The sequence below is a fragment of the Dendropsophus ebraccatus genome, chromosome 12, assembly GCF_027789765.1.
Source record: "Dendropsophus ebraccatus isolate aDenEbr1 chromosome 12, aDenEbr1.pat, whole genome shotgun sequence".
Taxonomy (NCBI): domain Eukaryota; kingdom Metazoa; phylum Chordata; class Amphibia; order Anura; family Hylidae; genus Dendropsophus; species Dendropsophus ebraccatus.
Window position 1 is genome coordinate 61,069,829 of NC_091465.1, and position 66,371 is coordinate 61,136,199.

At 46.1% G+C, this 66,371-nt stretch overlaps 3 protein-coding genes across 5 annotated transcripts; 2 read left to right on the plus strand and 1 right to left on the minus strand.

Annotated features, from left to right (window-relative positions):
• The first annotated feature begins 4,500 nt into the window (after positions 1 to 4,500).
• On the plus strand, positions 4,501 to 16,843 carry TRAPPC4 (trafficking protein particle complex subunit 4). The gene is made up of 5 exons (XM_069947281.1): positions 4,501 to 4,724; positions 6,701 to 6,875; positions 7,107 to 7,210; positions 15,079 to 15,205; positions 16,381 to 16,843. The coding sequence occupies exons 1-5, from the start codon at positions 4,550 to 4,552 to the stop codon at positions 16,457 to 16,459; spliced, it is 660 nt and encodes a 219-aa protein (XP_069803382.1). The 5' UTR covers positions 4,501 to 4,549; the 3' UTR covers positions 16,460 to 16,843.
• Positions 16,844 to 18,449: 1,606 nt separating this feature from the next.
• SLC37A4 (solute carrier family 37 member 4) lies at positions 18,450 to 52,047 on the minus strand. 3 transcript variants are annotated; one of them, XM_069946457.1, is made up of 10 exons: positions 51,968 to 52,047; positions 39,214 to 39,682; positions 29,906 to 30,138; positions 29,230 to 29,473; positions 27,911 to 28,072; positions 27,094 to 27,179; positions 25,360 to 25,473; positions 25,138 to 25,221; positions 24,617 to 24,755; positions 18,450 to 19,892 (listed from the first exon to the last, which is right to left on the minus strand). In XM_069946457.1, the coding sequence occupies exons 2-10, from the start codon at positions 39,365 to 39,367 to the stop codon at positions 19,726 to 19,728; spliced, it is 1,383 nt and encodes a 460-aa protein (XP_069802558.1). In that variant the 5' UTR covers positions 39,368 to 39,682; positions 51,968 to 52,047; the 3' UTR covers positions 18,450 to 19,725. The 3 variants fall into 3 exon arrangements, with proteins under 3 accessions (XP_069802558.1, XP_069802557.1, XP_069802560.1); XM_069946456.1 differs by lacking the exon at positions 51,968 to 52,047 and adding an exon at positions 43,224 to 43,276; XM_069946459.1 differs by lacking the exons at positions 25,138 to 25,221; positions 51,968 to 52,047 and adding an exon at positions 43,224 to 43,276.
• A 4,790-nt stretch (positions 52,048 to 56,837) lies between these two features.
• Positions 56,838 to 65,959, plus strand: NDUFA3 (NADH:ubiquinone oxidoreductase subunit A3). Its single transcript, XM_069946460.1, has 4 exons — positions 56,838 to 56,946; positions 62,757 to 62,831; positions 64,083 to 64,160; positions 65,648 to 65,959. The coding sequence occupies exons 1-4, from the start codon at positions 56,931 to 56,933 to the stop codon at positions 65,737 to 65,739; spliced, it is 261 nt and encodes an 86-aa protein (XP_069802561.1). The 5' UTR covers positions 56,838 to 56,930; the 3' UTR covers positions 65,740 to 65,959.
• The last annotated feature ends 412 nt before the right edge of the window (positions 65,960 to 66,371 follow it).

Genomic DNA, 66,371 nt, shown 5'->3' on the forward strand with positions numbered 1-66,371 from the left:
AAAATACAGAACAAAAAAACCCAAACAAATGGATTTTTGGTAGTTGCAAAACTGGAATAGACAGGTAAGTAATGCTATATGCTTCTGCAGAAGTTTAATTTTATAAACCTCTATCTGGAGTTCCCCTGTAAAGCCTGTGAACTATTATAACCCTCATTCAATTCTGCATAAAGACTCATCTAAAGAAAACAAAACAATTTATAAATAGTATATAAAAATAAAGTTTGAATTATTTAATTGCCGATCCCCCCCCCCCAAAAAAAATAAATAAATATGAATACTGTGATTCTAGAGCGCGGCTTCCGTGATTCATAGAATGTGTGATTGAGGCCTTTATTGCTAATTGCTTATTGCCAATTAGGCAATCTAGGGAACCTTGATGGACTAGGCCCTCTGCGCCATCACCAGCCAGGTAAAAAAAACTAATCAGCAGCAGCCTAGTAATTCCAGGGTGGGAAAGGCCATCTATTTTATTCATCAGACGACTTCCACTGCTAAGCCTTAAAACGTGAATCAAAAACTAAATGGCATAGCAGTGATCAGTGTATGCAATCCAATGTAAAAATGTTAAAGTTCTCTAAGGTGACATAAAAAGTGTTAAAGTAAAAAATTTAAAAAGTTTTTTAAAACACACCATAGCCCCTCCCCCAATAAAAAATCAAATCACCCCCTTTCCCATTTTATACATAAAACACATTAAAAAAACCGGTATATTATATACCGTTTGCACAATCATCTGATCTATTAAAATAAAAGAATATTGTTTCCGCACGGTGAACGACATAAACAAAAAGCATTAAAAAACGCCAAGACTGATGATTTTTATTACATTTTATTAAAAAAAATTCAGCAACACGTCTCATATACACAAATATGGTATTAATAAAAACTAGAGATCATGCGCAAAAAAAATGGTGCTTCATGTAGCCCCATACGTGGAAAAATAAAAGCGCTGTAAGAGTCACAATAGGGCCATTGTAATCACACTTATTTGCAAAAATAAAATGCATATGGCTGTATTCAGACTGACCTATAAAATAAATATATCATGTAAGTTTTACCATAAAGTGCATTGCGTAAACACGGAACCCAATTTTCCCAATTTTACTCTATAAATAATATTTTGGGGGTTCTGTCATATGTTATGGTAGATTGAAAGATGTCATTACAAATTACCCTTGTTCCTGAAAAAAACAAGCCCTTATATGGCCCTGTAGATGGAAAAATAAGAGTTATGGCTCTTAGAAGGCGAGGAGGAAAAAACAAAAATGCAAAACTAAAAAGGCCCTGGCCTTTAAGGGTTAAACTGGGTAAAGTAACCAGCACAGAGAAGATGTAAGGAGTGTTAGCTCAGACAGACAAGATGGCGGACACGGACAGTGTACCCTACGCTGAATCCTGCCCACTGTCCCTGCCTACTTGCCTCAATCTGACCTAGGTGTCAGCGAGAAACTGGGCGACAGCTCCTGCACTGTCTAGGTGGAACACAAAACAAGACAAACAAACAGACACAATAAAGAAGAGTCTAAAGTCTGGGTCGCAACAATCAGGCAGTGCAGTACAAATCAAGATCCAATAAGCAAAGTAAAAAACAGGCAATATGGTCAGGGGCAGGCAGCAAGCAGGAATAGTCACAAATACAGGCAGAATGGTAAGAATAAACACAGAGAATAGCAGAAACAGGCAGAGACAAGCTCAATAACCGTCAGTGAGAGGCAGGCTAGCACACACTATGTAGGAGACCAGAGGTCCAATCCAGAAGCTGATTGGACTGGACCCCTAATCCCCTCAGAACATCTCGGGGAAAAAGCGAACCTGACTGGCCGGGAGAACAGTCAGTCAGACTAGTTAACCAGCATCAGAGATCAACAAACTGGCTGAACAAACCCAGAAGGAAATAGGGCAGTGTTCAGACAGGGTTCAGGACACAAACATAGAAAAACACTGAATATCAGCTTTATCTTGGCCGCACAGAACGAACCGAGGGGCGCACAGAGTTCAGCAGGAGAATAATTTTGAAACCACGGACATCACTAAAAGATAACAGACATTATTTGGCCTCAAAATGACAGATGTCCAAAAAGATGTCTGTCAATCGGCCAAAAAGAGACGGTGTGTGAACCAAGCCATGGCGGCCCAGATTTATCAAAGGGTGAAAAATATACATCTGTTTCTATGGAATCTACACAAATTTGATTATACACTACAGATATATCCTGTTAATTCCAGGTCTATCAGACACAGGAATAGTATTACCCATCTGTTTCTATGGAATATACCCTAATTTTATTGTATACTGTATACTAGATATATCCTGTTCATTTCAGTTGTATGAGGCACAGCAAATGTAGTACCAATTTGTTTCTATGAAATATACACTCATTCCACTATACACCACAGATATATACTCTTCATTCCAGGTGTATCTGGCACAGGAAAAGAAGTACACGTTTTTTCTATGGGATATACTTTCATTCCATTCTACGTTCATATACAGTGGTCCTTCAACTTTCGATATTAATTGGTTCCATGACGACCATTGTATGTTGAAACCTTTGTATGTTGAGACCAAAACTCCATGGAAAACTGGGTTCTAAATCCCCTAAAATGAGAAAAAAAATTGAAAGGCAAATAAGCAGCTGAAAGAGCTACAAGAGACTCCAAATTTCTTTCTATGTAGAGGACTGAAGCGTTTTCAGGTCCTGTACAGATCACACAGGGTCCCAGAAATATAAAATGAAGCCGCCCTAAACTGGTGCCCAAAGGTGCAACTCATCCTGGTACTGGTAGAGAGCAATAAAGGACATGTAGTATCACACTGTACTGTAGAGAGGAGATACCTGACACACACAGCAGTACAGGACATGTAGTATCACACTGTACTGTAGAGAGGAGATACCTGACACACACAGCAGTACAGGACATGTAGTATCCCACTGTACTGTAGAGAGGAGATACCTGACACACACAGCAGTAAAGGACATGTAGATCCACTATACTGTACAGAGGAGATACCAGACACACACAGCAGTACAGGACATGTAGTATCACACTGTACTGTAGAGAGGAGATACTAGACACACAGCGGTACAGGACATGTAGTATCACACTGTAATGTAGAGTGGAGATACTAGACACACAGCAGTAAAGGACATGTAGTATCCCACTGTACTGTAGAGAGGAGATACCTGACACACACAGCAGTACAGGACAAGTAGTATCACACTGTACTGTAGAGAGGAGATACTAGACACACAGCAGTACAGGACATGTAGTATCACACTGTAATGTAGAGAGGAGATACTAGACACACACAGCAGTACAGGACATGTAGTATCCCACTGTACTGTAGAGAGGAGATACCAGGCACACACTGCAGTACAGGACATGTAGATCCACTATACTGTACAGAGGAGATACCAGACACACACAGCAGTACAGGACATGTAGTATCATAATGTACTGTAGAGAGGAGATACCAGACACACACACAGCAGTACAGGACATGTAGTATCACACTGTCCTGTAGAGAGGAGATACCAGACGGCCAACCAGTGCATCCACTTCACTAATACTGGGGTTTTACCAGTAAAATGGCCACTTTCATTGGTTGATCATCTAGTTATTTCCATGTGCCACAGATCTGGACTGTCAGTAACATAGTATGTTAAGTCTGGTCTCAAGTTACGAGGGTCCAAATAGGAACATTGTATGTGGAAAATATTGTATCCTTAGACCATTGTAAGTTGAGGGATCGCTGTATATCCTGTTCTTTCCAGGTGTATCTGGCACAGGAAAAGTATTACACGTCTGTTTCTATGGAATATACCCCCATTCCACTATACACTACAGCTATATCCTGTTCACTTCAGGTGTATCTGGCACAGGAATACATCTGTTTCTATGGAATACACCTTCATCACATTCTACTACACCAGATATATATCCCGGCCTATGAAAGGTCTCCATCTTTCCCCATTGGTAATAATGTTTATTCCTTTCAGTATTTCCCTTACTTGGTTATTTTTCAGGTTTACACGTGGCAGTAGATGGGAGTGCACTGTACTACACAATGCTACAGGGGACGCTACAGTGACTCCATTGCCAATAGCGACCACCATACGACTTTCATTTTCAATAAGACCTTGGAGGATAAGAACCTGACAGGTAGCAAGGTTACATGTGTCCGCCCATCTGCCTAACCTGCATCCTGACTAATGCTTTTTAGTATGGCCACATTATTAATGCACAGAAACGCTGCAGTTGCTGGAACGTTACGTATTTTAGGATGAGGCTGAGGTAGCAATGCCTCATGGGAAAAAAAAATCTGCGCCACGACGTCACATTTTACAACTAGAGCAGATATGATTATACGCCTCTAATCTGCCATGTGTAGTAATGCAGCAGCTCCCAGCATGCACTGTGAGTTTTATCGCAGTCACAGGAAGCTAGGGCATTCGCGCTACTAAAAACTACATTTCCCGGAAGTCTTTGGACCCGGAAGTGACGCGTTAGTATCAGGTCAGGTGACAGCGGAGACTACAGAAACATGGCGATCTTCAGTGTTTATGTGGTGAATAAGGCCGGCGGGTTAATCTATCAGCTGGATTATCAGAGCCCGCGTTCAGAGACTGAGAAGACGTTCAGCTTCCCGCTAGACCTGGTCCTCAAAGTGCACGATGAGCGCGTCCTGGTGGCTTTCGGTCAGCGGGACGGCATTCGAGGTAAGGGGCCTGGGGGAGAGATTACTGCTATGTGCACTATAGGGGCCGGGAAGCCGCCTGCTGCTGCTGCTTCTCTGCCCTTACACTGAGCTTATCGGAGTGTGACGTCACACTAATTAACGGAGGAGTAACCAATCAGATTGCTGCTCCTGCTGTGCTCAAATACAATCAGCACGCTGATTGGGTTAGGATTGTGTAACGGATAACGCATACTTACCTACCCCAGTCCCCCCGCTGCTGTCTCTTTTCCCTTCTAATAAGACAAGACATTGAAGCAGGACTTGCTCTCCCAGCCAGTTACTGGGCTTAGTGGAGTCCTGTCTCTTGGCTGAGCGGGATGGCCTTGGTCCCAGTGGTGGCAAACTGGAAGAAGATGACCCTGAGCTTCTGACCTGCAGAGCGGACTGTAAAAGCTCAGCACCTCAGAACTTCTGCAGGGGGGGGGGGGCATTTATTAAGTCAACACTTTTACTGCTGGGCTTAAAAATGTCCCCACAGCACCACTCGGGCCAAATGGGCAGGGAGGGAGCGGGACAGGGTGTGATCTCTGCATGCACCAGAGGAAAAATGCTAAGGAAGCCCAATTCAGTGTTGAGTTGGCCTAGGTTTAAAGGGGTTATCCAGCGCTACAAAAACATGGCTACTTTTCCCTCTACTGTTGTCTCCAGTTCAGGTGCGGTTTGCAATTAAGCTCCATTTACTTCAATGGAACTGAGTTTCCAAACCCCACCCAATCTGGAGACAAGAATAGGGGGAAAGTGGCCATGCTTTTGTAGCGCTGGATAACTCCTTAAAAGTGACTGTACCATCAGGCCTGGGCGTAAGCACTGGATGCGGGCCGACCCACCCACAGTGGAGGGAAACCCACCGCCCCTCTATGATATGGCTCCATTAGTTCTAACAAAGCCGTGTCATAGAGGGGTGGGGGTTTCCTCCCACTGGGGGTGGGTCAGCCCGCGTCCAGTGCTTAAAGCGTAACTGTCATATATTTTTTTTATTGCAGAAATCAGTAGTATAAGCGATTTTAAGAAACTCTGTAATAGGTTTCATTAGCCAAAAAAGCCTCTTTCTGTACTCAAGAGGTCACACCCTGTTCCTCTCCCTCCCTGCCCCTTTGGCCCAAATGGTGCAGAGAGCCCATTTGTGAATAATTTTTTTTTTTAATTATTTAAAAAAATTAATAGCTGATTTTCCACACAAAGTTTCTATGTAGGAACAGCCACAGCAAATCCATTGCATGTGGTTGAACCCTCATAGTCTTAGATCCTCCAGCCACTCTCAGCAGGTACTTACGGAGCAGTCGTAGGCCTAAAAAAGTACAGCAGTGACTGCACAGTGTTCTCTGTGCTACTAATGGGATTTGCCCACTGTATGTATTTTTGTATCTGACGTAAATATTCGATCAGTAAACTTCCAATATTCCACAGGATTAGGAAGAGGGGTCCTGTCTGCAGTAAAGAGTTAATCACAGGGGCAAAATTACCCTCCATTACAAAGAACAGGGCATGAAAACAAATGAGCTTACTGAACTTTTACATAGTTGATAAGGTTGGGAAAAGGCAAAAGTCCAACCTATAACTTTACTATGTTGACCCAGAGGAAGGCAATGAACCCTCATGAGGCAGAGGCCATTAGCCCCACACCAGGGAAAAATTCCTTCTTAACTCAAAATGTGTAAATCCCTGGATGAAAATCCTGTCACCAGTAATATAGTGACCATAAGCTGTAATGTCAATTTTTTTTCAAGAAAAGTATCCAGGCCCTCCTTAAATAGGCACTGTTATTTCAACACACTTAGTATAAGGGCCCTATTACATGGAGTGATGATCTGCCAAATCAGGATAATAAAAGATTATCGGCTGAACTTGTAATACGGCCGTAAATGAATATAAGAAACTTTATAATATATCTTATCAGACAAAAATGCTTCCTTCTCCTGTAATCGGGCTTCGTCCCTCTAATCTCTCTCTTTACAGTGGGACATTCTGTACTCTCTATTAACGGAATAGATGTGAATGGCAGATACACAGCGGAAGGAAAGGAAGTTATGGAATACCTTGGGAACCCATCCAATTACCCTCTTTCCATCCGCTTTGGACGTCCCCGGCTTACTTCCAATGAAAAACTTATGCTGGCCTCCATGTTCCACTCGTGAGTCAAAGAATGTGCATGATATTGAGGTTTTATGTAACACAGATCATATTTTGTCTTACAGGTACTTGAAAGTGAAATGTTTTTTAGAATTGTCATACAAAAAGATTTATATTGTTGCATGGGCATTGAATCTGGGATATATGTTATTGCATGTATGATCAGTAATTATTACTGGAAAGCTGTAAAGTTGCCTTGAACTTGTTTCTTCTGCTTTCATTGTGTCTTTAGGTTATTTGCCATAGGGTCTCAACTCTCTCCAGAGCCTGGAAGTTCTGGTATAGAAATGTTAGAAACAGACACCTTCAAACTGCATTGCTTCCAGACACTGACTGGTAAGCTTATAAATATACACATTTTCCATACATATTTATTCTATGTTACAGAGCCGGAAGCTCTAAACCTGTTCAGGTTTTCCTGACACTGTACTGACACAGCCATGCAGCTGTGTCAATACAATAGCAGGAGGATTTGAACAGGTTCGGAGCTGGTGGCATTATAGTGATATATGATTCTGGCCTGCAGCTTCACGCTCTCTAGCATCCTTGATTTACGAGGTGTATGAATGCCCCCTAAGGGTATGTTTACACTGAGCAAATAAGGCGGAATTCCACAGCGGATCTCACCACTGCAGAATCCCGCAGTACTCTGTGTCCTGATGTGATTGAATGAGAGGGCACACGCTAGGGCTGGGCGATATTGGCCTAAATCAATATCGCGGTTTGACGCACATGTAGCCGCGGTAACGATAATTCAACGATCATTATGACACGCCCCTTTTAGCAAACCACACCCACTTGCCATGTCAAACTGGCGATATTTTGATTAGAAAAAGTAAAAAAGAACTGAACAGCAACCCATGGTTAGTCTATTATCATTATTACTATTTGTCATTATTAGGGGTCTCAGCAGAGACCTGGATGTGTATATACAGGTATACAGCCTCTACAGGATGTGTATAACTATATTGGGGGGTGGATAGGTGTATATGACTATATGGGGGGGGGATGGATTGGGGTGCATTACTATACAGGAGGTACATAGGGGTAGAAGTGTATGACTATATGGGGGTGGGGGGTGGATCGGGGTGTATTACTATATAGGAGGTACATAGGGATGGGGGTACAGAACTATACATGGGAGTACATAGGGATAGGGGTGTATGACTATACAGGGGGCACATAGGGATAGGGGTGTTTGACTATACAGGGGGCACATAGGAGGAGGGGCAGATAGGGGTGTATGACTATACAGGGGGTCGGACGGGTGTATGACTATACAGGGGGTCGGACGGGTGTATGACTACAGGGGGGCGGACGGGTGTATGACTACAGGGGGGCGGACGGGTGTATGACTACAGGGGGGGTGGACAGGGGTGTATGACTACGGGGGGGATAGGGGTGTATGACTATACAGGGGGCACATAGGGGTAGGGGCGGATAGGGATGTATGACTATACAGGGGGGGATAGGGGTGTATGACTATACAGGGGGGATAGGGGTGTATGACTATACAGGGGGGGATAGGGGTGTATGACTATACAGGGGGGGGCGGACAGGGGTGTATGACTGTACAGGGGGGGAGGACAGGGGTGTATGACTACAGAGGGGGAGGACAGGGGTGTATGACTACAGAGGGGGAGGACAGGGGTGTATGACTACAGAGGGGGAGGACAGGGGTGTATGACTACAGAGGGGGGGGGCAGGGGTGTATGACTATACAGGGGGGGCGGACAGGGGTGTATGACTATACAGGGGGGGCGGACAGGGGTGTATGACTGTATGGGAAGGAGGACAGGGGTGTATGACTGTATGGGAAGGAGGACAGGGGTGTATGACTGTATGGGAAGGAGGACAGGGGTGTATGACTGTATGGGAAGGAGGACAGGGGTGTATGACTGTATGGGAAGGAGGACAGGGGTGTATGACTGTATGGGAAGGAGGACAGGGGTGTATGACTGTATGGGAAGGAGGACAGGGGTGTATGACTGTATGGGAAGGAGGACAGGGGTGTATGACTGTATGGGAAGGAGGACAGGGGTGTATGACTGTATGGGAAGGAGGACAGGGGTGTATGACTGTATGGGAAGGAGGACAGGGGTGTATGACTGTATGGGAAGGAGGACAGGGGTGTATGACTGTATGGGAAGGAGGACAGGGGTGTATGACTGTATGGGAAGGAGGACAGGGGTGTATGACTGTATGGGAAGGAGGACAGGGGTGTATGACTGTATGGGAAGGAGGACAGGGGTGTATGACTGTATGGGAAGGAGGACAGGGGTGTATGACTGTATGGGAAGGAGGACAGGGGTGTATGACTGTATGGGAAGGAGGACAGGGGTGTATGACTGTATGGGAAGGAGGACAGGGGTGTATGACTGTATGGGAAGGAGGACAGGGGTGTATGACTGTATGGGAAGGAGGACAGGGGTGTATGACTGTATGGGAAGGAGGACAGGGGTGTATGACTGTATGGGAAGGAGGACAGGGGTGTATGACTGTATGGGAAGGAGGACAGGGGTGTATGACTGTACGGGAAGGAGGACAGGGGTGTATGACTGTACGGGGGGGGGTAGACAGGGGTGTATGACTGTATGGGAAGGAGGACAGGGGTGTATGAATGTACAGGGGGTGGATACAGGGGTGTATGACTATATGGGAAGGAGGACAGGGGTGTATAACTGTATGGGGAGGAGGACAGGGGTGTATGACTGTATGGGGAGGAGGACAGGGGTGTATGACTGTATGGGGAGGAGGACAGGGGTGTATGACTGTATGGGGGGGCGGACAGGGGTGTATAACTGTAGGGGGGGGGGGGGGGGGACAGGGGTGTATGACTGCAGTCCCCTCAGTACCAGTACAGGGCTGTAACATAGGAGGAATGGATGTGCTGCAGCAGGCAGGATACCACACACAGCAGTAACTTCTCCTGCCTGCTGCAGCCCATTATTCCTCCTATGTTACAGTCCTGTACTGGTACTGAGGGGATGAGATGACAGGTCAGCTGCTCCCAAGTGCTGCTCCTCCACCTTCAGCTCTGACACGGCCGCCTCCCTGCACACACAGGACAACGTGTGCAGCGCTCGCTGGCCGGGTGGGGGAGGGGGGTAGGGGCGCTCGGACGGGACTGGTCCGGGAGGGGGGACCAGCATGGTCCCGTTCGAGCTCCCCCCCCCCCCCCCCCCCCCCCCACGCGGCCAGCGAGCGCTGCACACGTTGTCCTGTGTGTGCAGGGAGACGGCCATGTCTGTACTCCCCTCGGTGAGGAGGGACGCCGGACCGGAACGGTGGTGGGCGCATGGACGGTGCGGCAGGACGGGGCCTCAGAGAGGGCGGACAGGTGCGCGCACAGGGCGGGGAGGGTCGGTTGGAACAGACGGGGGCGGGCGGTCACTTGGGCCCTGCTGCTCCTCCAGCTCCCGCACAGATACCGGCGTCCCTGCACATGACGTGCAGCACTCATGCCGGGCCGCTCGTGTGTGGGGGGCTCTGACAGGACGGCTGCGGGGACATAAATACAAAAATACCGCAGATACCGTCCTGGCTAAGTTGAAGTCGGTTAACCGACGCCAGTGACGGTATCGGTATTTTTGCAGTATACCGCCCAGCCCTAGCACACGCTCCTCCGCTGCCGCCGCTCTCAGCTGCAAGAAGTGACATGTCACTTCTTTGAGGGCCATTCCATCCAAACTGAACCTTTTCGTAACACCCATAACACCTAGTTAAACATTTTTGGTTTTTAACGGCTAATTAAAAAAATGCAATTTAACCACAAAAGTTATAAATATACATTAAGACTTTTAATGTATTTTTATAACTTTAGTGTTTAAATTCCAGTTTTACTAGGTTTAACCAGGTTTTACGGGTGTTACGAAAAGGTTGTTTGGATGGAATAGCCCTTGAGCGGAAAGCGGGTGCTCTCCCATAGACGGGCTATGGCACACTGAGACAGGCGGGATTTCATTTTCCAAAGAGTCTGGAAGTGGAATCTGATTGGTTGCTGGGGCAACTGGGCCAGTTTCACTTTACACTACGTTTGATAAATCTCCACCAATATGTTTATCACCAAAAACTGGACTGGATACTATTGGGGAAAGTAGGGAAAACCACCTCCAAATTTACTGTTGACATATTTATTTTTTTTGTGTCATGTTTTACTATATTTAAAAAAAAAAAAAAAAAAAATTTTAAACAGCTATCCTACAACTTGTTCAACAGTGGGATAGCATTAAAGAGTCACTGTCGTGAATTTTTTTTTGTAGAAATCAATAGTCCAGGCGGTTTTAAGAAACTTTGTAATTGGGTTTATTAGGCAAATATGCCATTATCTGCATTTAAAAAGCCTTTTCACAGGTCCCCCCTCCCCTCCTCCTTTCTGTCATCCACTGCAAAAAAAATCAGGAAATTGTGACATGTTGCATCAGACACAACCTTTCTGTTCTATAGAGAGGGGAGGGGGAGGAGGAAGAAGGAGGGAGTTAGCCGGCAGCAGAGAGCTGAGAACAAAGGATTACACAAACACAGAGCTGGGTGACCGAGATAGAGAGGTCAGTACTGACTGTCAGAGAAGATAGAGGGTGATGTTGCTGTAGATTAACTCTTTGTTGTCCTGTTTTGGTGTTTTATTTTCCTCTCTCCATAGGAGAACCATGAAGACAGGGGGGAGAGCTTCAAACTGCTTTCATGATAAAAATTCATTTTTCGTGCTAATAAACCCAATTACTTAAAATCGCCTGTACTATTGATTTCTGAAAAAAAAAATTCACGACAGTGACTCTTTAACCCCTAGACAACCTAGGACGTACTGGTACGTCCTAAAAGTCTGTGCCCAGACGACCCTGAGCTACCGGCACCTCCTGAGCTATGAAGCGCGCTCCGGAGCAGAGCGAGCTTCATAGCAGGTGGGGACCGGCTGCAATCAGCAGCTGGCACCTCACCGTTAATGACATGCTGCAGCGTGACATTAACTCCTTAAACGCCGCGTTTAAGTGTAAGTGACGGGGAGTCCCCTGTCACTTACCGATTGGGACCCCCGCAGTGACACTGCGGGGGTCCCGATCGTTAAAACTGAACGCCCAAAGTCTCTCACCTGCCTCCGTGCGGTCCGATCGGCGATCTGGTCACTGAGCCTTCACAGGCAGGCTCAATGAGCAGAGCGCCGATAACACTGATCAATGCTATGCCTATGGCATAGCAATGATCAGTGTAAAAAAGGAAAGTAGGGACTTAAAATGTATTAAAAAAAAAAAAGTTAAAATCACTAACACACTACCCCAAAACCCCTCCCCCAATAAAATTTTAAATCACCCTCCTTTCCCATTATATAAATAAAACATATAAAAATAAATAAACATATAATATACCGTAGCGCGCGTAATTCTCTGATCTATTAAAATTTTACAAGACGAAAAGAGGGAATAAAGTGCGCGGATTACCAATTTTATGTTGCATTATATCTAAACGTCCGATCTTCACAAATATGATATTAATAAAAACTAGAGATCATGGCGGAAAAAATGACACCCCATACAGCCCTATAGGTGAAAAAAATAAAACTGTTATAAGCGTCACAATAGGGCTATTTTATTAATACTTAATTGCCAAAAAAAAGGATTTCATTAAAAAAAAAAAAAAAAAATAACATTAGAGAATTTGTGTAACCTGCATATGGTTGTGTTCGGACTGACCTATAGAATAATGGTATCATGTCGCTGTTACCATATAGTGTATTACGTAGACACAGAAACCCCCAAAACTTAACCATATTGCATTCTTTTTTATGATTTCACCTATTTTATATCTTCATAAATAATATATTTGGGCATTCCATCATACATGTTATGGTAAAATGAAAGAGTCCATTACAAAGTGCTAGAGCTCTTAGAAGGGGGGGGGGGGGGGGGGGAAACGAAGGTGCAAAGATCAAAATTTGCGCGGTCCACTGGGTCATTTTGGGCCTGGTCCTCAAAGGGTTAAACAGTGTGTACTGATTGTGAATGAAGCCTTTATGTCTTGGGGTGATAGAATGCCAAATCAGGCCATTTTGGCAGATTCTTGCTCTGTGTAACAAAGACAACAATCAGCTGAAGAGCCACTCATCAGCTGATCGTTGTCTTTTAGCTTGTTGAAAAATCATTGCAGACTGCGCATCGCTAAGTGTAATGGTAATGCATGGCTGATGACACTGTGTCCCTGCCAGGGCTGTGGAGACTGAGTCGTGGAGACTGAGTTGGAGCTAGTTTTGGCTGGAGTCGGAAAAAATGTACCGACTCCGACTTCAGCTTAAAGTGTGTGTGTTAGTGATGTCACGATACCAGAATTTTGAGTTCGATACCGATACTAACTTTTTTATTTCGATACTCAATACCAGTTCGATACTTAGTAAAGTATAAAAAAACAAAACAAAATACAGTGGTAGAAATATAATACCCCTGCACTATTACAGTGATACCAATTTTTTGACTATTTTTATTTTATTGTGTTAAAAATAAAGTTAGTGATATCTGTCTAAGACAGCTCTGCTGCATCAGCTATCACTAAGACAGCTCTGCTACATCAGCTATCACTAAGACAGCTCTGCAGATACCTTGACTGCCCACACAGCTGCTATCTGCACCAATCACCAAAATTGCTGAGGAAGAGGAGGTTACACAGGATCGCACACAGACTATAGCCAGAGCAAGGCCGACCCCCCCCCCCCCTTGTCACCCCCCCTTGTCACTGATGTCTGCTCCTCACAGCCCCGGCCACCTCCCCCACCTGCCAGCCGGCTGGATCCTCACATGTGCTGCACATCCACCCGCCTCCTCCGTCCTCTCCGGGACCTCCTGCTCTCAGTCTTCTCTCCCCAGCCGCCCAGACCTCTGTGCAGCTCCGGCTCCGCTGCATAAACCATTTCCCTGATAACAGAGTCTGGCCGAGCCGGACTCTATTATCAGAGAGACACCGGCAGCGGGGGTCTGATACACACAGTAGCCGACCCCTGTTGCATACGGAGTGGTTAGATGCCGCTGTCAGTGTGACAGCCCCATCTACACAAGTGCCGGCTATTTGAAAATGGCGCCGCTGGGAGCGGAGGGGGCGCCGCTGGGAGCGGAGGGAGAGCCGCGTAGCGGAGGTGACCGCAGGCGGCAGAGAGAGGCATACAGAGAACACGGCCGGCGCTCAGATAGCCGCTGGCCGTGTTCTCTGCACTGTACTTTATGCACTGCACTATTATGCAGCGTAACATGAAGTATCGATACCAGGAAATCCTGGTATTGAATCGTTTTTTTGCCCGAAATATCAATAGTAGTATCGATATTTCGGTGCATCGTGCATCCCTAGTGTGTGTGTGTGTGTGTGTGTGTGCGCATGTTGTGGCTGCAGCAGGCTGTGTGTGTGTGCTATGGCGTGCCCCCACACCCACAGTGACCCATCTACATCACTATGGCTGACCTCTATATTACAGGTATCTGGCATTGTTAGCAGTGTTTCTGGTTAATATTTAGTTAGAAATATAGAAGATTGTCAGCAGGAAAAGACCACCTGCTCCTTCTAGTCTAGTTGTGAGTAGTTCAGGACATGGAGGCTGGAGACTGGCTGCATCCACTGCACACACAGGAGAAGCTGCTTTATATCTTTCCTTATTCCCTCAGGAATCACCCCAGGATCATGTAGGACATTAGGGAGAAGCTGCTGAGCCAGTGTAATAAATAACTCCCCTGGTATATGACTGGCCATTTATGAAGGAGCGGGAGTCGCAGTTGGTCCTGATAAAATTCAGAAGTCGGAGCTGCGGCTTACCGACTCCACAGCCCTGGTCCGTGCTCCCTGGTGCTCTGCAGCCTTTACCCCACATTTCCTGCTCCCCGCAGCTGCCTCCGACACTTCTGGCCCTGTATCTGTATTCATAGACTACTCAGCCAAAAAAGGCTGGCATAGGCAGGAAAAGGCACTAGGACATTGGGGGAGCATGGGTTAGTATAAATTTTGATTATTTTCTGTGTGAAAGCAAGGTCTGCACAGACATTGCTAACAATGTCCGTGCAGTCCTTGCTACATGATCATAGAGCCGTGTAATAGGCTTGGTAAGAAAGTGCCAATCTGGCAGATCGGCGTTCGCTTACACTGCTCATTGGGCTGTATAATACAACCCGTACTGTGTACACATTATACTATTTTTTGGTAACAAAGATCATTGTCTAGTGGCTCCTTTTTTGCAGGTATAAAGTTCATGGTGCTGTCAGACCCACGACAGGCTGGCATAGATTCATTGCTCCGCAAGATTTATGAACTGTATTCTGACTACGCTCTCAAAAATCCATTTTACTCATTGGAGATGCCAATTAGGTAATGTGAACAATAGAAAATCTGTTCCACAAAGGTAAGAGTTGTTGCATAGACTTTATTCAAGTTAGAGATTCAAAGGCACTCACCCAAGTGGAGCGGAAAGGATGCCTTATTGCAGGAAAAGAGCAGTATACAATCACAGGTGCTTTCCACATATGAGCGCAACGAACGTTTTGCGCTTGTGCACTCCAACTGGCTCGCATACGTTGTTGCGTAGACTACATAGTCCTCTCCAGTGTTCAGATATAAGCCTTTTTGTGAACATACAAATGAGTCTTAAGAGGTGTTCCCAGCATGGAAAAAGCCTAGGCACAGCCAGCCAATGTACTCTTTACAATCCTTCGATAAGACATGGTCTGGACTTGCCTGGGCACTTGTCGTGTTAGGAAACGCCGTTCGGACACTTTGTGTATCATTTGCATGTTAAAGAGGAAGTCTCATATAATCCCTGTAAGACGGGGGATGTGGGAACATAATGATGAAAGTATACTTACCCGTTCCTGTGCCTCCATAGCACTGTTCTCTGATAGCTGCCCGATGCCATTTTCGTTGGGTATTTCATGTCACCTGACTCTGGCTGCTGCAACGTCCCCGACCTGCTAATGGATTGCCTGTTCATCAATGGAGTACCTGACATTGCAGTACCTACTGGAGACTGCAGACGGGGGATATTGGTACGGTAGTGCTGCAGGGTTGGGTAAGTATACTTTCTTTATTATGTCCCCGCACCACCCTGCCTTTGGGTGAGTTTTACATTTTTCGTGACGCTTTTTTACAAACCTGTTGTCCTGCTCACAGGTCTTTTAAGAGGTATTCCTGTCTGTTATTTCCTAATAGGATCGGGGGTAACAAACCAGCAGTCGGGGGTCCATCTGTGTCCCGGAACCGGGACACAGTCATCTCTTGAATGAATGGGGTGGACCATAATTGCACGGCCAGGGCTCGGTTCATTCTCTATGGGGCCACCAAACTTTTCTGGGTGCTGAACTCTGAAATGTTTGGCCCTATAGACAATAATGAGGGATAAGATACTGAGATGGGACTACCCTTTTGATTATTTTCTATGCACAGATGGTTAAACTGCATAACCTATTGCTCTTTCTGCCAAACATTGTAGGTGTTAGGAAAGACGTACTGACAAATGACATTTCTTTTCTTTAAAACCTTTCTTTTAGGTGTGAGCTCTTTGACCAGAACTTGAAGTCTGCCCTGGAAGTAGCAGAAAAAGCTGGAACCTTTGGACCTAGTTCTTAGCTTCCAGCACTAATACGTCCTTACAGGAAGCAGAATCAGGAACCTTAATGACAGCACATATGTGATTCCTCCTTTGCAATGCCTTTACTTGTATATAGTGTAAAAATGGTAACTTAAAACTGTTGTTTGATATCAATGAAATGTAAAGGGGGAAATCCTTTGTCTGTACAGAACTCTTTGAACTACTGTCAGTCTTTGATGCCTGAACAGGGCAGAATCTGTAGGTGAAATTACACTATTTTGATCCCTAAATAACTTAACTACATATGGCCCGAGTTCCCTCTGCCAACTAGAATAACCTCAGGCTTGGTTTTCTAGACCATATAAACAAATCTGGCCACATATGCTGCCATTGTATTTGCTGTTAGGTGGGTGCAGTTTGCTCCCTCACCATTTAGCCTTTAAAGGGGTTATCCAGCGCTACAGAAACTTGACCACTTTTCCCCCTACTGTTGTCTCCAGTCCAGGTGCGGTTTGCAATTATGCTCCATTTACTTCAATGGAACTGAGTTTCAAAACCCCACCCAAACTGGAGACAACAGTAGGGGGAAAGTGGCCATGTTTTTGTAGCGCTGGATAACCCCTTTAAGGCTATCTAAAATATACTTTAACTTCCTTGCAATCTGTATTGTGTAAATTTCATTTCAGTTATTGGCTGTACTTAAAATGTCATATGCTATAAAACAAACAATAAAAAATACTAATATTAGCTTTTTTATTCTGGTAACTGTGTTGTGCCTTCCCTATGAATGTGTTGCAGTCACACGCCTTGTTTGCTTTGTGGCTAACCTTTCAAATTCCACAGTAATTAACTGGAAAACCTTATGGTACAGAGTTACTTCAAGTTCTTTTTTTCTAATTAGATGTCTATGAACTTTCTCATGATGCTAACTAGTACTGAGTAATTGTTAGTGCAAACATTAGGGGGAATTTATCAATGGTTTCAATAGAAAACTTGCATTAAAAGACCATGCACAAAATGTGAATACTTTTTTTTTTTTACTACTCTAGATAACCGGTATGCAGGCCTTGATAAAATCACTGTTTAGTTAGATGCGTCAGACTTATCACATTGGCTCGGCTGCTTAAGTCTGTCCCATCTGTACATTGTCTGCACACGAACACCGATCTTTGTGACTAGTGCTAGTCTCCAGAGCATTCACCAGACACAAAGGGTATAAACCCACACACCGTATAAGCAGCGTATTTACTGCTGCGATACGCAGCAAATACGCAGCAGATTAGATCTAAATAACTGAACACAGCATCAAATCTGTACCAACAAATCTGCTGCGTATTTGTTGCGTATCTGCTGTGTATACGGTGTGTGGGTTTGTACCCAAATAGTTGTGCGGCCCTTACCTGCTCCCAGCTTTTTGCACATCCCCCATTAGACAGGTAGATGTGCAGCCAAAGGGCAATTATATTATAGGAGGTTAGAACAGCCCAATTGGCAAATGTACGAGCATTTGCTCATTTGACAACTGGTCACTAGCCCTATTACAAAGGGTGATATTGGGCTATCTGGATGATAATTGCCCCATGTAACAGACCAACTATTAGCTGGCTTACTTTACACCAGAATCAAGCTTCAACATGTTGGTGCTTTTTGCACTGGGATTAATCAAAAATGTTGTTTTTTTTTTGTTTTTTTTTTAATCATCACTTTCTATTCTTGCCTTCCAATTCCAACAGTGGTCATATTTTTCATGGGTATAGCACTGACCGCAGAAGCAGTTAAAGGCATAGAAAACATGGCCGCTTTCATCTAGAAACGGCACCTCTCTTGTCTCCAGTTTGGGTGTGACTTTGTAGGTTTTTTTCCATTGAAGTGAAAGGAGCTGAATTGTAATACTACAAACAGCCTGGGGACAGGGGTGGTGCTGTTTTCGCAAGAAAATAGCAATGCTTTTTCTAATCCTAGATAACCCCTTTAAAGTAATAAAATGTAAGGCTAAAGACAATAACTTAATGCAACCAGACACCAAAATCCCCTTCCCACCATTAATATTTTTATTTTAGTGTAAGGTTATTTACATACAGCTGATAGAATACATTGAGGCGTGGCATGAAATCTACAGTAAAATCTACACAGTATGTGCTACTTCCAGAGTTCACAGCTGATCTTGCTTTTATATTACAATGGGTGAAAATCCCATCACATCTCCACCATGTCCTCCAATCCACTAGGGGTTTCTTTAAACACATTTACATGCCTTGTGCCCTGGTATAGCAGTAAATTGTACACCAAAATTCACCACTGTTCTGTAGATAATGCTGCTAGCCGGACTTTTTTTCTTTTTTTTTCCCTCACCTAGCTTTAATTTTATAACTTGAGAGCATCATGACTTGACATAATATCTGTATTGTTTCTTGTGTCTAGTAATATGCTTCCATGATCCAGTTACTTCCATTTCTAGTTTATGCAGCTTTCAGTAAAAGACTCTTGGTTATCCAGTTATATATTTAATACCTTCACCAAGAAAATCTTTTATATTTTTATTACCATTTTGTTTTATTATTGCCTAGATCCTAGGTCATAGGGAGAGGCCTGTTCTGCTCTTGTCCATCAGTATCTGCTAATCATACTGAGGCACATACAAAAAAAGTCACATTTCTTAGTAACCTTATGTCAGGCATCTTTTCTTATAGCGAAGAAAATATAATAGAAAATTCTTTACTTTCCATTATACTAAAAAAAAATTGCTAAAAGAACAAACTACCACCTTAAGTCATGAAACTTAAAGTGGCGGTATGGCTAACTTTCTAACAGTATAACTTCTAGAAACAGGAATCTTGTCATGGTGATGTAGGTTAAACCAAACCATATATTTTCTTTGTGTAGGTAAATACTGTTTCACATATAGTGCTATGAAATGTGTACCTGACTGCTTATCACTAAAGGCTCTTCCATGAAATGTAGAAGGACAGTAGGATTTCACGTGAACCAGTACACTAGATTCAAGTTCCACGCGTTTTTAGAGATCTCCTCATCTCAGTGTTTCACCGGACTCTGAAATATTAGGTGCCACTTTTCTTTCGTGAACACAGGAAGAGGAGGAGTCCTCGGGTGTCCTGCAGGTGGAATACATCTGAGATAGAATGGGGAAAGGCCAGATTGCTTGCTTGGCACAGTTAGTTATAATTCTTAAATCCTCAGAAAGGAGTTCTTTTGATAACTCAGAATCAACTCCCCCTGCCTTCTCTTCCTGATTTTCTGTTTCCAGTTCTTGCAAGTAGTTAGGGGAGGATTCTTGAATTGCGTCTCAATCAGATTTTTTCGGCAAGCGTCCCATCTTGGTCTGGATGTTCCTCAGCAGAAAGAAGACTATGGTTACTCCTAAACAGGTCACCTCAGCTGCCCAGAAAGCTGTATCCCAACCATAATATTTGGCAATTGTGCTGAAAGGTAATCCAGCAAGAAAACCTCCAACTGTGAAGAAAAAAAACAATAGGTTTAGCAAAAAAAGAAAAATGAGCTGCCATTCAGCATAACAAGTATTAGCTAAATCTAGCATAAATGGGGTTGTCCCCACCTGAAACTTTTTTTTTTTAGTGACCTGGACTGCAGGGAACATATTGTACATATTTACTTACCTGGTCCTCTTCACTATTTCTACACGTGTGCGGTGCAGACACAAAATAAAACATTTCCTGCAGGACATACAGCAGCTAATAATTATGGGAAGACTTTAGATTTTTTGAATAGAAGTAAATTACAAATGTATATAACTTTCTGGCACCAATTGATTTGAAAGAAAAAGATTTACGCTGGACAATCCCTTTAAGGTTACAAACCCACTTGGCGGGTCTGCAGCGAGTCTCCATGCTGCGTTTTTGCAGCGAGACTCGCTGCAGATCCCGGCCCTATGCTTTTAATGGCAGACAAACACGCAGCAGGGATGTACATCCCTGCTGAGAGTTTGTCTGCAGCCCGCCCCATTAATCCCCCGGCCACGGAGCTGATACTTCACTTGATCCCGGCTCCGGCGGTTCCCGATGTCTTCAGCAAGCCGGAGCGGGGACCAGGTGAAGTATATGCTCCAGCCAGCCGCCCGCAGCCCCGGCCGCCCGATCGCCCCCCCCGGCCGCCCGATCCGCCCCCCCTGCAGCACCGATCACACGCCCCCCAGCAGCACCGATCACACGCCCCCCCGCAGCAACGATCGCACGCCCCCCCGATCGAGCGGCCGGGGCTGCAGGGGGGCAATCGGTGCTGCGGGGGGGGGGGGGGGGGGGGGCGATCGGGCGGCCGGCTGGAGCATATACTTCACCTGGTCCCCGATCCGGCTTGCTGAAGACATCGGGACCCGCCGGAGCTGGGATCAGGTGAAGTATCAGCTCCGGCGGCCGGGGGGTTAATGGGGTGGGCTGCAGACAAACTCGCAGCAGGGATGTACATCCTTGCTGCGTGTTTGTCTGCCATTAAAAGCATAGGGCCGGGATCTGCAGCGAGTCTCGCTGCAAAAACGCAGCATGGAGACTCGCTGCAGACCCGCCAAGTGGGTTTGTACCCTAAAGACATTTACAATACTGCTCACTGTAGTACAGGAACTGATCATCGGCCACGCATGTGTCATAGTGATGCACGGTCGACAGTTAATGGCAGGTAAAGAAAATAATACATTCCCCCGGTGTCCTGCTGCCTTTTTTCTGTGATTTCCGACTCACTGTAGCCACCTCACGCACTTCCGAACCAGTCTCTGAAGTGACAGGCCGCTGAGCCAATCACTGGCCACTGCGCTGTCCCGTCTCAGAGACTGGACCAGAAGTGTGAGATGCAGTTGCTGTGACCAGGGAATCCCACAGACAAGGCTACAGGACATAGACGGCATGTGGGCAGGTGAGTTTATTTTTATTATTTTATATCTTTACAGTCTTAAATAGCTAACAATGTCCATGCAACCCTTGCTGCATGATAATTGAGCTATATACACAAAGGTTCACGGCAGAGGGACTCAATCACCCCAATTCACAGTATAGCTTACTAATTAGTTACAGCTATGGGTGTCACTCCACTCGAATACCAGAAAAACCCACCATAAAGATGAATACAAAAACAACCATGGGCATAGATTCTGAATCACTGCAAAATTTATTTATCACAATTATAATAATAACATGATAGAGATTTCATATAAAATATCATTAAAAAGTATTTAAAAAACAACCAGGTACCATACATATAAAATAGACAACAACATAGGATAGATGGGTGATCAAAAATAAAAGATAGTAAACCCCACTGGTGTGTCCTCCCTCAGAGTAGACCTGCTATTCCAGCAATCGTATGGCTCAAGACACACATAAGTAATCATAAACCGTAATACCACTCACCCATCTGTCCTATGAGGGTCACAGCTGTCCCTACGTACGTTTCACCACAACCGGGCTTCTTCAGGGAAGAAGCCCGGTTGTTAAGAATTCTTTCGGCGGAATCCGCCCGTGCATAGAATGGTGTCTATGGCACGGGTGGAAAGGCACGCGGCACGGAATTCGGCGGAATTTTTCCGCGAGAATTCCGTAGTCTAAACCCACCCTGACAGAGGACACAGAACAGAACCGGTGGCAAGGTATGCTGGAAAATTTCAGATATCAAGTTGGCAGAATTGTGATTTCCACTCTGGAGATAGGTGGAACTGAATTATGGTAAAAGCCTTGGTGAGATTTTAACAGTAAAAATTGACATTAACCCCTTCCCCCAATATGACGTCCAGGGACGTCATGAAAAGCAGTCTCAGAATGCATCATGACGTCCCTGGACGTCATGCTTTCCCTGCCTCCCCCCTCTGTCCCTAGGTGAGATCTGGCAGCGGGAGGAGGCTGTCTCACACAGCCTCCTCCCGCTGCCACTGCCCAGAGAGGAGCCGTGCTCCCCCCGGGCAGTTAACCCCATAGACGCCGCGGTCGGTGCAACCGCAGCATCTATGGGAAGATATGCTCCTGCCTGACGATCGGGTGCCTGGGAGGAGGCTGCGGCACATGCTGCTGCGCTCCCCCCAGGCTCCCCTTCTCTGCTGCTGAGCCCCCCATGCAGCCGCCACCTCCCCGTGCTCCCCTACGTGGCCGCCCCCTCCCCATGCGCCCCCATCCTGAGCCGCCCCCCCCGCCGCCGATCGGGTGCCTGGGAGGAAGCTGCGCTCCCCCCAGGCTGCCCTTCCTCTTCCGAACCCCCCCCCCCCGTGCTTCCCCCCCTTTCCCCCTGCTCCCCCGGCTCCCTCTGCAGTCACTCCCCCCGGAGCCGCGCGAACAATCGCGCGACTCCGGGAGGGTATCCATAGCAACCCAGACGCTTTCCAGTGCGTCTGGGCTGCTATGATTTCTAATGATCGGGTCCCTGCACTGAGGCAGGGACCTGATCATTTGAATGATCTGTCAGTGTGTAACACTGACAGATCATTCAATATATAATGCATTACAGCACTGATCATGTGCTGTAATGCATTATATATGTGAAAAAGTGAAAGTAAAAAAAAAAAACAGTTAACACATACATATATACATACATAATTAAAGAAATAATTAATTACAATAAATTAATTAAATAAATACATAATAAATAAATGAATAATAAAAATAAATAAATAAATATTTATAAATTAAATAAATATACACATTCCCTATCCCCCTTTATAAATGATCCCCTATAAATAAGATACACATATTTGGTATCGCCGCGTCCGTAATGACCCTGTATATTAACCCGTTACATTAATTATTCCACCCGATTAACGCCATTAAAAAAATAAATAAAAAACTAACAAAAATGAAAATTTTTTGTTAATCCCGACCCCTAAAAAATAAAGGAAAAACCTATCAAAAAGTCACATGTACCCAAAAGGTGAACCACTAAAAGCGTCAGCTTATGCCGCAAAAAAAAAGCCCTCACATAACTACATTGGTGAAAAAGTTTAAATATTACTGCTCTTACAATATGCAAGACACAAACAGTTTAGAAAGTATAAATGCCATAAACTATTACAAAAGTTATATAATATGGATATCACTGTAATCGTACCGACCTGACGAATAAAGATAACATGTCATATGTAACGTATAGTAAACGGCGTACAAAAAAATGGTGAAAAACAGCTGCTAAATAGTGTTTTTTATTCGTACCACCTCATAAAAAATTTATTAAAAAATTATCGGTGTCACATGTCCCCCCGAATGGTACAGATGGAAACGTCAACTTGTCTTACACAAATATTTTGGCACCACAAGGCCTCTGTGACATGGTATAATGGCTAAAAAAAAACCTGAAATAAAAAAAGGCCCCAAAATTCCCCAGGCCTCTGTCATGTCTGAGGTCTGTGGTTGAGACAGGTGACGCACTGCGGACACATATGGGGGATTACTAGAAACACTAGAATAAGTGGAATAAATATTTAGTTCCATTTCTCAGTTAGTATTTGCTGTGTTAGAGGAAAAAAATGGATTCAAATGGAATATCTGCCAAAAAAATGAAAATGTAAAATTTCCCCTCCAACTTGCTTAAATTTCTGCAAAACACCTAAAGGGTTAATAAACTTATGAAAGGTTACTTTGAATACTTTATGGGGTGCAGTTTTTACAGTGGAGAGATTTATGGGGGTAACTAACATACAGGCCCCACAAATCCACTACAGAACTAAACTGGTCCCTAATGAAATCAGAATTTGAAATTTTCCTGAAAATTTGAAAAATCGCTGCAAAATTTCGAAGTCCTCTAACAACCTAAAAAGTAAAAGGACGTTCACCAAATGACGTCACCATAAAGCAGAGATGTTATAGATGTTGCAGTAATAATCAGTTCATGTGGCATGACTATCTTTCTTAGGAAAAGAGAGTTTTGAAGATAAAGAAACATACATTTTTCAAATTTTTGCGCAAATGTTGTGTTTTTTACAAAAAACTACTGAGTGTATCAACCAAAGTATACCACAAACATAAAGAGGAATATGTCACGAAAAAAACAATCTCAGAATAACCGCGATTGTTAAAAGCATCGCAGAGTTATTACTACATAAAGAGAGACAGGTCAGATTTGAAAAATAGGCCCTGGTCATTAAGGCCAAAACAGGCTGCGGAGGCAAGGGGTTAAATAAAAATGAATAGTGATAAATAGCTTACGTAAAAAAAAGTATGAATAGAATGAAAAAAAGCTTTACAACTTACTATTAGCTGAGAGGGCCACAATGGCATGGGAAGTTCCACAGAAATTGGAAGGGGCACTTTCATTAGCAATAACTCCAAACAGAGCTATGGGACCATACGAGGAAAAACCAAAGACTGCTCCAAGAATGAGGATCCACACCTACCATAATAAGAATATAATATTATTGCTATGGATCTACATCAACAATGAGGCAAAAAAAATATTGAAAAAATATTTAAAATAACCTTTATATTTAATTCCCTTTTTTATTTAGTGCCAATATATTATTTAATGCTGTACAGAGATTTTCGGCACTCATATCGTTCCTAAAAAGGAGGGGTGGAGAGGGCTGATGCTTAATAACAGGAGTTTTGTCTGATAAGATATATTACAAAATTTCTTATTTTCGCTTGTACTATTGATCTGTGCAAATTACAGTGCCTATTTAAGACTAAATCTCAATGCCAGAAAAGATGCAGCAATTTCAAATTTTTAGTCAGATGGAAAAGAGACAACAGATTAATTCAAGAAAGACAGAAACCTCTTGTTCATTCAGATTGGACATCTCAGCGAGAGGGTGGAGAGCGAGAGACAAGATCCCATCAACCTGAGAGAATGTAGAAAGCTAAGAAGAAAAGAGTATACATTTTAAGCATATAGAGAATAAGGTGAGCAAGCAAGCACTGTACTAGGTATAATGGCAGGGTAAAGATGGGAATCAACTGGAGCCATTTGTAAACATTTTGCACAAGCTTTATGTTACCTTTGGTGATCCTGGAGTGACTGTTACACGGAACAGAAACAAAGACACAACCATTCCAGCCATCATAGATAGAAGCAGACCATGCCGAGGGTTGCCATAGTTTCTCAAACCCGCCTAACAACGACAGTGAAAAGGACATCATCCAAAGAGAAACAAGTTAATATAAGTGTAATTATAATATAGTGCTTTTTCAAGCACTATAATTACAAAATATAATCTGTCTCTCACAACCTCAGTATCCCTTTTCTGCTTCCTTCACTTTGTGCAGTGTCTGTTTAAAGAAGCACTCTGACTGATCTGCATCCATATTTCAGCTAGTCCCATACTTCCCCTGGCTCAGATCCCGACTGATTTAGACAAATCTAACTTGCCGATACGTCCCTATTGCAAGAAGATGCCAAGGAGGAGGAAGGTATGTCTCTTACCTTCCTTCTCGATGCTGTTCTGATGCAGTTAGCCATGTGCTCCACAGTCCGGTGGGACCGTTAGGAGCACTGCCTGCCCCCGGAACTATGGGGGCGGGCAGTGCTCCTGACCGTGGACCACACAGCTAACTGCACTGGAACGGTGCTGAGTAGGAAGGCAAGAGACATACCTTCCGCCTCGACGTCTCCTGTGCAACACAGACATATCAGCAGGGTAAATTCGTCTAACCTGCTGATAGTTCCCCTTTAAAACTTTTGATAACTCTCTGTGACATATCTTAAGTTTTCTCTATAGACAGGTAACCTTTAAGCTTCATTCAGGGGGCCTGAAGCTGCAATATTAGTGGTAACAACAGGATGAAATTGAACCATGTAATCAGAAAGTTCTCCCAAAGCTTTGGTGCGGAGGGAATTCCTGATTGGAACAGATCTTGTTTTAAAAGGGATAGTTCACCAAAAATGTTTCTATGGGGATTTGCTACTGCTTACGACAGTTACTGTCATGGGCAAAGGTGGCAGCAGAGAGCACTGGGTCAGACTGAAGAGAATACACCGCTGCCTGCAGGACTTACAGCAGCTTATAAGTACTGGAAGACTTGAGATTTTTTAATAGAAGTAAATTACAAATCTCTGGCACTTTCGGGCACCAGTTGATCTGAGATAAATTTTTCTTGGTGAATTACTCCTTTAAAGTGAATGTACGAACTGCGGCCCGCTTCCTGTGCACGGCACCAGTCTATTTCCGGTCACCATCCACTGAAGCACAAAAACAGCCCCCCCCCCCCCACTGCGGAAGGTAACCCTCACTCCTCTGTTACGCGGCTCCATTATAATCAATAGAGCCACAACACAGTGGGGAGGGCGTTTCCTCCCACTGGGGGCGGCCCGGCCTGCCTTCAGTTTAACTGATGTAAAATCTTAAAGCGCTCTGCCTCACTTTTAGATTTTAGCATGTTATAGCTGCAGTACACACATTCGATAGTTCTACTGACCAGGGTGTAAAGCATGGGTCTCAAAACTGCGGCCCTCCAGCTGTTGCAAAACCACAATTCCCATCATGCCCTGACAGCTAAAGCTTTGGATTTGGCTGTCCAGGCATGATGGGAAATGTAGTATTTCATCAGCTTAAGGGCCACAGTTTGGAGACCTATGGCGTAGGAGGTTCTATGATAGTTTAAGCTTAGACCAGTAGACCTGGTAGAGGTCCAGGTAATGAGGCCATGTTATAGACATCTATAATGGACCTTATTATGCTAGCTGTTTTCAGGCTTTTACAAAAATAGATGCATTTGGGATGCATAGTTCTTACTTTTGCCACAGCACGGTCAGACAGTAATCCAGCAGCAATGCTTCCTATTAGACCTCCCACCTCTAGAGCACTCATGTATGAACTTCCTGTAAGAGACGAATGTAAAAGTGAGTAAACACCAATATAAAGATCATATGTGCTTAAAGGGGTAGTCCACCAAAAAAATTTTTCTTTCAAATCAACTGCCGCCATGAAGTGCCAGAGATTTGTAATTTACTTCTATTAAAAAATCTCAAGCCTTCCAGTACTTATCAGCTGCTGTATGCCCAACAGGAAGTTGTATTATTTCCAGTCTAGAGAGCAGGAGAGGTTTTCTATGGGGATTTGCTACTGCTCTGGACAGTTCCTGACATGGACCGAGGTGGCAGCAGAGAGCACTGTCAGACTGGAAAGAAAACACCACTTCCTGCTGGACACACAGCAGCTGATAAGTACTGGAAGACTTAAGATTTTTTAATAGAAGTGAATTACAAATCTCTGGCACTTTATGGCACCAGTTGATCTGAGATACATTTTTCTTGGTGAATTACTCCTTTAAATCCTCCTATAAGGGACCTGAAGACATCACCCGTGGGGAGTGTGGTTAGGTAAATAGCATGTCTGTTATTTTTTTTGGCCGCCCCAGCACTATAGAGAAAAAATTAAATGGCCAGAGTATCCCTTTAAAAAAGGCTATTCAGTTCCTGAAGTCGGCATGTGACATTATAGTGGTGACGCAGGACAAAAAAATACATATTTGGCTTTTTCTTACATATCAGAATGAGAGGATTTCTTTAGAGTTTTGTAATACATTTCATCAGCTATGTCTGTCACTAACCTATCAAGGCAGACTGGCCCTTGTCCTGAATCAAGAAGAGCTGCCCCCAATCTGTACAGCATGTCTTCACTCCAAACACCACCAAGTACCCGGCACACAGCAACCACAGGTAAGGAGATAGCAGGAACTCCTTCAGGGTTGTCTCATCTGAAGATTGGGAACCTGGTATAGGCAAAAGCAGAAGGGATGTTACTAAGTAAAACATCAAATAAAGCAGGTACAAGGTCCAGAGACTCCTCACATTCATCGTGGTGTATATATTACAATAAACCTTCTTTGTTTCCATTTAGACACATTAACATGAGTCAGTAATTCAAAGGCCCTATTCACATGCTGCATAATTTTGTCCGTAATTGTGAATCCGCAATTACGGATAGACTCAATCAGAGCTCACTGATTTCTATAGGGCGATTCACACTATCTGCAAAAAAAATAGGACATGTTCTAATATGGACCATAACTGTAGATCAGATTACTCAATAGAAGTCTATAGGATCCGCAAAATTACGGATCCGCAAATGTAATGTATGGACCAGAAAATAATCATGAAACGTGTAGACGAGGCCTTTAATGGTATATTTTTCATATGTACACACTGCCACAGACTTTGTACTAGTCAGCATTATGTGAGATCACAACCACTCACATCCTAGACATTAACATTACTCTAACTTATCATGTGATAAACACTTCATTACAATCATTACAGTGCCATGGCAAATGTTAATCCTTAACAAATCGTTTGTTAATAGCTCGCACTCGGTGCACTCACGCTTGCAACCGGCGAAAGTGAAAAGTCGCTTCATCTAATAGGACCCTTAGAGATAGTCACAACTTGCACATTCTCAAGTCTGATCGTTTGGCATTTGAATACTGGTGCATGAGGAAGTTGGTTGCAGCCCTATGGAGCCCAAGAAAACATGGATACAGCGTGGTCCCTGATTAGGATGTCCTTGTGTCTGTCTTTAAAAACAGTAAATACCCCTTGGGCCACTTAATGGCCGCAGAAGTTTTGAGATGTCAACAGGGACCCTTATACTTATACTTTGATAAAACTAAATAACTATGGATACCACTTTGTTTGATATTCTACATGGGTTTAAAATGTTATGGGAGCTCACCGCAGACAGATGTATAGAGTCCCCAGTAAAGTTAGTACTAAATCTGCCCGTGGCAAGCTCCTAAACACGCCGTAATGAAGACTACTGGCAAATAGAAATCTATTTGCTCGTACTTCCTCTTACGGTGTTGGGATTGATGAACCAATGTATCATACATGTAGGTTATAAACATCTAGGTACAAAATAAGATGTGTTCACCTTTCTTCCCTTTCTTAGGACCTGGCTCGATATTCTTTAGCCCCACATCGGATGGCTCATTCTTGATAAGTATAAGGCATATGACTGAGGCTCCGACACAGATGAGACCTGAGAAAGACAGTGTACTGCGCCAGCTGTAACTAGCTGCGACTAGAGTTGCAATAATAGGACCGAGACTTCCTGCGAGGTTCATACTGCATGACAGCACTGCCCACCATGTGCCAAACTGTGACGGCTCAAACCACTATAAAGTAATAGAAAAAGAAGCGTGATATTTAACAATAGAAAATGAGACAAAAGTAGATAGCTACAAACTTCTCTTTTGGTATCAATAAACAGATGCATTTTCCTGCATTTAGTTCACAAGACTTGAAAGACCTGCACATCAACTTGGAACAGGACAAAATTAAATGTAGACGCAGTCCCTGCCCGAACGCAGGTCTGATGATCTAAACTGACAGCTGTTATCTGAAGTCATTAGTGCACCCACAATACGGACCCAAAAATACAGCCGTATTAGGTCAGATCCTCAGAAGATCACAGTACCTCCATTTCCTGTAGTGTTTGTAGCTGGGCAAGTGAATAAAGTATAAGTTCTTAATCATGAGTAAATTACTTATAATATATATTTTTTTTTTTACAAAATTTCATTTGAAAAAAATAGCTGTACACTTACCTTCCGGAGAACCTTCCCACAAGGTGGCCACCCAAGTCCTTGTGCGAGACCATTGAAGAACCAGAGGATGGCAAAGACTGTAACACTGGAACTCCAGGAAAACAGGACGTTCACCAGACCCACCAAACAGAGGCCCGAAGAAAAGAGCCATCGAGCACTCATCTGATCAGACAGAACCCCGCTGATGAACTTGCTTATGGCATAGGCTGCCGACTGGCTGCTGGTGATAAGACCTGTGGGTAACAGATTGTTGGTTACATATTTATTGATCTAGCTATCAAGCCTAATGCTCATGCATTACATTTACAGAATTAGCATATCTAAATAGGCCAAACATTCCAATAAGTATCAACATACTAAAGAGAACCTGTCAGGTCCACAGAGCCTCCAGGATGAGCCCCAGGACCTGAAAGGTGAGAAGAACATCCTTTTAACACTGTGATCCCATAGCAAATGAACTTTAAAGGAATTCTCCAGGCTTAGAAAAACATGGCTGCTTTGCTCCAGAAACAGTACCACTATTGTCTCCAGTTTGGGTGTTGTTTTGCAGCTCGGTTCCATTAAAGTGAATGAAGCAGAGTTGTAATACCGCACCCAAGGACAGGTGTGGTGCTGTTTTTGTAAGAAAGTAGCTTTCTTTTTCTAATCCTTTTAAATGCTGGACATAACTTTTATCTAGTCATTGAGGAGGAGACACAACTGTTTCCAGTAATGCTTACTGTATCTGCCTCCCACCAGTCAGACCTGATTGACAGCCTAACAGCAGAGCTTGATCCTGCAAATGGGTCTGAGTAGGAGGAAGGTGCGGTAAACGTAACTAGAAGCAGAATGCTGTTTTTCTCCCCTGTCCTGGGGCCCCATGGACCTCACAGGTTCTCCCTAATAATCTCCATACATCCATATGCCTTATGCGGCCTGTCCCACAGGCGTGGGACCCACTAGTATTAGCTATGCACTAGCTAAACCAGTGAGTAGCCATCTGACAAAGGACTGCTAGTAAATATAAAATACTTTGACTTAATAATAATATTATTATTATTATTATTATTATTATTAGATATGGTTAACAGGCCTGGATAGCACAATGTATAAAATTGTACTCATAGTTGGCTAAAATACCATATATCCAAAGCCAAAGAGTAGTTAAAATGTATCACGCTGTTATATGTGTCATATCACAAGGACCTGTGCTGGGGCCATTTCTGTTTAACTGGCTTTTCAACAATGCAGAAGTTGACCTTAGTCAGGGCCGCCATCAGGAATTTCGGGGCCCCATACAACCAAAGTGTCTGGGCCCCCCACATTAATAAAAAAAAAAAAAAATTGTGTGTTCGACCCACGCCTTGCTGGGAGGTATAATTTGGTTCAGATTAATTCTAGAGAACTGGCTCATTTCCCAGTGGCTTAAAATGTAACCTCTGTTATACAGTTATAAAATTGTAGAAACTAAATGTGAACAAGGTGCAATGTAAATGTCACCATACAGACACTTACTTGTATAGCTGTCTCTTGTGCTCTGTATGCAGTGCATTATATTCACCCTTGCAACGTACAATTTATAGCGTGTCTACAAGCCCAGCGGGGCTCATTATGATGGAGACTAAAACTTATACAAGAGTGGGGTAGGGGTTCCCCTGTATTCAGAATGCTGTTGAGTACTAGGCAATGCCCCGTTTGGGGTTATTGAATTTTGAGGGTCTGGGGGGGGGGGCTGTTTGATTTGTATATGTTCACCAATATCCCCCCCCCCCGGTATGCTCACTAACATAGAATATGTTGATAAGGCTAATATAATGAGGCTGTTCCATGTTAGTGAGCATATACAAATCACCCCCCCCCCCCCAGGCAGACTAGTTTAGCTCACCCAAGCCAGTGATAGCGAATACATGGCGGTGAGCAGGCCTGTATTTAGAGTTCATGCTTCCCTAGGCACTTTGCACGCAGAGGCGCCCCCCCCCCCCCACGTTGCTGTACATGCATGGTATATACCCTGGCACTTGGGTGCCGCTCTGCTTGATGCCCGCTGTTCTCATCAAACACGTGATGGAGGAAGGAAGGAGGCCTGGGAGTTGTAGTCTCTGAGAGGACAACCCTTTAATAAATCACTGTGTGCAGAGTCTCCTGGTGGCTGCAATCTGTGGGTGACAACCATCAGCCCTGAAGGTCCAGCAATACATCTGTCTACAGCCGCAGTTATCAGAGGATTGTACTACTTTACTACAACTCCCAGCATATCCTGAGTGCTGCAGACTGTCAGTACATGCTGGGAGTTGTAGTGCCTGCAGCTGTTGTAGTTGGATCCTAGGTGCATCATACACTGGATGCTGGGGGGGCAGGGGAGAGGCTGGGGGTTAGGGGGAGAGGCTGGGGGTTAGGGGGAGAGGCTGGGGGTTAGGGGAGAGGCTGGGGGGGGCAGGGGAGAGGCTGGGGGGGGCAGGGGAGAGGCTGGGGGGGTTAGGGGAGAGGCTGAGGGTTAGGGGAGAGGCTGGGGGGTTAGGGGAGAGGCTGGGGGGTCAGGGGAGAGGCTGGGGGGTCAGGGGAGAGGCTGAGAATGCAGGGGGGAGAGGCTGGGGACCGGGGGAGAGGCTGAGGGGTCAGGGGAGACGCTGGGGTCAGGGGACACGCTGGGGGGTCAGGGGAGACGCTGGGGTCAGGGGAGACGCTGGGGGGCAAGGGAGAGGCTGAGGGTTAGGGGGAGAGGCTGAGAATGCAGGGGGGAGAGGCTGGGGACCGGGGGAGAGGCTGAGGGGTCAGGGGAGACGCTGGGGGGGGGGGCAGGGGAGAGGCTGGGGGGGGCAGGGGGAGAGGCTGGGGGGCAGGGGAGACGCTGGGGGGCAGGGGAGAGGCTGGGGGGGGCAGGGGGAGAGGCTGGGGGGCAGGGGAGACGCTGGGGAGCAGGGGAGAGGCTGGGGGGGCAGGGGGAGAGGCTGGGGGGCAGGGGAGACGCTGAAGGGCAGGGGAGACGCTGGGGGGGGGCAGGGGAGAGGCTGGGGGGGGGCAGGGGGAGAGACTGGGGGGCAGGGGAGACGCTAGGGGGCAGGGGAGAGGCTGGGGGGGGCAGGGGGAGAGGCTGGGGGGCAGGGGGAGAGGCTGGGGGGCAGGGGAGACGCTGGGGGGCAGGGGAGAGGCTGCGGGGGGCAGGGGGAGAGGCTGGGGGCAGGGGAGACGCTGGGGGGCAGGGGAGAGGCTGGGGGGCAGGGGAGAGGCTGGGGGGAAGGGGAGAGGCTGGGGGGCAGGGGAGACGCTGGGGGGCAGGGGAGAGGCTGGGGGGCAGGGGAGAGGCTGGGGGGCAGGGGAGACGCTGGGGGGCAGGGGAGAGGCTGGGGGGCAGGGGAGACGCTGGGGGGCAGGGGAGAGGCTGGGGGGGGGCAGGGGAGAGGCTGGGGGGGGGGGCAGGGGAGAGGCTGGGGGGGGGCAGGGGAGAGGCTGGGGGGCAGGGGAGAGGCTGCCCCCCAGCAGGGGAGCAGCTGAGGATGCAGGGGGGCCGGGGGCGGGCAGAGGGGAGCAGGATGGGCAGGCAGGCAGGCTGGTTCCCTCCCCCCATGCAGCGCCGGGGTCCGGGGCAGGTGTTGAGCTTCCGGCACACACAGTGTGACAGAGGCCGGAAGCTCCCAGCTGCAGCCCCGCGGTCCCGAATCTTCTTTCCTGCTCGGCGATGACGTCACATCACGTGAGCGCCGCCGAGCAGGAGAGAAGATCCGGGACCGCGGGGCTGCAGCTGGGAGCTTCCGGCCTCTGTCACACTGTGTGTGCCGGAAGCTCAACACCTGCCCCGCACCCCGGACCCCGGCGCTGCATGGGGGGAGCGAACCAGCCTGCCTGTCCATCCTTCTCCCGGCCGCTCCGTCACCCCCCCTCCCCCCCCCTCCCGGCGCGGACTAGGCACAGGTGGCAAGGGGGGCCGTGCGGGCCCCCCTAGCGTAGCGGACGGGGGGCAGCGGACGGCGGGCCCCCCCCCCATGTCTCTTAGGGTCCGGGCCCCATACGGCAGTACCAGTTATACTGCCTTATCGGCGGCCCTGACCTTAGTACTAGGTTTCCTGCAGATGACTGTATAGGTGGGCCTGGATAAACTGGCCAAACAAGATGTGTTAACATTTAAGGTGTGTAACCATCATTTTCTACTTTGTCCCATGGTGTAATTCAGTTTCCATTATACAGTTTGGATTTGGGAACCTATGTAAAGCTATGTAAAAAAAAAACAAAAAAAAAAACATACATTTTGTAACTGGGACAGAGTGACCACAGATACAGTACAAGTAGGCCCTAACTTTTAGGACAACCCATGACAGATCTACTGCATGCCAGACGCCAACAGTACCCAGTGAGCCCCTCTGACTTCAATGGGGTCTAGCATTTCACCAAAGTAGAGTGGCTTCCAAAATAAGAGTGTAACCAGCCTTAAAGAGACGTTATATGGTATCACATCATGTAACTAATCACAGTGTCAGGTAGGGGTTAAGAGCATCTTCACATACTTTTAGATTTGTAAACCTTTTGCTTGGGAGTTGAGTAATTATCATTTTTCAATATATACAGCACATGCCCAGCATTTCCACCCCCTACAGCATAGGAGCAGGGAGAAGGTGAGTTTTTTTTTTTTTTTAAAGAGGACCTGTCTATATACTGGGTGCACCTATTTAGCAACTAGGGGCACATGTCTATCTACAAGGGGATCCACCTTCCTACCAGGCACCTATCTGCCTACTGTAGGAAACCACTTATCTTCCACCTACCTAACTACCTACTGGGGGACCATTATACCACTTAGAGCACTATGTGTGGGGGAAAAAAGGTGAGGATGATGGTGGAAATATGGGGAGTCTAAGATATTTCTCTGAGAGATTCTGCAGATACAAGTTGTGGCTGGAAGTAGTAGGCATGACAGTCTAAGTTGAATGGTGAAAAATAGGAAAGAGAATGACTTCTATTAGAAAAGACACGCTGTAGTCACTGGATGTGACTGTAACATTATATGGTCTACAAAGCCTATGTGGAGGTGGTATCTACCAAAATATAGTCACTATATGGGGGTATTTTGGTCTTTGTATAGCATTTTCTTTTTAGTAGGAGTATGTTGGTATTATTCAATCACTATGTGGTGGTAATATGTGATTGTGACGTGATAGTATTAGTTGGGTCTTGGTGTACTGTGTTTTGTTAACAGTATAGTAGTATTATTTAGTAATTATGCAGTGGTAATAGTCAATATGTGGCAGTATTATTTGCCCCCTTTATTATACCCCTTTTGGTATTATTGATAACATTAGTACTGGGTTATTGTTTATTAACAGTATGGAGGTAATATGTATAGTCTATTATTTAGAGGTACACAGGTCTCATGCTGTGTATTTTTATAGACCCTGTTAATGTTGATGTCCTATCAGCGATGGTAACAGATCACACATCTGTCAGGGGCTCACAGGGCTGAATTATCTGACTGGTGACAGATCTGATTCTACAAACCAGCCGGATAACCCAAAGGGCCAGTGCGGCCTGTGCAGACCTACTGTCAGTGAGTGCTGTTTCTACCAGGGAAGAGGAACAGGGGGCTCAGGCACCTTGCCCACGCCCTGCCAACAGGTTACATGAAGCTTATTTTAGTTATATAATTTAAATTTTAAATGATGCATTTCCTTTTTTTAGTATTTAGTAATTAAATATTTTCACATTTCTTCAACAATTAATGATTATTTTATTTAAAAAAATGCAAAATGTGCAGGTTTATAACTGTATTACAAAGACAGTATTTATATTCGCACCCTAGGGTTGTTTTATCTACAATACCACATGGCAACTCACAACTTTACTGCTTTTAGGTGCAGGAAATGTAAAACCTGCTCTGACCTGTCAGCAGGGCCTTGGATGCACCACAGCCTGTGAAGCCAGCCTAACAAGCACTTTCAATTACATCAAGGGATTATAAACATAGTGATGTATGTGATGCAATATTCTGGCATAACCTTCTGGCATCACGCCAAATATGGCAGAGACTGACAGGAAACGCTGTTTAGAAAGAGACAATGTTGTGGCTGCACAGAAAGTCTGAAGGCCGTGTGGATGTGCATGTAATAGATGTCGGGTGTATGAACTCTGACTATGGATGTAGCAGAATACATGTATAAATGTTACACTATTAGCATTCTAATATTGAAGTAATGGAATTTAAAGGGAAATTATCACTAGGTTGGAAGCATCTAACCTGCTGATATGTGTCTAGGATGATGGTAATCCTCAGCGCTGTTTTTTCTGGATATTAGTAGTTAATTTTATATGCTAATAAGGCGGTATTTTCTGTCCTTAAAAGAGTTATCCAGCAATAAAAACGTTTTTTATATGATGCTACCATATTATAAAACATAATAAACATCTTATGCTTACCTCTCCAGGCTCCCCCGTTGTCCACCTGCAGCATCTCTGAATTGCCTGCTGACCGCAGATGCTACCACTTCCAAGACTAACTTGTCTCAGCAGTGACAGCCTGCTCAGCCAATCACTGACTGAGATGGGACAGCATCATGGCTAAGGCTATCACTGCAGAGATGAGTTTGCCTTGGAAGTGGCAGGAGCTGTGGTCAGTAGGGGACCCGAAGACGAAACAGGAGGACACCAGAGGAGCGCGGAGAGGTAAATATAAGATGTTTATGTTTTATAATAGGGCAGAAACATATAAAAAAAGTTTTATTTAATGCCGAGGTACCCCTTTGAATCAGAATCCTGATTCACCGACAGAAAAAGGACCCATGGATTCGTATGAGGTTGTCCATACGTCTATTTGTAATACAGATCTGTGTGGTAGCTGATTTGTGGTGCACTTATCTGGTCAATTTTTCCATCACAAAGGCTCCCAGTGTAGTCAATGGGTCTGTTTTGAAATGAACAACATACGGATGCACGATCTACATGCTGTCCTTATTTACTGATGCACTGCCTGGCAATCCCTAGGTAACCTTCTCCCAGTGACCATTCTTTGGCCTCCATTTTACACCTCCATTAATTGGCAGCAGTAAGATGACAGGGCCCCTCTGCTGCCACCAACGTTTGACTTGGGAACTGCTATCTAAGTCCTGAAGTTTCTGATCCCCTGCTCTGCGCAAGTGCTCCAGAACAGCACTAAACAGAGCAGAGTCTTTTGTGTGTTTTGATTTGTTTTTCCATTGACATTATAAAAAATAAAAGGATCAAAACGCCTCCATTTTTTTAACGTACACAAAAATAAGGTCAAGTACATTTTTGTGTACGTTAAAAAAACATGTTTTGATCCTTCTTTTTATAATGGAAGTTAATGGAAAAACAGATCAAAATGGATGTACACAATTACATCCATTAAAAAAACGGATGAAAAAAAGAGATTGCAAAAACTTAGTGTGAACCCAGCCTACCCCTGTAGTTCCCAATACAAAAGTTGGTGGCAGCAGATGGGTCGTGTCACCCCTTACTGCTGCAAGTTAACATACACATTTTCTTTTTATAAAGTTATATTGCAAAGTAATATAACTTTTTTAAAGCAATGTATTAGCAAAAAAAAATTCAGCAGTCTCTGGAGTACCCCTTTAAGTTTGAAACTAAATACTAATGTGTGAATGAGACCCAAGGGTATGTTAACACATAAGTAAAAACCACATGTAGAAACCACCTAGAAAGGTCTCCAAAAAATTAGCATGACTTTTACACATAGTATTTAAAGTACAGGTATTTTTTTTATGCTTTTTTCAGGGTTTTTTTTTCCAATCTTCCACTGATTTTGTTTGAGCACATGCAGATTCACTCTGAAGACATTCCCATCTTTCAGCAATGATTTTAATGATGTTTTTTACATTGACTCTCTATTAAGCTGAAAACAATGTATTTTTTTGTTGCTTTATGGCATTTTTGGGGGTGTTTTCTTGATGCTTGTTTGGGGCTTGTCTAGGTGTAAACCCAGTCTTGGCTGAAACCAACAACTTACTGGAGGAGTCTGGTAAATACTTCTGCCCACCAATCACTTTTGACATGATGCTATGACATGTCAGAAGTTCTAGTTTAAGTACACCACTACAGCTGTCACTTAAAGGTGGGGGCAGGGATGCACTCAGTGATCAGCTCTGTCTGACCTTTAGGACCTCCAGTGAATCCCGAGAACGAAAGAGTAAAGGCCGTATTACACGGCACAGCGTTCCAGGGAAAGTGAGCGCCGACCTATCAGCTCATTGCTCGCTTACCTCCTCGTACACTGCTCGTTGCCTGTGCTATTACACGCACAGACAGCAAGTGGGAAGGAGCAGGAAGGGCGACCCGAGCGATCTTTAGATTGTTTGGGCATCCAGTGAAGTCATTGGTCTGCTGCCGCCGCTCCTATTGCACGGACCGATGCGAAGCAGAGCATCCTTAACATGATCGTGATCTTTCAGCATGTTCAAAGACCTTGATTAACCGACATTGTGCATGTTGGCTGATCGTTGCTTTAAACATGCGCTATTACACTAAATGATTATCAGCCTGAACAGTTGTAATCGGCCAAGAAAGGACAATAACCATTTAGTGTAATAGGGCCTTTACAGTTAAATTTAATTAGGCCTTTGGTTATATTTTCCTGTACACAAACACCCTGCCACCTGGCTGTGTAGGGAAATGCACCTAATTTAGAAATGTACCCATTCATTCTCGTGACTGGGGGTGACCCAGTAATTTTTTTTGCATCTGAAAGTTGGAACAATGTACAGTTATAAATCAGTGTAGTCGGAGGATCAAAGGAAAATTCCAGCAATGTTTATTACGTCCACAAAAAATGTGATGTTTCGGTGGATGCAACCGCCTTTCTCAAGCCGCTTAAACCACCTTATTGAAACCGCTTGAAAAAAGTGGTTGCATCCAACGCCAAAACATGACATTTCTTGTGGACATAATAAACATTGCTGGAGCTTTTCCGTGACTCACCGTCTACTCTTTACATTGGATTGTACAAAATGGTGTTCCCTGTCGTTCATGTGCCGAGTGGAGGTGCCCGGCGCTGGCTGGTGAGGAGGAAGGTACAATCACCATCTAATTATTCCTCTACCCAAACCTCTTTTTCTTTCATATCAAATTGTGCTATTACAATGTACATGATAGAAACAAATAATAAAAAAAAACAATTGTCACGTGTATGTGCCGTTGGGGAAAAAGGTGCATAAAAGTTGACATTCACCTTATGGTTGGTATGAGGGCTCAGTTACTGTGTTAAGGTTAATCCTGCACCCTGCATATAGTGTGTGAGCAATAACATACAGAGAATTCATAACTCTATGCACATAGCATGGTATATGTGGAGTAAAGCAAACATCACTTACCCAAATCATCCTTGTCCAGTTTTATTTCTTCCATTACAGATGGCATAACAAAAGAGAAGGTCTTCCGATTGAAGTAATATAGGGTGTAGCCCACAAACATGGCCCCGAAGATGACCGTCCTGTAGTAGCCATATCCCTGCCCTTGTGCTCCCATCTTGCCTTCTGTCCAAAGGATGATCTCTAGAGTCTTAAAACCAATGCTGCATTTAAAAATGGCAGAGCAAGCAGAGTCCTAGCAGAACTATGTATATATAGATCAGCAGAGCTCACATATGCCAAATGGATTCCCAGTGAGGAAGCCAGCCACAGTACGAGCCCCTACAGAGGTAAATGGAGACGAGGAGGGGAATGCTTCTGCCAATCTCCGGATTCTGCTGAGCTGTGAGTTTGTTCCTTGTCCTCTTCCAGGTAGGCTGTTATATCTGTTCTCCACCAATGATTAACCTGGAGGTGTCACACACAAGTTACCCTGCAGAAACAGGAAGGAGACAATTCACTGACAATGCAGAGGGAGTATAAACAGAATACAATAGCAACAAGTGTGTAACAACTTCTAAGAAAGCTGATCCCGGGCAGAGGGCAGAGGACACAAACATCCCCCACACATCCAGCACAAGGAGTAAGCAGACACTCCGGGGACAGCTTTACTACTATGTGATGTGTATTTCTGTCACTTATTGTGTACTAAAATATGCATGCAAAGTGTCCCTGCTGATTTTAATAGACAGTATGAACCATCATTTATTGGGTGTATTGTGAAAAACACCCTACTTAAACATATGCTGACATCACCGATCCTGACTGTATTGAACAGAATGATATGTTGCGCCTTTTTTTTTCCTTTTAGAATTGCCTGAAGGCAAAAGACCTCACCCACATGTAAGTAAATAATAGCACCAGGATGCGCTCCAGGTATTAGTAATCTGGGAATACAGCCTTCCTCTTATTATTAGTTCAAAAGCAATGATAATGGGCAGCCACAAAATAGTGCTGTCCATACGAGTTTTTTCACTTTTTGTTAATGTTCTCCAGGTGAGAAAATATTGACTGCTAGACATGTCTCTATGACCAAGCCTCCGAAATGCAGTTATTACGTGAGGGTGACCAGTCCCTGCATGGCCCAGACAGATCACCAGTAAAGAGGTTTGTTTGATCCACCAGTAAGCACAAGCAGCTCCCAATTTCCTTGTCCGCCATCCAGACACCTTTGCAAGGAAGTTTGGTGTCACAGTGCTCATTACGTGCCCTGCCATTGATAGCCAGCCACGGTCGACTTAGGGTACTAAAGGACGGGCCGATGGGGGCCCGATAATTAATGTAATAAATGTAATCTGCTAGATCGGCGCTCGTTTAGTGGGCCTATTACACGGCCTGATAATCATTTAACAAGGGCTTCAGGGACATTGTTACCGATGTCCTTGCAGCCCTTGTTTAAAGGTTATACATTACCTGTCCAGATTGCAGGGCTCCTCTTTCTCTGTGCTTCTCCCCGGGTCCGAGCGCTCCAGCTTCAGAGTGGCCTGTCTCAGCTGACAAGCCACTCAGCCAATCACTGGCCGCGGCGGTCCCGGCCAGTGATTGGACCCGGGGAGAAGCACAGAGGAAGAGGAGCCCTGCAACCTGGACAGGTAAAGTATATCTGCAGTCGCCAGCCGTGCACCACTATTACACATAGCAGTGTGCAGTCGGCGCCCGACAATTATAGCTCAGAACCTATATCAACGATCAGCCGATGACAACGATCATCAGTTTGATGTAGTTCTCTGCCAAAGTGCAGCAATCCTTGGCTTGCCTGGTAACCAGATTTATCACATGGTACCGGTACCATCTAGGACGCCAACTTCAGCTGTATGAAAACTCTATGCCTCCATGCCCAACTTGTATCCAGGCTAGAAGAAGCCCACCGGAGTACTAGAGCCTCTTTTTCCCCCAATAAACGTATCCTTGCACTCTAAAGGCCAGCTCACACTGAGCAAATTCAGCGAATTTTGCAGCGGAGCTTTACGCCGCTCAATCCCGCCTGCCTCAGTGTCAAATGGGGTCTCTATGGGAGGGCTTGCGTGCCTCCGCTCTAGGCGAGTCCTCACATAGAGTCTATAGTGAATAAGCTGTGCAAGGACAAATTCCAGAAGGTGTTTTTATCCCTATGGGCAGACATGCCTTATGTAGACATAAGAGAGTAAACAGCAAAACAAAATTTACACGGTTCGACCTCTGACCTTTGACAAGGTTCTCATAGACAAACCACATCTGACAATGTCCAGCTATATACAGCTGCAACAGAAAGCACGCACGCACGTATAGAGCTTAGGTCACATATACTGTTTTTTTCTGTACTACAGAAAACCATGAACAAAAATGTTCACACCCCAGCCCTGCCCCATAAAAAATATAGGGGTTCCAGAAAGTTTTATAAATAATAAAGATTATATTTGTTGGATAAAAATATATAAAATTCATGCACAGTGACGCATTTCGGGAGAGGTATCTCCCTTTGTCAGATATAATGCACCATATCCAGGGACAGAAAAACATAGCTGCTTTCATTCAAAAACAGTGCCACATTCCTGGTTTTACATTGTCTTCTGCTCAATTCATTTCAATAGAACTGAACTGCAACACCATGTACAAACTGAGGACAGGAGTGGCGCTGTTCTTAAAGAAATATTTTTTTAAGCTATGTCTTTGTGAATAACCTCTTATTAGGATATATCAGGGAAACATATCTATCTATTTTTTGTTTAATAAAGTTGCATAACTTTGTATTATATTTTTATTAAAGAGGTGTATGCATATTTCACATTTTAATATAAAGTGGTAGCAGTAAGGGGCAACCCAGCCCCTATGCTGCCACCTATGGCTGTGTTGGGGTCTGCAGGGTTACTCAAGCCCTGGTTCCTGCAGCACTAGCAATATTGTGCCTCCCTTGATGTCTATTCTAATGCTTGTTATCATATGGGAAAACACTACACCTGGGGTTAGCAACAGGTGAGACAGCCTGTAGGAAAGCAAGCAGTTAGTAACAACTATCCCTTTTCTCTGCTTCAGGCTGCAGTGCTACTTACACAGATAGCTTCCCCACAGACAGCGTAATGGTGCCCCCCACCTGTTTTTCTTTGAGAATGTATCATCTAAATTTTCATTTATTTACTGATTAGAGTCAGATACTAAAAGTTGTTCTTTTACTGTAGTTTCAATTTTCTGACTGTAATTTTTTAAATTTCACTTTTTGTACATTGTTATTGGGGCATCGATATTGCCTGAGCTGTTTTTAACAGCATTTAGTACTCTGTGACCTGTGAAGAGGTCATTCTACAAGGGGCTGCTATTGTCTTGCATTAATGCTATCTACCTATTGGTGTCACCCTGCGCTGCAATGCTGTGCAGATCACTTCACAGCAGCCTCCTCTTATCACCACAGACAGAACAGGAAGTCTCAGCTTAGTTTTAGACCCAGTGGTGAGATTGAAAACTGCAAATTTTTAGGATTATTTTATAATATAGATAGTAAAATGGAAAATAAGAAAAAAAAATCTCCAAAATTCCTAAGAAATATCTAAACAGTTTTAAAACAATAAGTCATTTTCTGATGACACATTCCCTTTAAATTCCCTGCAGTAATGACATCAGTTCCATCCCACCCATGTGATCACTGCAGCCAATCAGTAGCCTCAGCAGTCATGTGGAAGTACGTAATGTCATCACTGAAGCAAATTAAAGGACCATGAATTGATAGCCTAACCTTCACTGCTTACAGTGACCAACTATTCTTCATACTGCAGCTCAAAATAATGGGCTAAGCTGCAGGGGTTTCAATGCTCACAGTCGTACCCCCATGAATCAAATAACATCCTATGGAGAGAACCCTCCGGCCATGCACAGGAAAATGAACTGACATGTATTTTGTTTAGAAGGAAGCCAACACTTGCTATAGGATTGGCACATTGACAAACTGCATATCCATGATCCTATTACATCCCTCCATTCACAGACATTACAGACTTGACTACCTGCTCGGTCACTTCTTCTCAGGCCTCTCCTGCAGACTGGGGGAAAGAACACAACACATGAAATGCACTGGCTAAATATAAAACCTGCTGAGCAGTGCAGCTCTGGGGGCTGGCACGCTGCCCTTCTCAAATAGCAAAAGGGCAAAAGTGAGAGGCATTAGGAATAATTAACTCCTTCCAACTAAAAGACACTACATCATAAATAAACATAACTTATAATGGCAATATGAACACCGACCAGTGGTCACATCTATATAACACATTGTTTTTCCCTGCTATGTTAACTAACAGTATATTTTATTTGCAGGTGTTTACATTTTTCTCTTTTAGGGTACGTTCACACTTACCGGATCCACAGCTTATTTTCTGCTGCAGATCCGCGGCAGATTTCATTTAAATAACTGAACACAGCATCAAATCTGCCCCATCAAATCTGCTGCGGATCCTGTAGGTGTGAACGCACCCGGGTAAGGGTGCGTTCACACATACAGGATCCGCAGCAGATTTGATGCTGTGTTCAGTTATTTAGCTACATTGATATCTGCAGCATCAAATTTGCTTTGGATCCTGTACGTGTGAATGCACCCTTAGGCTATGTTCACATTACCTTTAACACCGGCCGTTCTGTGACCCAGCCGGATCACAGAACGCCCAGTGTTACTGAAGATCATCCCAGCCAGTACTGCAGTACCGGTCAGATGATGTTCACTTTAGCAGAATTTGAATGCTCCATTGTGTGCAGCGGTGAATTCGGATGCGGGCGCGTAATGATGCGCCCACATCCGAATTCACCGCTGCACACAATGGAGCGTGCGGCCAGAGTAGGTTCTCTGTGGCCGCTATTCAGTGAAGGTTCTCAATGTCAGTTTTTTGCATGGCCACTAGCAATCCCGGACGGAGTGTATACTATGTGTATACACTCCGGAGGGCATTCCCTCTAGCTGCAGCACAATGTAAGTTCGGTATTAATCACAGCAGTTGTTGAAAGTCAGCAACAACGGCCGTGATTAATACTGAGCTAACGTGTGAACATGGCCTTACTGTGGAGTTGGTCTGAAACATGCACTGTAAAGGCTTCATTCACACAGACTCACCCACAGAGCCTACACTCTTTTAACCCTGCTTTTGGCTTCTGTCCCATCATATTTTATTACCCTTGATGGAAAGAATAGTGTGGTTTGTCTGGTTAACAAAGAAAACCTCAGTCTTATTGCTTTCATGATGAGTGGGGATTTCTTGGCTTGGAGATCTACCAATCATATTTGCTATGACATACCAGCTTGAAATGCGTAAGCATCAGCCATCATGTAAAGTTTTTCTTTCCAGAAACCTACAAAGACTGGACTTCTGATAGATGCTAGAATCTTCTCTATTGGTTCCTGTATGTGTCGTCAGTCATCTTTAGGCCATGTTCCCACTCTGCAAAACAAGAGTCCGTGGAGCCTTGGTTGCGAGTATCAAAACACAGGATAGCCAGATATCCCTAGCCTGTTGTCACGGGGTGCCTTCACAATGGGGAAAGCACCACTCCACCCTAATAGGTAGCCCCTTAAGTCCCACTCAGTTGTGAATATTGGAACATAAATAGGGAAACAATAGGGTGGCCCTTTTTGTGTCAAAGTCTAACTCAAAGTGCGAGCATTGCGACATGACAAGGGCTTGCTAAGGCAGGCATCCATCCACAGACAGCTGTTTCGGGGTATTTGCCCCTCGTCAATGTGCAGCAGGATTCTGTCTGGTTGGGGCAATGACAAATCAACTAACAAAACACAGTAATCACTGAACTCAAGGAGATCAGTGAAAAAATTCAATAAAGTACACATCAAGAGTCTCCACTGATGCCCCCAAAAATTTAAATATGCAAAACAAGTGTCGTGGAGCCTTGGTTGCGAGTGTCAAAACACGGGAAATACGGCCGCTATTCCCGTGTTTTGACACTCACAACCAAGGCTCCACAGACTCTTGTTTTGCATATTTACATTTTTGGGGGACATCGGTGGAGACTCTTGATGAGTACTTCATTGAATTTTTTTCACTGATCTCCTTGAGTTCAGTGATTACTGTGTTTTGCATGTTCCCACTCTGTAAGAGACCAACTGTTCTGTGATCCGGCGGGGTCACGGAACGGCCAGTGTCAGAGAAGATCATCCTAGCCAGTACTGCAGTATCAGCCAAATGATCTTTACTGCCGCTGAATTCGTTTGCGGGCGCTTCCGTGCGCGCCCACATCAGAATTCCCCGCTGCACATTTTGGGATGTGTGGCCGGAGCTGCATGCTCCATTGTGTGAACTGACAGGGTTTTCTGCGGCAGCCGATTCCACTAGGAATCCTGGCCAGAGTGTAAACTATGTATTAACACTCCGGCCGGGATTCTCTCAGTGGCAGCACTACGTAAGTACCGTAGTAATCACGGCCGTTGGTGATCACTACAGTACTTACATAGTGTGAACATAGCCTAAAGCTGCATGATTGAGGTCCAAATCTCCAGATTAGTGTATAGATACGTGCAGCAGAGACAGGAACATCAAAGTCTACAAGGCATTCACATGTTCGTTCTGCAATTACGGTATATGCTACACAAAGAGGTTCAGAACTCCCGACATCATCACTCACTATCATGCCAGGAGCTGATCCGCCCTGTATTGTCCCAGCAGCTGATGAGTTAAATCAGCAGTGGCTACATTCTTGCTGCAAGAATGTAGAGCCATAGCCCGTAACTGTACCCAGCAGCATTGCAGCAGATTTTGCAGCGAAACTCGCAGCATGAAATCTGCTATAATGCGGAAAGTTTGAAACCTTAAAGGAGGGGGGGGGGGGGGGGGGGGGGGGGGAATAAAAAAGACACTATGCTTACTGCTCCTAGTGCCCGCATTGTGCCGCATCATGGAGCTCCTGGACCCTTCCGGCTGTCATCTTCTCCGACCCAGGATCCATATCACAGATGGGTGGAATTTAGCCCACTAAGCCTATCAGTGACTGCAGTGGTGTTCCGTCCCTGTCACTGACTGGCTGAGTGGGGCATCCGTCAGCTAAGTCAAGGCGTATCGAGGGGAACTGAATCGTCGGGGTCCAGGAGCTGTGTGTGGGCACCGGGAGAGGTGACTATTACTTGTTTCTGTAGGTTGTTATATAAAGATGACAGTTTAGGGTGGGCTCACATGTACTGTATGTAAAGCGCTATCCCCCTTAGCCCACCGCAAAAACTTTACCCGTCCGGGCTCCATCCTGCTTCTATGGCTCCCTGACGTCCCGCTCAGCCAATTAGTGCGCTGTCCCACCACAGGACGGAGTGTGGAAGGGTAAAGTCGGTTAAGGGGGATGACGCTTTACATATTCGGGCTGTGTTCACACTACGTATATTTCAGTCAGTATATTTCAGTCAGTATTGCAACCAAAACCAGGAGTGGATTAAAAACACAGAAAGGCTCTGTTCACACAATGTTGAAATTGAGTCCCTCCTCTTCTGGCTCCATCCTGTGAGCCGCGGGGACTGAAACGTGATGACGTCACATCATCACGCCTGCTGGAGAGGTCACGTCCCGGCGTTCCATAGGCTACTGGCATGAAGTGCCGTGGCCTATGGAAGTGAATGTCAGAGCAGGACGCTGACAGGTTCTGCTCCGACATTCTGCTCGATTGAATGTTTCGCCTGCTCACTGTGTGAGCGGGCAGAACATCAAACCGATCGGCATGCGGCCGCGCAGCTTCTAGGGATATTAAAGAGACAGTGTCGCATTTCCCACCGGGATCCCGCGGCACCCCTGGCGGGTTCTCACGGCACGCCAGTGTGCCACAGCACCCCGGTTGGGAAACGCCGAGATAGAGGGTGCCACCTATTTGAGGTAGTGTCAGTCACTGACTTGCAGGGGCACTACTTAGAAATAGATGGAGCCAGACAGAAAATGCTATTTGTTTCTGGTGGAAAGCTACTTCACATACTTCATCCCCAGTGGTGCACATATTTATATTTTATTATAGGAAAAGATACATAAAAAAAAAAAACACGGTAGTTGCGGGATCAGCAACAAAATAAATGACGGGAATGGGGTCCATCATTGTAGTGCAGAACTTTAGCACAGTGTGATCTACTTTTTCCTGCCGAATTTGATGGACTCTTCTATGTAGATGTGACCCTCACCTAACATCTATTTAACCAGTCATGTCCTACTGTATAAGAGACAGATTTATGGCATTCTGTCTCCTTTTCTTTTGCTCACAGTCAAGGTTTAGGGTGCCTTCACACGTACCGGATCCGCAGCGCATTTCACCTTGCGAGTTTGCAGCGAAATCCGAAGTCACATCCCCGCAGCGGATTTTTCATTGCGGTGCGGATGTGACCCGGCCCCATTAACCCCCCGCATCCCGCTGCCCCGGCCTGCAGCATACATTACCAGCTCAGCGCCGTGGTTGTGTGAGGCTCCCGACTCCCCTCGCTCTCCATCAGCCAATCAGTGAGGGGAGCCGGGAGCCTCACACAGCCGCGACGCCGAGTGGGTAATGTATGCTGCAGGCCAGGGCTGTGGGAGGCGGGTTAAAGGGTCACATATCTGCAGCGGAATAAAAATTTCTCTGTGGGTATGTGACCCCATAGACCTTCACTATACCAGGATCCGCATTGGATTTCGCTGCAAACTCGCAGGGTGAAATGCGATGCGTATCCGGTAGGTCTGAAGCTACCCTAACAAAACAAGGTGAAAAATGAGAAAAAGAAGCGGAGCCTCTGGCAGCATGTGGGAAATGGAACAACATCTCTTCCAGCACATTCTGTCCAACCTGTTTGTTGACAACAAAGAGCTTGTATTGATCTGTATAAAGGTTCATGACGATATTCTGCCAAACAGTAACTCATACAACAGAGAACATGCTGCATACCTGTACAGGGCTCAACCTCGGTATAAGTCAGGGATGGGGAACCCTAGGCTCTCCAGCTGCTGCAAAACTACAATTCCCATGACACACTATGTCTGTGTCCAGGCATGATGGGAACTGTAGCTTTGCAACAGCTAGAAGGCCAAAGGTTCCCCATCCCTGGTATAAATTAAATGGGATACAGCATTTTAACTTTCAGTTTCTCCCATTTCTTAAGATATCAGTCTGCTGTGAGTGAATGATTAAAGGAGAACTCCAGTGAATTTTATTTAATCAGTTTGCACCAGAACGTTCTACAGATTTCTGAATAACTTGTATTTAAAAATCTCCAGTTTCCAGTACTTATCCGCTGCTGTATGTCCTGAAGGAAGTGATATATTCTTTCCAGTCCAGTCCACAATGCTCTCTGCTGCCACCTCTGTCCATTACAGGAAGTTTCCAGAGCAGGAGAGGTTTTCTATAGGGATTTGTTACTGCTCCAAATACACCATTTTCTGCAGACCATACAGCAGCTGATAAGTACTAGAAGACTGGAGATTTTTTAATGGAAGTAATTTACAAATCTAAATAACTTTCTGACAACAGATTTGCACAGACAGGTTTACATTCTGTTATTGTAGATTTATCAACCACATCTGCTGGAAGTTTCTTCCAAGCATCTACTACTCTTTCAGTAAAGTAATATTTTCTCAAGTTGCTTCAATAGAAAAACACTGGTGAAAAAAAACACTGTATAAAGAATGTCTATAATAATACATACTATATGAAAAACAGCAGAAATACTTTATCATGGAGAACAGACAGTGCTGGCCCCATTAACCCCCCATCGCCTGGAAGATAGTTTACCTAATCCACGCACCAGCTGCATCTGAGGTTCCCGGCTCCTGGAGGTCCCGTGCAGCCAATCAGTGACTGTGGTGGGGCCGTGCACTGATTGGCTGCGCAGGACCTCGAGGAGCCTTAGATGCGGCCGAAGTGTGGATCAGGTAAAGTATCTTCCCGGCGTTGGGGGCTTAAAGGGGCCTGCACTTACATACTCGCAGCAGGATGACAAGAATGTCATTGCTAATTCGGCTATGTTCACGCAATATTGTTATGCAGACACTTTATTGAGGCAAAAGACCGTATTAGGGCCAAAAAAAGACATAGGGGGAGATTTACCAAACATGGTGTAAAGTGAAATTGTCAGATTCCACCTCTCATTCCTCACAGACACTTTGTAAAATGAAAGGTGGAATCTGATTGGTTGCTAGGGGCAACTGAACCAGTTTCACTTTACACCATGCTTGAAAAAATCTCCCCCATAGTGTGAACCTAGTGTGAGCCTAAGGCTGCATTCACACGTTCAGTGATTTTGCCAGTCCGTGATTGTGGTCCGGCAGCTACCTCCGGGATCCGTGCAAAACAGTCCGTTTTGCATCAGTTTTGTATCCGTGTCCGTTTTTTTCACGGATCTGTTATACAGCATTTTAAATGACATTGATTACATCACATCCGTGTTTTTCACGGATGAACACGGATGTCACATCCGTGAAAACCACGGATCTCATTGATTTCTATGGGGAATCCTTTCCGTGCATCCGTTCCGAGTAATGACATGTCCTATTTTTTAACAGAACGGATCACGGATCCATGAAATCACGGAACATCTGAATAGCCCCATAGAAAGCAATGGGCTGTAAAATTGTCCGTGCGCACGGATCAGTGAGCACAGACAACTTCCTGGAACGTGTGAATGCAGCCTTAGGGTGCGTTCACATGTACAGGACCTGCAGCAGATTTGATGGCGCAGATTTGAAGCTGCAGATTCAAAGCAAATCAATTCTAGGCCATCAAATCTGCTGCAGATCCTGTACGTCTGAACGCACCCTTAACCAGTATTATAAAGTAGCCAGAAACTGGAACACAAAGCAGCAAAAATGGATCAGTTTTATTATACACAGAGATAAACCCTCATTTACATTCTATTAGTCAACCCTTCTCAATTAAAGGGATACTCTGGGCCAGAGATCTCTTTTTTAGCTATGGCCGAGGAGGGGGTGGATAAAAATAATGGCGTCCACTTGCGCCGAGACCGACATCCAACTGCTCCGGTCTTACTGTCCCTTTCTGGTCTGAGATGGGGCTTCAGACATGACATTTCAGGCCTGATCAGCCATTCAGCGGCAGAGGCAGAATCCCACTAATCCATAGTCATAAGACTTAAGATTTATTACGTGTAGATTCATCAATCAGCCCAGATATGTGCACGGTCACGTGCACGATTAGGATTGGCTATGATTAGCTTTTAAGGAGGTCTCAGTATGTATTTTCTTTATGTGACCATGATTAAGCGCTGTTGCGCGAAACGCATTGGTTTTAACAATTTTTATGAACTATTAAAAGTTATGTTTTAATTGAACATTACTATCTACACATTTGGAGTGCTGGACCAAAACAATTGCTCTACTAATCCCCTTGTGAGAATCCCACTACAGCTGCTGACTGGCTCATCAGGCCTGAAATGTCACGTCTCAAGCCCAGTCTCAGACCAGGAAGCGGCCGTGAGACCGGAGCAGCTAGATGTCGGCCTCAGCGCTGAAGCCAGGGAGGTAAGTGGATGCCATTATTTTTATCCACCCCCTCCTCAGCCATAGTTTTAAAAAAAACAACCATTTTTGGACTACTGTGTGTTTATCGCTGCCTTCAAAGAGCCATAACTTTTTTTCTGTCGAGGGTGAGTTATATTTTTTAATAGAATCATTTAAAGGGGTATTCCGTCAAGGGCCTCTTTTTTTCACAATGCACTGGAAAGGGATGGGTGAAAAAATAACAACACCTTACCTCCAGCCTTCATTCCACTAAGGCTGGGTTCACACTGCAATTTTGCAATCCGTTTTGTTCATCCGTTTTTTGAAAAAAAAAAAAACGGATAAAAAACGGATTGCAAAAACGGATGAATTTGTGTGCATCTGTTTTTCCTTTGACTTCCATTATAAAAAAAACGGATCAAAGCGGATCCGTTTTTTTTGCGGATCCGTTAAACGGATTGCAAAAACGCAGTGTGAACCCACCCTTATCCTGACCCCATTGTGTGACCGCTTGGTAGTACTGAGACGTGAGGTGGCGGGCCTGCGCAGTGACTCAGCGGCTGTAGTGGTATGCCGCCTCTGTCACTGAATGGCTGCTCAGGCCCGCCACCTCATGGCTCAATACCAGGAAGCGGTGGCACACTGGGGCCAGGACTGGCGGAATGCAGGCAGGAGGGAGGTAAGGGGATGTTATTTTTTTTCACCTGCCCCTGTAATGGGCAATAAGGGGTCAGGGATTATAGGCACCACTGTGCGGCTACTGGTGACTGCATGAGGTTGTATAGTTGGCAGACAATGACTGCAAAGGTGGGAACACTTTTTTTTTTTTTTTTTTGCACTGCCATATCTAACAACTTTTATTTCCCTGCTCAGTAGACCTGTGTGAGGTGTTTTGCATGATGAGTTGCAGCCCAGTAATACTGGAGCTCACCCAGCCCTGTAATACACAGCACAGACGAAGTGACAGCTGTAGGAGGAGACGGGCAGCACACGGAGGTTACTGCTGACCAGAACCAACATGGCGGCTGCGGGACGTGTCACCTGCCGCTCTCCGCACGACGTGGCTTATTAGTTGCTGGGCAGCAGGTCACGTGCTCACAGGTTGCGGTTCCCTAGAACGCTGCACAGCTTTGCGGTTTACGTTCTGCGAAGCGTTAGAATTCTGGCCCAACCAATAGGGAAACCTTTACAGGCGCGACCGCGACATTGCCGCCTCAGTCCTGTCCGGTACAGGCGCCATCACAACAACCTTTACACTACAGCAGTGTACACGGCCGCTAGTCCAGCCTGCACCGCCCGCTTACCGGCAGCCCCCGCCTCCATGCCGCTGCTGTCCGCCTCAGTACGGTGTATGGAGCGGTCACCGGCTGCTGTCCCCGCCTCCGTGCAGCTGGCGGGGGGGCTGCAGGATGCATAGAGGATACGTGTGCAGGCAGAGAGCGGGACAGGACTGCGCCTTTATTATGGTGTGAAACTTTGCAGGCTCAAAACTTTGCAACAATTTTCACCCCTGATAAATGTAACCCTGGAAAAGGTCCAAAAAGAGCAACTGTTTACTGCTTAAAAAATGGATGAAGGCCCCAGGGTCCGCATGGCCAAGGGCTCCCGGTATCAGACCCTGCAGATTACCCCAGCAGCCAGGCTATTTAGGCTGTGTTCACATGCAGCAGTTTTGTTGTTTTTCGCTCGATTTTGCTGCCACTTGTGCTATTGCGGTAAAACAAAGCCGTCTAAATTGGGGCAACAATGACATTATTTTAGTGTTATTACAGAGGTCACAGCAAAGTAGCTGGGAAATATGGAAGACGGGTAGACATTGTTTGCCATACAGCCCGTGTAGAGGATGATGGCGGCACCATAGATGATTGGCTCCTTACAGGGATTGTGAGGGCCCCAGCAGTCAGACCTGATCTCTTATATATGCCCTATACAGGGATATGACATAGCGTCTCCAGATAGGAACACCCCTTTAGGGTACGCTCACACTTACCAGATCCGCAGCTGATTTCATTTAATTAACTGAGCACAGCATCAAATCTGCTGCGGATCCTGTGGGTGTGAACGCACCCTTAAAAGGAAAGTATTAGAAAATGTTGTTTTATTTTACTATTTCCCAACCTAATTTTCCATTATACTAGCTATATTTTAAAATAATCCTGAAACATTGCCCTTTTTCATTCTCACCTCTTAATAAACTGAGACTTCCTGTTGTGTATAGATCATATCCCAGCAGTGCCCTCCTTATCATCACAGAGAGGAGTACAGACAGGTGACAAAAACTTTGTTTAAAAATGACAAAAAAAGACCATGTTTCAGTACCTGGCTTTATAAAAGAAAATAAATCTAAGTGAAACATTACTTAAAGCATTTTATTATTTATATTAACTCCTGATAAAATTACACAACTCAGTATTAGAAGATAACAATCCTTTATTAATACATAATATTTAACAATATGTTAAAATTATGGGATATCCATACAGATGACAAAAAAACAAAGGCTTAGATGCTGGTTTGGAACGAAAGCTTGTAGTGTCATGGTACATACATCAAATGCTATGGAGATAAATCCTGATAACACAGCACCACCTACTGGCTAAAAACCAAAATGCACAAACAAGGTTCCATATTGTCACACAAGTGGCATACTTAGGGACAAGTTAGTTTTTTCTTGGAATACTCCTTTAAAGGGAACCAATTACTAGAAAATCGCCCCTGCAGCTATAAATACAGTATTATATCGCCCCCAACGATGTTTCCAGCCATATAAGTAATCACTGAGCATTACTGATATGGCGCAAATTTTTTTTACATATATGGCTGGAAACAGTGCTGAGAGGCTATAAGAACACTGTATTTAAAGCTGCAGGGTCATTTTCTAATGATTGGTTACCTTTAGGGTGCATTAACACGTAATCGCAGCAGATTTCACTGTGGGCTGAGCGGAACGTCAGGAAGATGGGAGCCCCCAAAGCAGGCCGGAGCGTGGACCAGGTAATGTATGCCCCAGGCTGGCGTGGGTTAAAGGGGCGGCGCTTACATACTCGCAGCGGGATGAAAATTCTGCTGTGAGTATATAATCCTATTCAAAATGACAGTGCCTGGAATCGCAGATTTTGCATGAATCCGCTGCTATTTGCTATGTGAGAAGGCGCCCTTAAACACCACACCGCAAAGGCACATACCCTGTTCAGAAGTATATCTGATGTGCCACACAAAAAATACACACATAAAGCACCCGAGGAGGTGTCACATTATCCCACAGTCTGCTATGGATACCAAAATCTTACACAACAATATGGCCAGAAAAAATGGTGGGCGATTCACTTGTGTTGAGCTGATCTGTCAAAATGTTCTGCAACTAGGGCTTCCAGGAAAACATGAATGCAGCCTATGGCCATGTTCACATAATGTAAGTTCAATGCCTTTGTTGCAGCTTACGTTATGCTAAAGGCTGAGGGAATCCCGTATACACATGGGATACACTCCGTCCTGGATCCCTAGCGGCACCGCGAGAAACTGACATGTCAAGTTTCTGCAGCCGCTATTCACTGAATAGCGGCCACAGAAAACCCGGTCAGTGCACACAGTGGAGCAAGCGGCTCTGGCCGCACGCTCCATTGTGTGCAGTGGGGAGTTCTTATGTGGGCGCGCACGGATGCGCCTGTATGAGAACTCAGCGGCGCTAAAGATCATTAAGCTGGTACTGCAGTACCGGCCGGGATGATCTTTTCTGAGACCAGCCGTTCCGTGACCTGGCCGTTCTCTTACAAAGTGTGAACATAGCCTATGGCTGTATCCATGTGCTGCAGGATTCCCTAGGGTGGCATCTAACTTCTGCAGCCATAAATAATCAAATGCTGAGTGTTTGGGTTGGGATAACGATGCAGATCTGCTCAACACTATTGACCTCCATGCAATAAACCCTCAAACCCAGCACCGTCCCTGCCTCACACAGCACGACATGCATGTCTCACCTGCTGCGTCAAACAGCAACCTGGTTTACATATATACATCTACATTATAGCTATATACAAAACCACTGCTTTTAGAGCAGAGAGGAAGGAAAGGGCAGCATATTAGCAGGAGGCAAATGAATGTATTTGCAAAAATATTTAAATTGATGAGTCCTACAAGTCTAACTATGTTATCTACATTATACAGTCCCTTGTAAAAAAATCATTACTCCCCTATTTTCAGTCCCCCAACCCCCACTGTACAGTCCCATGTAAAGAACCTCAACCCTCCCTTCAGCTCCTTCCACGAGTCACACGTAAACTCCCCCCCCCCCCCCCCCCCCAACATACAGCCCAACGTAAACAGAAGTCACACTCCCGGACATACAGCGCCCGCACCCCCTCCCTCCCACACATATATACAGCGCCCATTCCCACCCACACAGATATACAGCGCCCCCTCCCGCCCACACACACATCGCCCCATCCTGCAGCGCCCCTCCCGCCCACACATACATACAGCACCCTGTCCTGCAGCACCCCCTCCCGACCACATATACATACAGCGCCCTGTCCTGCAGTGCCCCCTCCCGCCCACACATACATACAGCGCCCCCTCATATATCCAGCGCCCTGTCCTGCAGCATCCCCTCCCGACCACACATACATACAGCGCCGTGTCCTGCAGCACCCCCTCCCGACCACACATACATATAACGCCTTGTCCTGCAGCGCCCCCTCCCGCCCACACATATATACAGAGCCCTGTCCTGCAGCGCCCCCTCCTGAACATGCATACATACAGCGCCCCGTCCTGCAGCATCCCCTTCCGCCCACATACATACATACAGCGCCCTGCCCTCAGCGCCCCCTCCCGCCCACACATACATACAGCGCCCTGCCCTCAGTGCCTCCTCCCGACCACACATACATACAGCGCCCTGTGCTGCAGCGCCTCCTCCCGACCACACATACATACAGCGCCCAGTCCTGCAGCGCCCCCTCCTGCCCACACATACATACAGCGCCCCCTCATATATACAGCGCCTTGTCCTGCGGCACCCCCTCCTGACCACACATACATACAGCGCCCTGTGCTGCAGCGCCCCCTCCCGACCACAAATACATACAGCGACCCCTCATATTTACAGCGCCCTGTCCTGCAGCACCCCCTCCCGACGACACATACAGCACCCTGTCCTGCAGCTCCCCCTCCCGACCACACATACATATAACGCCTTGTCCTGCAGCGTCCCCTCCCAACCACACACACATACAGTGCCCTGTGCTGCAGCACCCCCTTCCGAACACACATATATACAGAGCTTTGTCCTGCTGCGCCCCCTCCCGACCACACATATATACAGAGCTTTGTCCTGCTGCGCCCCCTCCCGACCACACATACATACAGGGTCGTGCTCTCAGCGCCCCCTCATATATGCAGCACCCCCTCCCGACCACACATACATACAGCGTCCTGCCCTCAGCACCCCCTCCCGACCACACATACATACAGCGCCCCCTCCCGACCACACATACATACAGCGCCCTGTCCTGCAGCGCCCCCTCCCGACCACACATACATACAGCGCCCCGTACTGCAGCGCCCCCTCCCGACCACACATACATACAGCGCCCTGTCCTGCAGCGCCCCCTCCCGACCACACATACATGCAGCGCCCCCTCCCGACCACACATACATACAGCGCCCCGTACTGCAGCGCCCCCTCCCGACCACACATACATACAGTGCCCTGTCCTGCAGCGCCCCCTCCCGACCACACATACATGCAGCGCCCCGTACTGCAGCGCCCCCTCCCGACCACACATACATACAGCGCCCCGTACTGCAGCGCCCCCTCCCGACCACACATACATACAGCGCCCCGTCCTGCAGCGCCCCCTCCCGACCACACATACATACAGCGCCCCGTACTGCAGCGCCCCCTCCCGACCACACATACATACAGCGCCCCGTACTGCAGCGCCCCCTCCCGACCACACATACATACAGCGCCCCGTACTGCAGCGCCCCCTCCCGACCACACATACATACAGCGCCCCGTACTGCAGCGCCCCCTCCCGACCACACATACATACAGCGCCCCGTCCTGCAGCGCCCCCTCCCGACCACACATACATACAGACTCTGCTTTTGCTTCCTGTTTGGTGCTGCAAGATTATCGGAGACCCCGCCCTTTCCTGATTAGGCCACGCCCCTTGATGTGACAAGCTACCCACCAGTAGCTGCTCAGTTATAGACGCGACCTTCCCGGCAGGCTTAGCGGCGCGGTCGCAGGTCAGGGGAAAGATGGCCGTGTTCTCCAGTAAGTGACAGTCAAGGAGACTTGTGTGGTCGGCAGATAGCGGCGGCTGTGGCGTCTGTAGCTGCGGGCTGGTAGTCTCCGGGTGACGGCATCATGTCACTGCTCCCACTGACTGATGGTGTGTGCCGGGATATCTACTACAGTGACGCAGAGAAGAGTGATAGGAGTGGGGACACGGGCAGCAGTATACGTGACCCCGTACAGGGGTATAGCAGAGGATAGGGCACAATACACACCAGCTTATTAGGGACTGTTCACATTCATGCTTTTTTCCTGCGTTTCTCATATTTTTCATAATTTTACAAAAGAACACACAAGTGTTTCGATGTTTGCCTGCATCTATGTCACTGTGGATTTATGATAGTATATGCCAGTCCACTGGCCGCCATGTTTTATTACCCGGTCCTCTCTACCCTTTTGCATCTAAAAAAAATTAAAAAGATATAAAATGTTACTACTATTAAACTAAATGTTTAAAAGTTGCAGGTGATGCAGTTATTGTCCTAAAATACAACATTCAAACTGGCGTGGCCTAGAGTGTCTGTGCATTAGGCTGGCACACCCTCTCCGTCCCTCCTCATCATTAGGAATGCTCCAGGCAGATTGTCTCCTATTCCTCTGCAGAGAACATTACACAGGTGCCTTAAGATCCAGCCCATGTCTGTACTCACACAGTTGATGAATAGGAGACAATCTGCTGGGCGCATTCCTAATGATAAAGGAGGGCGGGGAGGAGGGACGGAGAGGGTGTGCCAGCCTAATGCATACACACTCTAGGCCACGTCACTTTGACACGGGGCTGCCAGTTTAAAAGTTGATTTTTAGGACAATAACTGCATCACCTGTCGAACGGACCCCAGGACAGATCTTGGATTAAAGGCAGCTATCTGAAGGTGCAAGTGTTTTGGGGGGAGGGACAGATTGTGGGTACAGAGTCACTTTAAATGATAGTATCACTTTAAATAGGTTGTCTGGGGACAGAGGTTACCTCTCTGGTCTAACCAAGGAAGGCGTGCAGGTCCACATGACATTCACCCCTGAGTTATAGGGGTTGTCTGGGAAGATATTTTTTTCCTTTCTTTTTCATAGGGATTTGAGTGGCATATAAACAATCCATACTCACCTCTCACCACAATGCCAGACAATGGCTGCTCGGCCAGTAACTAGCCAGTGATGGGTGAGCATATCCAGGGCCGCTTTAACCAGAGGGCACATGGTGCACGTGCACCGGGCCCACTGGTTAAAGGGGCCCCCCCGAGCAGGCCGGCCGTTGCTATGTGCGACCAATGCGGTCGCACAGGGCTCCGGCCACCAGCCTGTCAGGGGGGAGCGCCATGGATGGGTAATCTACTTACCCCTCCATGGCGCCCCCTGCAGGGCCCCCCCGGCGTTCGCCGCTGCCCCCGCCCGCTGCTGCTGCGACGCTTCAGCGCTGCAGCAGCAGCGATACTGACAGAGAGAGAGCCATTGGCTCCCTCCCTGTCAGTCACTCTTGTGGCCGCACTTCCTGCGGTCACAAGAGGCCGCACTCTCCCTCTAGCGCCCGACGTCACTGGAGCGTCGGCGCGAGGGTGAGGGGAGTGCAGCCTCTTGTGACCGCAGGAAGTGCGACCACAAGAGAGAAGAGAAGAGGAACGCGTGGACCTAGGTGAGTAACAGTGTTTGTTTTTTTCAATGTTATATGGGAGGGGGAGCTATATACTATGGGGGAGGACAGGGGGCTATATACTATGGGGGGACACAGGGGGCTATATACTATGGGGGAGGACAGGGGGCTATATACTATAGGGGAGGGCAGGGGGCTATATACTATGGGGGAGCACAGGGGAGCTATATACTATGGAGGAGCACAGGGGAGCTATATACTATGGGGGAGCACAAGGGGCTATATACTATGGGGGAGCACAGGGGGCTATATACTACTGGGGAGCACAGGGGGCTATATACTACTGGGGAGCACAGGGGAGCTATATACTATGGGGGAGCACAGGGGGCTATATACTATGGGGGGACACAGGGGGCTATATACTATGGGGGAGCACAGGGGGCTATATACTATGGGGGAGCACAAGGGGCTATATAATACTGGGAAGCACAGGGGGCTATATACTATGGGGGAGCACAGGGGGCTATATACTATGGGGAGCACAGGGAGCTATATACAATGGGGGAGCTTAGGGGGCTATATACTATGGGGGAGCACAGGGAAGCTATATACTATGGGGGAGCACAGGGGAGCTATATACTATGGGGGAGCACAGGGGAGCTATATACTATGGGGGAGCTATATACTATGGGGGAGCACAGGGGAGCTATATACTATGGGGGAGCACAGGGGGCTATATACTATTGGAGAGCACAGGGGGCTATATACTATGGGGGAGCACAGAGGAGCTATATACTATGGGGGAGCACAGGGAGCTATATACTATGGGGGAGCACAGGGGAGTTATATACTATGGGGGAGCACAGGGGGCTATATACTATGGGGTAGCACAGGGGAGCTATATACTATGGGGGAGCACAGGGGACTATATACTACTGGGGAGCACAGGGGTCTATATACTATGGGGAGCACAGGGGAGCTATATACTATGGGGGAGCACAGGGGAGCTATATACTATGGGGGAGCACAGGGAGCTATATACTATGGGGGAGCACAGGGGAGTTATATACTATGGGGAGCACAGGGGGCTATATACTATGGGGGAGCACAGGGGAGCTATATACTATGGGGGAGCACAGGGGACTATATACTACTGGGGAGCACAGGGGTCTATATACTATGGGGAGCACAGGGGTCTATATACTATGGTGAGCACAGGGGAGCTATATACTATGTGGGAGCACAGGGGAGCTATATACTACTGGGGAGCACAGGGGAGCTATATACTATGGGGGAGCACAGGGGACTATATACTACTGGGGAGCACAGGGGTCTATATACTATGGGGAGCACAGGGGTCTATATACTATGGGGAGCACAGGGGAGCTATATACTATGGGGGAGCACAGGGGAGCTATATACTACTGGGGAGCACAGGGGAGCTATATACTACTGGGGAGCACAGGGGGCTATATACTACTGGGGAGCACAGGGGGCTATATACTATGGGGGAGCACAGGGGGCTATATACCATGGGGGAGCACAGGGGGCTATATACTATGGGGGAGCACTGGGGAGCTATATACTATTGGGGAGCACAGGGGGCTATATACTATTGGGGAGCACAGGGGAGCTATATACTATTGGGGAGCACAGGGGGCTATATACTATTGGGGAGCACAGGGGAGCTATATACTATTGGGGAGCACAGGGAGCTATATACTATTGAGGAGCACAGGGGTCTATATACTATGGGGGAGAGCACAGGGGGGCTATATATTATGGAGAGTACAGGGGGGCTATATACTATTGGGGAGAGCACAGGGGGCTATATACTATTGGGGGAGAGCACAGGGGGGCTATATACTGTTGTGGGAGAGCATAGGGGTCTATATACTGTTGGAGAGCACAGGGGGGCTATATACTATTGGGGGAGAGCACAGGGGGGCTATATACTATTGTGTGAGAGCACAGGGGGGCTATATACTATTGTGGGAGAGCACAGGGGGGCTATATACTATTGTGGGAGAGCACAGGGGGGCTATATACTATTGTGGGAGAGCACAGGGGGGGCTATATACTACTGGGGAGAGTGCACAGGGGGGCTATATACTAATGGGGGAGTGCACAGGAGGGCTGTATATAACTGGAGGAGCACATGAGGGGCTATATACTACAGGGACACCTTAAAACTATGGAGGCACAGAGGGGTGTAACTATGTAGGAGTACAGAGGGGTGTAACTACTGTATAGGGGTACAAGGGACCTAACTACTGTATGTGTTGGAGCCTAAAATATTTGTCTGGCAGATTCTGGAGAGAAGATTCACAGCCAGGAGAAGACTTCAAGGTGGCCCAGGCTGGATGGAGAGAAAAAGAAAAGGTGACAGACTCTGATCGGAGAAGACGCCCCCGGTGAGTCACTGGATGTAACTGCACTCTGTTATAGGGTTGTAGTGTTAGGGGTCATGATGTGGCGGTATTATGTAATGGTATCATTGGTGATATCTTTCTGTTTTGTTTAGTGCAGTTTTTATGTAATATGCAATCACTGTATGGTGGAAATAGTGTTATAAGGTAACTACTGTATGTACTGGGGCTCTTGATACAGTGTGGGGGCAAATTCAGTACATTATACAATGTGCAGAAAGGTAAGGGGGGGCCCACTCTTGAGGGCTGTGCACTGGGCCCACCAATGTATTAAAACGGCTCTGAGCATATCCTGCATGTAACAACATCACATGGACGTGGTAAGCGATGGGCACCATCCTGCATACCTTATGCTGTTCTATGGTCTGGCCATGTGTATTGATTACCCCAGTGCCAGCTTTGGTATTAGATGAGGACTGTGCAGGTGTGAGAGCGTAGTCACAAACATGCTAAGGAGGAGCCCCACAGGACAGTGTTAAGCAGTCAGGATTGACTCTATTAGCAAAGTAGTAAGGCCATGGCACGGATGTGAAATCTGCATGATTTAGGAGTGCCATGGTCTTACTATTTTGCTACAATATATGGTTGAAGAACCTGTTGACCACAGAGCACCTACCCTAGCGGTGAGAGGTGTGCAGCACCGATCTACACACAGGATTGACTCTATTAGCAGCCTTCTCCACAGAGCCAAAGCTAAGCTGCCGATGCTGTCCTGCGGTGCTCCTCCTCGGCTCCTGCTCTGGTGCCGGTGCAGTCCGCTTCTGAGGACAAGGTAGGGAAGCAGTTTTAGGCTAGGGCTATACAGCAAGTCAGTACCACCTTGTATAAGAGTGCTCAAGGTTGGCCATTAACTCTTAGGCTATTGTTCTCTTGGAATCTGTCCCTCGGTCACCCATTAACATGCATTGCGGTAGGTTGCTGTATGTTATTTGAATAAAGCATTGGGGAGATAACTTATACACATATAGATTGGGGAATGGTGCAGTGCTCTCATTTTCACTTAAAGGGGGACACCAGTGTGGGGGCACTTTTGCACTGGGATCGGGGACGAGGTGTCCGAGGAAAAAGACGTCCACTCACCTCCCCGGTTTCAGCGGCGGGTCCCGCATCGCCGGGTCCCGGACGCTTCCGTGTTCCTGACACGGGCCCGAGGCGTGACGTCTCAGGTCCGCTCAGCCACTCAGTGAAGGAGGCGGGATCCCACCTCCTTCACTAAGTGGCTGAGCGGACCTGAGGCGTCACGTTTCGGGCCCGCGTCAGGAACACGGAAGCGGCTGGCCACTGGAGTGCCGCGATGCGGGACCCGCCGCTGGAACCGGGGAGGTGAGTGGACGTCTTTTCCCTCGGACACCTCGTCCCCGATCCCAGCGCAAAAGTGCCCCCACGCTGGAGTACCCCTTTAAGTCGTTTCACTTAATTGCATATGAGACCTCCAAATAGAGAAGCTGTACTCACTTGTGAAGCTTTTTAACCATAGTGCTGTGGTTTATTAATACTCGCACGGATGTATACCATCCATGGCTCCTGGAAGGCCTCTCTGCCGCGCATGTTTCAGAGGACTTGCCTCCTTCCTCATTGGGGAGATAATTGGTCGCCATTTATTAATTGACAAAAAAGAAATCCAACCTGTCAGGTTGTTGTTTTCTCAGTTTGTTTGTGGATCCTTTATAAACTGGAGGCCTCCATATACAATCCCCATAACAATAAGTACTACTACCATGAATGCTCTCCACAGCTCCAGTGTCTTATTTTTACCCTTGTCTCATTTATTGAAGGAATGGGCGCATTCCTGAAAAATGCCTGGAATAAAGAACCCGTCATAACTGTGTCTGCCGGCATTGGGATTTTAGGTAAGTTTTCCTGTCTAGAGCTCGTCCCTACACATGATAACACCATTCATACAAGGCAGGACATGTCAGACCGTCTGGGGGCAGTGATGGGGAACCTTCAGCACTCCAGTAGTGGTAGAACTACAATTCCCATGATGCCTGGGCAGCCAAAACCATCCATATCCTTGGCTGCCCAGGGCTTTTGAAAATTGTAGTTTTGCAATGTTCCAGAAACTAAAAAAATTACACTAACTGCTTTTAAGCCTTTTGTTTAAAAAGCCAAATGGGATAATTTATAATTTAATGGATTTCCCCACATAAGAAATTAATAACACATTACTAGAATATTCTATCAATGCCCTATGGGTATTGGATGACCTCTGTGGACTGCTCTGTTCAGAGATCGGTGATCAGCTATAGACTACTATGGACTAACCATGGTTTCCTATAACTGCTGACACTCCAGTCTAGCAATTGGTGGGGACCCCAGCTGTCAGACCCCCACTCATTCACACTGATTACACATCCTAGTATATATTAAGAAGACCTCTACAGCCTGGTAGCCACAGCATAGTGAGAAGGTTGCCGATGAATGCATGTGGCTGAAACCACACTGTCACATGATCACCAGTTCACCAACCCTGGAAGCATTGTGCAGCCATTGGGGAGTTCATCGTGCTAAGCATAGTCCACTAGTGACTGCATTTGGTCTGTGTTCGATGTGGACTTTTATTGTGCAGGACTCGGAAGCATGCCCTTTTGTGATTTGGAGTCTGACATAAAAAATATTCAGTGATGGGCTGCAGGTAGTCACCAGTAGACTAACCTTGTTCCAGTGAACCTAATGTAGCCAGTACGGGCACACTACAGAATACTTGGACGTGCCAGTGTATACCCCTTACGTAGAAAACTTTCCAGATGTGAACGTAGCCTCTGATCCATGTGTTGGGTGGAGCTGTATAAGGAAACTCATTACAGTCATAGTTTAGCTTGGTGGCTAAGTGGCTGCCTCCAGGTGGGGTAGTTTTATACCAATATACACAATGATTTAGGGGGATGACAGTGCTTGGACAGCGAGTGCTGCAGGGTTAAGAGTGTTGCACGTCTCGTGTTAGTAGGTCTTATCTAGACATGACAGGAGCTGGACATGACCTACTGGTAGGTTGGTGATATGTAAGAAAATGAACATGAAGCCCAATAGGGCTGGTTAGTATTCTTTACTCTCAGATTAGACAATGTTGTGTAAATCTTTTAATATTTTTGTCTTTACAGCTGTTATACTTCCTATTGTCAGTCCATATACAAAATACACCGCCATGGTCAACCAAGCTATACCATACAATTACCCAGGTAAGAGGGTCTCCACTGGCTCTAGTTCTCAGAGATGACAGGCAGTATTAGGATATGTTCACACAACGTATATTTTCTATTAATCACAGATGTTGTTGCAACACCGGCCATGATTAATAGAAAATGTATGTTGCATTGAAGTCAGAGGAATCCCGGACGGAGTTTATACACATAGGGGGACATGTATCATCATATGGTTCAGGGGTTTTCAGGGGAAATTGCCGATTTGCGCAATATTTTATTTGCAAATGGCCGATTTGCGAATAATATATTCGCAAATCGGCACTTTCCGTCGGGGGGCGGGGAGGGGGTGTGAAGGGGGCGGAACGGAGGGCGCGGACTCAGAGTCCGCGCGATTCACCATCCGTTCCGCAAAAAGATACGCCGAAAACCTACTCCAGTCCTCAGCTGGCGTAGGTTTTCGGCAGTGCGCACCAGAGCGCACGGGATTTATGTAGAGGCAGTCCGCCTCTACATAAATCCCCGTAGCGCCGGAGACGCGGGGACATTTATAAGTCTGGCGTAAAAAATGCCGGACTTAATAAATGTCTGGCCGGGATTCCCAATGCCCGCAGGAAAACTGACATGTCAGTTCTTTGCGGCCTCTATTCATTGAATTGTGGCCCCACAGAACTGTCAGTTCACACAATAGAAAGTGCAGCTCCGGACGCACTTTCCATTGTGTGCTATGGTGAATCGGGATGCGGGCACATGGGATGCTCCCGCATCCCAATTTAATAGAAATTGGCTGATACTGGAGTACCACCCAAAATGAACTTCACTGACACCGGCCATTCTGTGACACGGCCGGGTCACAGAACGGCCGATGTCTTACTATGTGTTAACCCGGCCTTAAAATGACACTAAACCAAGAATGAATGGCTATATGTCGTTCCGTAAGCTCCTGAATCTTTAATTTTGATATATCTATATGTAAACTGAAAAAGAAATGCTTTGATACATGTATTTTTACTCGTGGCCTTGCTCCTGCTCAGCCAATCTGTGACCAAGGAAGAACACATGAGCGTGGACAGGATAATATCACAGATTTCGTACCGGGGGACATAAGCTCACAGGCATTTGTTGTTTTATTCCATGACAAGGCATAGTGCTAAGTATTAGTGTTTTCTGGAAACCCTTTAAATTCACATTAATATTTTCTAGAGATGAGCGAACTTACAGTAAGTTCAGGTTCTTTTGAACCCAAACTATCAGCAATCAGAGACTCTAAAGATTGGCTCAGGCTTGTATTCCTGTGTGCCCTCATGTGTATAGCCGAAGGGGAAACTTATGCATAAGCTCTCTGCAAGGAAGCAGAAATACAGCTCTGGGGTCTTATCATGCAGGTCTTGGGGTGGCTCATGACACTATTCCCTGGTAGTTGTAGAGAGGACAGCACGTCTATAGTAAGGATCCAGTGTGCCAGATTCAGACACATGTATTTAGCTGTTTCATCTAGACTACTAAGTGACTGTATTTGCTATCAGTTCCAGTTCGAGATGACGGAAACATGCCCGATATCCCGAGCCATCCCTCTGACAAAGTTGGGCCTAACTTGGATTGGCTGAAGAAATTGTAATTCTGAAGACCCACTGGTGTCCGGTCTGAAATCTTCTACGAACTTCCACTTGTTATCATGTCTCATGGTCACACGTTATCCTGTGTCAGCTAGTACCGCAGACGTCTGAATAAATAATTCTTCTAGAAGGGGGATGTAAAAAGGATGTCTGTTATAAGGATATTTGAGAAATAGCTTGTGGTATTGTCTTGTTAACTTAATAAACTTTCTCAATGGAAAATGCCCTTTCAGTATTATCCAACTATGTAAATTATCTATATACACGTTCTTTATTTACTTAGAAACCTATAAATCTAATCCACCACCATATCTGTATTCATCTCTCCTGGCTCATCTTTAACCCCTTAAGGACAGAGCCTGAAATGGCCTTAATGACAGAGACAAATTTTATGAATATGACCAGTGTCACTTTAGTCATTAATACCTTCGGGATGCTTTTACCTATCCGGCTGATTCTGAGATTGTTTTCTCGTGACATATTGTACTTTACATTTCTGGTAAATTGGAGTCGATACTCATAACAAATCTTTATGAAAAAAAACCAAATAATGTGAAAAAATGCATTTTTCCAACTTTGAAACTTTTTTGCGTATACAGAAAGTGGTTATACCACATAAATTATATATTAAATA

What these genes read in the sequence shown, in the direction of transcription:
- TRAPPC4 (XM_069947281.1), top strand. Translation starts at nt 4,550, where the DNA reads ATGGCGATCTTCAGTGTTTATGTGGTGAATAAGGCCGGCGGGTTAATC. An exon ending in TTGCTTCCAGACACTGACTG is followed by an intron (nt 7,211 to 15,078) that starts GTAAGCTTATAA and finishes CCTTTTTTGCAG; the next exon opens with GTATAAAGTTCATGGTGCTG. An exon ending in TCATTGGAGATGCCAATTAG is followed by an intron (nt 15,206 to 16,380) that starts GTAATGTGAACA and finishes CCTTTCTTTTAG; the next exon opens with GTGTGAGCTCTTTGACCAGA.
- SLC37A4 (XM_069946457.1), bottom strand. Translation starts at nt 39,367, where the DNA reads ATGGGAGCACAAGGGCAGGGATATGGCTACTACAGGACGGTCATCTTC. An exon ending in ACTGGACAAGGATGATTTGG is followed by an intron (nt 30,139 to 39,213) that starts GTAAGTGATGTT and finishes TGTTACCCACAG; the next exon opens with GTCTTATCACCAGCAGCCAG. An exon ending in GGGCCAGTCTGCCTTGATAG is followed by an intron (nt 27,180 to 27,910) that starts GTTAGTGACAGA and finishes CGTCTCTTACAG; the next exon opens with GAAGTTCATACATGAGTGCT.
- NDUFA3 (XM_069946460.1), top strand. An exon ending in TGCCGGCATTGGGATTTTAG is followed by an intron (nt 62,832 to 64,082) that starts GTAAGTTTTCCT and finishes TTGTCTTTACAG; the next exon opens with CTGTTATACTTCCTATTGTC. An exon ending in TATACCATACAATTACCCAG is followed by an intron (nt 64,161 to 65,647) that starts GTAAGAGGGTCT and finishes ATTTGCTATCAG; the next exon opens with TTCCAGTTCGAGATGACGGA.